At 47.2% G+C, this 61,890-nt stretch overlaps 2 protein-coding genes, 1 long non-coding RNA gene and 1 other non-coding gene across 17 annotated transcripts; 2 read left to right on the forward strand and 2 right to left on the reverse strand.

Moving 5' to 3' along the window:
* The first annotated feature begins 3,279 nt into the window (after positions 1–3,279).
* Positions 3,280–18,854, forward strand: ZNF23 (zinc finger protein 23). Of its 14 annotated transcripts, none has more exons than XM_060650209.2 (6): positions 3,280–3,387; positions 3,799–3,916; positions 8,821–8,945; positions 11,111–11,237; positions 11,817–11,930; positions 16,586–18,854. In XM_060650209.2, exons 3-6 carry the CDS (start codon positions 8,853–8,855, stop codon positions 18,376–18,378), a joined length of 2,127 nt encoding a protein of 708 aa, XP_060506192.1. In that variant the 5' UTR covers positions 3,280–3,387; positions 3,799–3,916; positions 8,821–8,852; the 3' UTR covers positions 18,379–18,854. The 14 variants fall into 14 exon arrangements, with proteins under 14 accessions (XP_060506192.1, XP_060506200.1, XP_060506193.1 ...); XM_060650208.2 differs by lacking the exon at positions 3,280–3,387 and adding an exon at positions 3,394–3,700; XM_060650217.2 differs by lacking the exon at positions 3,799–3,916 and having other exon boundaries at positions 3,345–3,387; positions 8,821–8,885.
* Positions 16,488–22,709, reverse strand: LOC132690179 (uncharacterized). The gene is made up of 3 exons (XR_009615295.2): positions 21,785–22,709; positions 20,067–20,269; positions 16,488–16,872 (listed from the first exon to the last, which is right to left on the reverse strand). It is a non-coding gene; the product is annotated as an uncharacterized LOC132690179 (long non-coding RNA).
* On the forward strand, positions 20,802–34,044 carry TLE7 (TLE family member 7). The gene is made up of 10 exons (XM_060650234.2): positions 20,802–21,137; positions 30,152–30,558; positions 30,660–30,682; positions 30,834–30,892; positions 31,418–31,630; positions 31,739–31,980; positions 32,187–32,328; positions 32,725–32,878; positions 33,434–33,507; positions 33,820–34,044. The coding sequence occupies exons 2-10, from the start codon at positions 30,248–30,250 to the stop codon at positions 33,922–33,924; spliced, it is 1,323 nt and encodes a 440-aa protein (XP_060506217.1). The 5' UTR covers positions 20,802–21,137; positions 30,152–30,247; the 3' UTR covers positions 33,925–34,044.
* Positions 34,045–38,772: 4,728 nt separating this feature from the next.
* Positions 38,773–38,845, reverse strand: TRNAM-CAU (transfer RNA methionine (anticodon CAU)). Its single transcript has one exon. It is a non-coding gene; the product is annotated as a tRNA-Met (tRNA).
* Between the last annotated feature and the right edge of the window lie 23,045 nt (positions 38,846–61,890).

The raw sequence follows: 61,890 nt of genomic DNA on the forward strand, positions 1-61,890 counted from the left end.
TTTGCATTTTTGTTTTAGTAATATCTTGTGAATATATAACATTTTTGCCCTAGATAAACCTTAGAATCATCTTCACAAGATCCCAAACAAATCCTATTGTCGTTTTATTTGTGTAGGACAATTCCTTCCACTTTCTTCTTTTTTTTTTCCAAAATAGTTTGAAATTGGACTTACATGTCAAGTCAAGATGAATGCCCTTTCTTTGAAAAATTACCTCTGCCTTTTCATTTATACAAGTTTTTATTGTTGTTGTTTTTGTTGGTTTAGTCCAACAAATTTTAAATTTTCCTTCGTCTATGTCTTAAACATTTATTATTAAGTTTATTCTTAAGTTTTTTTTGGTTTCTTTGTTGCTTTTTTGAATAAGACCTCTCCCTGCCCTATTTCTCCAGGTTGAGTAGTTTGTTAATTCATAATAAGTAAAGAGAATTTTTATAATATTGAAACATTCTTGAACTCTTGAAATGAACCCCAGACTTTGTTGTTTTCCCACAATTTTCAAGAGGAAACGCAGGTAGAACAACCTTTACTGTGTCATCTTAAAACTAGAAACACCAAAAAATATTTTTTTAACATGAGAAGATTTGTCAGTTTCTCCTGGTGGGCAAGGGAGGAAAGGTTTTAGGGAGGCCCTGGGACTGGAGGGGCAGAGGATACTTAGAGCCGAGCAGAGGGAAACATGGCTGCAAGCCCAGCCTTCCAGAGCAGCGAAATATGAGAACCAGCCTAAATTTTTAAGTTTGTTTTTAAGTATGTATGATTTTTCCATCATCCCTTATTCCTAGGGGTATTGGTAAGGCTATCGCTGTGGGTATTGATTTGAAGAACCCAAATCAGTGTGGTTAAACATGATGACAACTTATTTCTCACTTATGTATCATCTGAAGTTAAGCAGTCTAGGGCTGGTACAGCAGCTTTATGATACCACCCAGCAGCTATGTCAACCCTAGGAACCACATCCTCATTCACATGGTTCAAGATGCTCACCCCCTTGTCAGCGTTCCACCTAGCTGATGGATACTGGGACAGGAAATGCATGTTCCTTCTATTTAAGGGCATGGCATCACTTTTGCTTATAGTCTATTTATCAGAAGTTGGTCGTGTTGTCACGCTTGGATTTAAAGAGAGCCAGAAAACGTGTTATTTTTTCTGGACTGTCTTTGGCTTGCTATAGATTCTGTTACTATATAAGGGAAGAATAGAGATCAACAGACAAGTGGTCTCTGCTTCTTCAGGCCTTTTGTAACTTGGTGTGTGCCTGTCCTCATACACTTAGGAGTCAGAGCTTCATGGTTACTTTGGAGGCCTTATTTTCTTATCTGTAAGATGAGTGACTGATTTATGATCTAACATTTGGGCCCAGGACTTCTGTGACACTGTGATCTCCTAATTCCTTCCTATTTCTTCAGTCAAGCCCTCAGTCCTAGCTAAAGGTCTGCTAAAGGAAAACAATAACAAAAAACAAACAAACAAACAAACCACGTAATGCCAAGAACAATGTAATCTCCAGCTATCACTGTGCTGAATCCTGGGACCATTTTTCTATCTGAACAAGAGAGGCCATGAAAGTGCTCATTTTAGGAAAACAGTGATGATCAAGGTCAAGGCAAAACTGAGAAGGGCTCCTGGTCAATGTTATGATTCCAGGTATAATATATATCCCACCTCTAGTGGCACAGAAATGAAGAAGGGTTCTACTCTGGAGTTGGGGTTGGAGCCTTTGGACGATGTCAACGACAAATGTTTGTTGCATACTTCCTTTGTGCCAGGCCTTGTGCTTTAGCTGAGGATAATGGTGTTGAACAAGATAGATATAGTCCTTGCTTCTTGGAGTGAGCAGAGAAGACAGTTAAATAAACTGGTATCATTAAAAAAGCACACATGTGCCAAGTACGGAGAAATACAGAGTGCTGTGATGGCACATAACTGGCGGGCCTGCCTTATTCTAGGTGCTCAGGGAAGGCTTGCTTTCAAAGGGAAATGGGATTTGAGCAGAGGCTTCAAGGAATAGTCAAGATTGGAGAGTAGGAAGGGTATTCTAGGTTTAGGGAGCCCTGTTCGGAAAGTGGGGCTGAAGTTGATAGAGGAGGAAGAATAGGCGTGGTGAGAGGCTGGAGAGGTGGGTGGGACCTACCACCAATCACATTCCAGTGCTGTAGCATTGCGGGATCAGAACCTAAGGATGGTCCAATCCAGTGGCTTTTAGTGCGTTCCCCGCCTCCCCCCACCTCCCATTTTGGAATTTTATGGGAGTATTTTTGTTACAGTGTTTGGTGGTGTTTGATGGGAGCCTGGAGAGCCAGGAATCCTGCAATGCACAGAAGGGTTCCACTTATTTGAAATAGTTTTCACATACTTTCAGGACATTCATGTAGGTAAAAACTTGATAAATGACCTGAGTCTAGAAAGTGTTTTCAGCTAGACACAACTGATTTTTTTAAGTTAATTCATTTATTTTGAGAAACAGATTGAGAGAGAGAGCGCGAGCGAGTGTGCACGTGCACAAATGGGGGAGGGGCAGAGAGAGAGAGAGAGAGAGTGAGAGAGAGGATACCAGGCAGGCTCGGCACTGCAAGATCCTGACCTGAGCCAAAGTCAGAGGCTTAACCGACTGAACCACCCAGGTTCCCCTAAACACAACGATTTCTACACAGTTTTAATTAACATACGTTGATTCTCCAGAAATATAATTACTATACCTATAAAATCAAACGAAGATTGTACTGTTTCACTTAAACTTTACCAAAAAGTGTTCACCATTTTGGATCGTACCTTGTGATTTTTGAAACACCAGCGTAAGACAGACAGCGTTGTGGCTGTGGCGTTCAGGCACATTCCATATGAAAAGGCAAATTATCCACCACTTCATTAGGTCTCCTATAGCAGTCACGAGCATACATTTGCATATTGAAAGGTGTATTTTATCTCCTCTATTAAAGCATAATATTAGTTTTTAAAATGTAGGTTGTTTATATTACATATGATCTTCTAAGTCATGATCGTAAGTTTCACGACACGAGAATAAAACAGTCACTAGGAAATATTTGTTACAAAAAGGCTGCCTTAAGGTCTGTCGGCGTGTGATCGATCCACTGGCCCAGTCCGGAAACTCTCGAATCCGGTAGAACCGGGAGCTTTACTAAGATACAGATCCCCGGCGTCATTGCCGGCCCCCGACTCTTCCCCAGCCCACCTCGAGGAACAACTGCCCTGCTGCTCAGACCTGCTCAGACCTGAGCGTAGGGCGCAGGAGCCTCTGACACCGAGACTCAGAGCCCAGAGGCGGGGCCAGAGTGCTACTCACTGGTAGCAACGCTGCTCCTAGAGAGGCTGGGCCGCGGCCTGGTGACGCACTTCCGGCCGCGCCACGAAGCCGCCTGCTGCGAGGTGAGTGTGGGGCTGCAGGCGGCGGGGGCGGTGCCCCGGCGGGTAGCTGTGGGTGCTGTGCGGATGGGCCTCCCGCACTTGCAGGAGTGGGTAGAACGGCTGCCCGCGGTCCTCCTCCGCCCCTCCTCGACTCCCACTTTGGACTTGGTGGCCGAATACGTTCCATCCCGTGGAAGGCGAAGCCGGATTACCGTCACAACCTCGGAGCCCCGAGCATTTAGCATTTTGTTCGGGGAAGATACTACTGACCTTTTGGGAAGATATGTCGGAGCAGCCAGGGGGTGGAATATTGGCAGGAGTGAAGCGGCTTGAGGTGATATCACTAGTGTTTTAACATGTTGAAGTCGTACAGGGGCTCTTACCTATATGCATTTCAAGTATGGACCGTATTCCTCCTGACTCCTAACATAGGGTCGTGAATCAGGGTTCAGTGAGAGCGCAGAAAAAGCAGAGCCCTCCCAGACACCGGGGAGCAGAGCCAGCCCGGCTTTTGAAGGGCACTGTCTCCTGGAGCTGTGCGTTCCAAAAGGTAACTTGGCCCTACTCCTGGGCCGTTGGGATGACAATGATCTGGGGATGATTTATAATCACTTATTTGCGAAGTCCTAGAATACACATAAAATAGCCCCAGAATTCCTCATTCATACCTTCATGAGAAGCAATTTTACGAAAACACTATACTACACTAAATTATAGTAATTAACACATGAAATTACACACACACACACACACACACACACACACACACACATATGTATATATCTGTCTATCTATCTATATATATGTATATATCTCTGGAATGTGGCTGGTAGTGTATGCAGAGGAAAATTTATGGCCTTAATAGATTTTAATTGCCAAATAGAGAAGAATGAAATGAGTAAATAAATCATGTATCCTCAAGAAGCATTTGAGCACAGGTTTTTTTAGCCTTGTAGTATCTAGTTAAAACACTGTTTTCCAAAGTTATTTAGTTCTTTTCTTTCCCACCACTTCAGTGTGGTTATATTAGTCAATTGTAGTATAGTTAGGCTCATTTGCTGTTGTTTGTATTCCTTTTTGGCTCGCCACCCTATCCCATCCTGGTTGGTTGGCTTAATGTCTGTATATTTGGATATGTGAAACATTACTATGGTTATGAGTGTCAGAACAAAAAGGCACACTCAGAGAAGCCTGTCACGCCCTCCTTTCCCCTGCCAATCTCATCTACCCTATTTCCTTCCAGCCTGTTTGCATCACAGGCTCCTTTCACTTCCTACCCATATTTGAGGCAACCATTCTCCTTAGTTTCTGATTTATCCTTCTATTTTTTTTTTTTTTTTTTTTTTTTTTTTTTTTTTTTTTTGTACAATTGACCAGATACATGTGTATTTTCTTATACTCCCATTTTTTGGTACACAAAAGGTAGCACTCTACCTTTTGCATTTGCTTGTTTCATTTGAAGATATATTCTGGAAACCACTCCATATCATAGAGATAAGTATCTTTTTAAAAAACGTTATTCATGTATACCGAAGACTGCATCTAGCATGACATTTAAGAAGCATAATGGTAAAATGAGCACCCATGAACACACCACCCCTTTAAGGAGGAGAACATTTCTGGTATTGGTGCATCTCTCTGTGTGCTCCTTCTCAACCCAGCTCCCAACTTCCTACCCCTAGAGGTAACAACTAGAATTTTGTATTAATCGTCATCTTACCTATTTATAAAAATAATTTTATCACACAAAATATGTCTGTAAACATTTTGTTTTTGAGCTTTATGAAAATGGCATTGTAGTGTCTCTAGTCATCTGGGGCTTGTATAACTCAATTTTTAAAAAAGAAAACATTTTTATTTTTATAATTTTATTTCAGTTAATTTTTTTTTTTGAGAGAGAGAATTCACATGTGTGCAGGGAGGGGCAGAGAGAGACAGACAGAAGAGAGAGAATCCCAAGTAGGCTCCACACCCAGCGCAGAGCCTGATGTGGGGCTTGATCTCACGACTGTGAGATCATGACCTGGGTTGATATCTAAAGTCTGATACTTAACCAACTGAGCCACCTAGGTGCCCCTCTTGTAACTCAAGATTATGTTCCTGAAGTCATCTATGTTGTTGTGAGCTGTTCATTTTTTATGTTGTTTGTGAGCTGTTGTTTGTTGTGAGCTGTTACATCTATGTAATTGTGAGCTGTTCATTTTTGCTGCTGGGTAATGTTCATTTTTTGGTGGGGGTGGGTAATGTTCATTTAAAAAATGATAGGACAGGGGCACCTGGGTGACTCAGTCAGTTGAGCGTCTGACTTCAGCTCATGTCATGATCTCATGATTCGTGATTTCGAGCCCCACATTGGGCTCTGTGCTGACAGCTCAGAGCCTGGAGCCTGCTTCCGATTCTGTGTGTCTCTCTCTCTCTGCCCTTCCCCCACTCATTCCCTCTCTCTCTCTCTCTGTCTTTCAAATTTAAACTAAAAACATAAATTTTTTTTTAAAAAAGATAAGACAGTTTATGTACTCTCAGTGGATATGTAGGTTGTTTCCAGTTTTTTTTAATTAAAATACTGATAATAATTTTGTACATATTTTCTACATATGAGAGTTTCTCTAGGGCATACATTTTTAAATTTAGGCATGAATATTGAATTTGATTAAATTCCTTTGGCATCTGTTGGGATGGAGAGTGTGTTTATTTTTCTTTGATTTATTCATGTGAAAAAGTATACTAATCTGTATCTTGATATTGAGCTTTACTTGCTTTCCTGGGATGATCCCTTTTAGTCATGGCATGTCACTTTAATGAACTACTGGAGTCTATTCCTTTATAGTGGGGATTTTTCTGTGAGTATTCATAAATGAGACTGGTCTGTGGTTTTTACATCAGTATTGTGCTGGCATCATAAAAAGGACTGGGAAACTTATTTTGCTGTTTTTTTTCTACAGTTTCAGTACTGTTAGAACTACTCATTTCTTAAAGACTTGAAAAGATTTGTTCATGATACATGTAGGTTCAGTGTTTTGTGAGCATTTGCTCTTTACTGGCTATCTCCGTTTAATTAGGTAAAAGTGATCATGGATTACAGAAAAATATCTACGTAACAAAATAAGTAGAGTTGATTTATTAGATTGAAATAGAATTATATGTTCTTCCATTATAGGATAGGTTTTCTTTTTAAGCATTCGTAGAATTTTTTTTAGGCATTTCAGCTAAAAAAAAAAAAAAAGCCCCCAAAACTCTGTAAAGCAGAAGTAAATAGATCAGGTTATTTAAACACCATGCAATAAAGCCAAAATTATGAACAGAGAAGAAATTAATAACAAACTATCCTAAACAATTCTGTGGTCAGAGACAAAACACAGTTGCTGACCAGCTATAAAATATAATTAATATAATTAAAACATAAAATATTTTTTTCAAAACCTTTGGCCTGTGGGTAATAGTGTATTCAGAGGGAAAATTTATGGCCATACAGATTTTAATTGCTAAATAGTAAAGAATAAACATAAATGAATAAATCATGCATCCTCAGGAAGGTAGGAAAAAACCTTTCGCAGTCTAGCTTCCCCCAGAAGCAAAACAGAGGACAGAGGTTTCTGTGCAGGCACTTTATTTGGGAATGTATTCCAAGGGCAGAGTGAACAGCAAGGGGAGTAAAACAGAGGAGGGAGAGCCAATACAAGGATGTGTTGTCAGGCTGGCCTGTCTATAGGCCCCGGGCGCTCGTTCTTGCAGGATCTTTGAGAAGCCTTGGAATCTCATGGCTGCTAATGTAGGGGACTAAAGGGGAAAATATTTATCCATTGACTTCTATCCCCTATTGGTCAAGGGTGGCCTCACAAGCCTTTACTTATCTGTGTTTCGGGACCTAGCAGGTATCCACAGGTATCTGCAGATGTCCCACACAGGATGCCAGAAAAGCCCCAGGGCAGGAGCCAGCCACATGTGGTATAGATCCTTGAGGAGGCATTGGTAGATTGTCCCTGTGCAAAGCTGATCAAAGCCTCTGGAACTGGGCTGAGACCAGAGGATTTGGAGTGGTACATAAAGTATCTGTTACAGAGCTAAAGAAACAAAGAAAGCAGAACATAATGAAGGAAATAGAAGAGTGATGTTCTAAATAAATAGAAAAGCTTATTCTTTAAAAATAAAAGAAAACAACATTCAAATAGACAAATCATTGTTCCACTTGACTTTGTTAGTCTGCTCAGGCTGCTGTAACAAAATACAGTAAGTTATTCGGCTTAAACAACAGAGATTTATTTCTCACAGTTCTGGAGGCTGGGAGCCCAAGATTAAGATGCCACACAATTTGGTTCTTGATAAGGGCTCTCCTTGAGTTACAGTTGGCTGTCTTCTCATTGTGTCCTCACATGGTAGAAAATGAACTCTGGTGTCTCTTCTGCTTTTTTATAGGGGCACCAGACCTCTCATATTATGGCTTTGTTTAACCTTATTACCTCATAGGATCTGTATCCAAATATAGTCATGTTGGGGGAGAGGACTTCATCATATGAATTTGGCGGGGTGGGGAGACATGTTCCATCCATAACATTAACAAAGGGGAAAGGGTCTAGAAAGCACACATATTCAAAAGAAGTGGGAAAAACAAAGTAGTTCCAGATATGGAAGAAATGGAAAGAATCATGAACCAGTGTTTTCCACAGTTCTGCACTAAAGTGAAACCCTAGAAGACATAGATGATATTTTAGGAAAACACAGGTTTTCAAGACTGACTTTGGGAGCAGTAACCAGAAAATAACCAGTCCATGTGTTTTGAATACAATGAGCAAGGAGTGTTCGGTCATGGGACCCTAGATAATTGAGTGACCCCTCTCTCAGGATGCTGAGGCCCTGGCTTCTTCACTATCAGAGGGCTGGAAAGTATGAGGAGGCAGCATGGGACCTCAAAGGTAAACCTGGGCCATGTGGGAGGCTGGCCTCCCAAGATCTCTACAGAGGTATCAGGGCTCTTGAGAACACTCAGTTATGTAAGGGAATAAGCAGGATGTAGGGGAATAGCTGTCTCCTTCAGCTCCCTGGGGCATGACTCTCAGGCCTCTGTGCTGGGGCTGCAGCTGTGCTGGCCTGGCTTCCCTTGCAGTGTAATTGAGGATGATCCTTGTTTAGAGAAAAAGAAGTAAGTCCATGATCTTGGTAATGTTCTATTTCTTGAGCTGAATTGTTGCTTTATTATCCTTTAGGCTCTCTATACATTTTATGTATGTTCTAGTGTATGTGATATGTGTCAGAATTGTAAAACCCTAGGGTTCTTAGGATCAGTGTCATCGGTGGGAGGGGTCGTGGGCACTGGATCACCCCCTTCTTCTTGTGGCAGCTCCCGCTTGCATTCCTGTCTGGACACTGGCTGCCTGTGTCTCACATCTTCTCTGAGGGGCTGTGTTGTTCCTGCAGGGGCGGGACTTGCTTCACATCTGTCTCTCTGTTTTTCCTCAGCTCCAGGCCTTCTCTGAGAGGGAGAGCAGGTAATGGCAGCCATGCTCCTGACAGCCTGGCCCCAGGTGAGCTGTGGGTCCTCCAGCTCTTCTTCTGAGCAGTTTCACATTGAAGAAGGGAAGCTGGTGAGCTTTGTGATGGAAGTTGGAGGGGTCCTCCTCGCTTCCGCCTGGAACTCATGGGAAGAGCGGTGACGTGAAGGGATGGAAACAGCAGGAGAGCATCCCTGAAGGCAGGGGTGAAGTGTTCTGCACACTGAGGTTCTTTGCTCCTCTGGTGAATAGGCGACAGGAAGCTGCCCATGGAGGATGCTCCGTGCACGGATGTGAATGGAGGAGGGTAGCACCGGCTTAGGATGTCCAGAGACCAGGGCATAAGTGAAAAGGAGTAGTAGGACCAGGTCAACACAAAGGATGGCTGTGCCTCTAATATGGTGTGCAGACGAGGGTAGTGGGGTCTGGAGAGGGAAAAAACAGGAAGTCCTATGGGACAGGATGTCTCATTGTGTCCTGGAGAGACTTTCAGGGCTTGGGTGCAGGGGCTCAAACTTTACGTTTCTGATAAAAGCTCTGGACCCTCCCCCTCCCTTAGAAAAATAAGCATGCAAACCAAATTTTCCATACAATTTCAGGGACTTCACGGACACCCTGAAGCACATCCATGGACCTCCATGGACTACAGGTTGGGAATAATCATAGTCACAGTAATTCCAATAGCACTGTTTGCGGCTTGCTATGCTGCAGGCATAATACTAAGCACTTGCATGGATCGCTCAGTCTTGATTCCTTGCCCTTGACATAGGTGCTGTGTTGTGCTCACTCTGCTACAAAACATAGGAAGGCAAAGGGGAGCAGAGTGCCTTTCCCAAAGTCACACAGCTGTTATTTGATTCTTCTCTGCTCATTCCTGTGACCTGTGCAATCAGTGACGTTAAGGTGGTCAGATTTGTCATGGCTGTGTAGGGAATAATTTTCAGGGTGATTCAAGAGGAAGGTGTCCACTTAGAAAAAATTCCATTGGTCCAGGTGATAATGGGCTTCATCAAGGAAAGTAGTTGTTAAAAAAAAAAAAAAAAAAAGAACCCAATTCAAGTAATGCTTAACAAAATCTTTAGGATATGGAGAGTCAGGATTGAGGGTAGAGTAAGAGAGAGGGAGGAGTCAGGAACATTTCCCAGGATTCTAGCTGACGTTTCCTGCGCAGATAGTGGAGGGGGTGGGGTGGGGTGGGGTGGGGTGGGGTTGAATTCAGGAGCCTCCAACTTGCTGGGGTAAAGGGTGGTGGTGGTGGGCGGTGAAGGTATTTAATTTTGTGCAGAGAAGTTCCTTGGCCCATCCAGGGTCACAGATGAGTGACGCTCAGACTCACCCAGTGGTTGGACTATGCTTGTTGATGGGTGGGGGTCAGTAGAATCAAGCAAAATCCTGGCAGAAAGGAATTGAGGGTATATCCCTGCCAGCGTGTCACCCAGGTTATTACAGAGGACTGAGGTGGGCAGGGAGAAAGCGCAACCAGAGGCCGCAGCTGCCCGGAAGGGAGGCATCAATCCTGATGCAGGGCCTGTGCCGGGTGCACGGTGTAGTGATGCAGAGATGAGCAGCTGGAATGGTGGCAGAGCACCTGGCCACTAGGAAGGTTGATCTCCCCTCTTTCCCGAACCCTGGAGAAACAGTGAGTTCTTGGGTAAAGTTGGAGAGGATGAGGCCTGATGGGAGCATGTAACAAAATCGGGTTTTCAGCAAGACCCATCTGGAAGCAGAATGGGCTGCCGTTCCTGCCTCAGCCAGTCTGGGCAGCACTGAGCTGCTAGAGGTGCTCAGGCAGTTGCACAGCCCCTCGTGGCAGGGTCAGTGACAGGAATCCAGATGGGGGCTGGTTGAGATGGAGGCCGTAGCTGTTCTCTGGGGGTGGCTGGAGGTTTATGGGGGTAGGGATCAGGGTGGGCATGCTGGTGGGCAAGTCCTGAGCCATATCTGCCCCTGAGGACATGGCTAGCAGAAAGAATGGAGTTGCTTTTGGGGAACTTGATTATGGGAATTTTTTTCTGTCATCCCAACTTAGGATATCTTTTATAAATGTAAAATATGGCATGAGGTTTCCCTGCCATGAGAGAGGTCAGATAATTCTCCATGGTTTACTTTCCATGTGCTTTTTCTCAAACCTTTCCCTTTTTTATTAATTTTGTGCTCTTCACAAGCTCCCTCCCCAAGCCCTTAAACTGCCCTCTGCCCCTCACCTAGGGCCTGAGCCATGGAACTGGCCCTAGGGCAGCAGGAACCTGTTGTTTCAGAAGTCGGTGACCTTCGAGGACGTGGCTGTGTACTTCACTCAGACGGAATGGAATGGCCTGTCCCCTGCACAGAGGGCCCTGTACAGGGATGTGATGCTGGAGAATTATGGAAATGTGGCCTCCCTGGGTAAGGCCTCTCTCCCCCTGGGACCCAGACTCTGCCAGTTGGGGTTTCCTGGCTTATTGACCCCTGACAGGTTGCAGGTGGGGTCTGTAGAAATCTTTTACTGAGCCGGAACCCCAGGGGTTGAGATTCCTAATTCCCCTTGAGTTAGGGGTTGCTGGAAAGGGTGAATCCCAAGCCTTTATTGGGCCAATATAGGACTTTGCTGGGACTAGTGTGCACTCTTTATCCATCCTCTAGAAGTTGTGGTTTGGACACAGTGTGGGAAAAAGAAACTTACTGTTCCACAGCATTATCTTCACATTCACCCTCATCTGACCTGCATATCTTGGTCTTTCGGGCCCACGGTTCAGGCCATTCCCAACTCCTCCCACACCTTCTCAGGTACCCCTCCCCACCCCCCCGCAACATACACACATACACTTTCGAAGCCATTCCACCCTTTCCTGTTGTCTTTAGGCATGGGATCCCCTACAGCGCTTATTTTCCCTTCCCATTGCCAAGACAGTTGGAGAAGAGGCTTAAGAACTCATCTCTGGGAGATTATTCACCTCTCTGTCCTCTTTCTTTCCCCCTAAACAGGATTTTCGCTTCTCAAACCTGCTGTGATATTGCAACTAGAGGGAGCAGGTGAGCTGGGGGACCCATCTCCACTGGTGGCTGGAACAGAAATAGGCTCCCAGGGTGTCTGGACTGGTAAGGGACACACAGCTGCCTTTTATCGGGGAGTTAAACTCTTTAGGAAGAAAACCAACGTTAGCAATATATAAGCATGCCACATTTATGAGCCAGCTGTAGAAAATAAAATTTAAATAATGTTGATGATTTCTAGAGATATGTACAGTTGAGACCTGATTATTTTTGCAGTTTGCTGTTTCTTTGTAATTCCAAGAACAGATCTTTTTTTCAAATGCCTTATTCTAATTCTTTTCAGTTCTAATTTTGGAATTCTGCCTTTCTCAGATGAAATGAATAGATTCAGTATTTTGGGGTCCTTGCTACTTTCTAAACATTGTACACTTAATGTGATGGATGGAGAATTAACAGTCTTTTTGTACAGAAAGGCAGAATAGCCTGGTGGTTAAAAGTACAGTCTTTGGAGTAGACTTCCCTGAGGTTCAATCCCAACTGCTATTCCTAGTTACAGGATTTCCTAATTGTGACTTTGAGTATGTCAGTTATTTGAGTTCTCTAAGAGTCAATGTTTTTATCCCTGAAAATGGAATAATAAAATGAGAGAACAGTGCTAGTCTTGTGGGTTCAGGATTACATGAGATAATACATATTAAATGTGTAACTTACAGTGTGTGCTCAAGGAAATATTAGTTTTTATTAATTTTTTTTTTTTTTTGTGGAGAAGACAGCTTAAGCTGTGGGAAATAAGGCAGAAGGAAGTGCTCTCAGTTCAGTGCTTCTCAAATGATGTGCAAATGAATCACCTCTGGGTATCTTGTAAATATGCATATTGTCATTTAGTAAGTCCGGCATGGGGCCAAGAGTCTACATTTCTGTTAATTCTCAGGTTCTGCCAATGTATCGTTTCCCAGATCTTACTTGAAGTAGCAAGCTTCTCATTGGCTTAAGCTGAGTAGTTGCCAGACGATTTCCCATTTCTTGTGATTTCCTATTTACTTCTCTGCGTTTGTGGTCCATAAGATTCTCTTGTGTCCTTTCAATGAATCCTCTTATTTATTTACTTAAAAAAACTTTTTTGTAATGTTTGTTTATTTTAGAGAGAGGGAGAGACAGAGCATGAGTGGGGGAGGGGCAGAGAGAGGGAGACACAGAATCCTGAAGCAGGCTCCAGGCTCGAGCTGTCAGCACAGAGCCCCATGTGGGGCTTGAACTCATGGGCCACGAGATTATGACCTGAGCCGAAGTTAGACACTTAACTGATTAAGCCACTCAGGTGTCCCATGAATCCTTTAAAGATTCAGTGGATTTTTGTTTCTTGTAGTCATTCAACCAGATGATTCCTGACAAAGGAAGACATGTTTTGCAAAATCAAGAGTTTAAAGTGCCTTGCATGTAATATGGAGGAAGCTCCATATAATCGTGGATCTCCTCAAAGGAGTCTGGATTTCATTCCGTAGGCAACAGACAATCCTGAAGTCTTTGAAGTTTTTGAATAACCCATCGTGATCTTAGCTGAGAATGGGAACATCAATCCAGTTAGTTTGTGTTTGTTAATTGGAGTGAGGAATCAGATGGCTTTTAGATAGAAAGAAGCGGAAGGCCTAGAGCACAAGGTCCATGTCAGCCAAGTTGATTCTCTGTTAAAAAGCTTATTCAGAAGGCCCACATAGTGACATCTGTTTATATCTCATTTGCTACAACTGTGTCTTCTGGTGCCCCTACTGCAGGAGAGGGAAGAAAATAGTTTTTAGCTGTAGTTTTTACTGCTACCTCAAACACATTGGAGGCTGTGCTAGTAAGGAAGAAAGGGAGAATGATACTGGTTAAGAAACTGGTAGCATCTGCCACACTGTAGGGTTTGGTAAATAGAAGGTCACTAGTATAGAAAAATTGGCAAAGTATATAAATGTTTGATCCACATAAGAAGTACAAATTTAAATCAATGAAAAATCTTCACCCTCAATAGAAACCAATGAAAAAGAAATTAAAACAGATGTTTCACCTAACATACTTGACATAGGCAGGGTGGGTCTGAAGACCCAGAGAGGGTCCTGCAGGGCCAGCAAAGATGGTCCTTGGCTTTGAGCAGGATAGAAATCAAGTTGCCAGCCAGGATAAAGTGAGAGCAGAGTTTACTGAATAGCATAAGTGATAGAGTATAGCAGATGAGTGTCTGGGAGACTGAGAAAAGAAAGGAGAGTGAGTCTCTCCTTTGCTCAGGGTCTGGGGTTTCTATTTAGAATGTACATGTCCTCTGTGGGCACCCAGGAACTGGTCAGAACAAAGACAAGTGTCCGGGTGTCCTCCATAATTCACTTATTCCCTGCTGCCAGGGGGTTTTGGCATCAGGTGTCTAGAGTCAGTGGTGTGGAAAACATACATGACAGCCTTGCTTAGTCATTCCATAGATGTTACCACCTGTGCTGGAAGAGTGTAAAAAATCATTAACTTCTGACTCACACAGGAAGGACATACATCATTTGTTCCATAAGGCATGTACGTGGCCAAAGTGCAGGTCCTAGAAAGAATAGAACCAGGAACAGAAGCAAGTAGTTTTTCATGGAGTCCCTTCAGTTTTCCTCGCTCATACTGAGAACAATTATAGTAAGTGATGGAGAGAATACACCAAACTGGAATAGACTTCTGGAGGTGAATGTGAATCAGTAGTCTTTCTAGAAAGTACTTTAGCAATACATATCAAAAGCCTTTTAAAAGTTTGTCCTCGATAGCCTGGAAATTCCCTCCTAGGGTGTCCTGATAATAATCAGGGATATAAACAAAGATGTACATGCATGGAAGTTCATTATAATTTTATATAATAAAATGTTGGAAATAACCTGAATAATCAGGATAGAGATAATTGATTAAATTAACATGCCTCTTTAGGATGGAATGCTTATTTAGCCATTTTTAAAATATATTTTTTTTAATTTAAAAAAAATTTTTTTTTTTAACGTTTATTTACTTTTGGGACAGAGAGAGACAGAGCATGAACAGGGGAGGGTCAGAGAGAGAGAGGAAGACACAGAATCTGAAACAGGCTCCAGGGTCTGAGCTGTCAGCACAGAGCCCGACGCGGGGCTCGAACTCACGAGCCGTGAGATCATGACCTGAGCCGAAGTCGGACGCTTAACCGACTGAGCCACCCAGGCGCCCCTTTAAAATATTTTTACAGAATATCTAAAGATACTGGAAAATTATCCTTATTAATGTTAGGGAAGAAAAATATTTTCATTTTTGAAAAAATGTTTTTAGAAGAATGATTGGAAGGAAAATGATTGAGGGAGGAAATACGTCAGAAGATTAGCTGTAGTTGTTGTTAGGTGGTTGTATTTCAGGTAATTTGAATTTTTTTCTTTGCATGTTTCTGATATTAGAGATGAATATTATTTTTATAATTGGGAAAAGACCAACAGTATTTTGAAAATGCTTGCTAGGGAAATCTAGGTCATTTGGATCTTTTGAGGGAGATTTAATGAAATACTGGGGAAGTGGGCTTATTACATGTGGTTGAGGAGAGATGGGAGATGAAAAAATAGAGGCAGCATTTTGAGGCCAATTTTAAGAGATTTGGGAGCAAAGACAGATCCTGGCTCCATTGGAACTGTAGGAATTCTAAAAAGAACGTTAGGGACTGACCACTTTCAGGATTGAGGGAGGAAGTAGAAGGAAAGACCAGGAGAATGCAGCAGTGTTCTGGATGGGTGGGGAGAGATGGATCAAAGGGATAAAGCGGGCCAAAAGATTGTCTTTTTTTTTTTTAATGTTTATTTTAAAGAGAGAGAGCGCACATGTGCATGCAAAGTGGGGAGGGGCAGAGAGAGAGGGAGAGAGAATCCCAAGCAGGCTCTGTGCTGAGTGTGAGATCATGACTTGAGCCAAAATCAAGAGCTGGACGCTTAACTGACTGAACCACCCAGATGCCCCTAAAGATTGCCTTTGTAAGCAGAGAAAGCAGAAGGTGAAGGAGGAATTTTAGAGAGCCTTGAGTTTAAGTTCCAAGAAAAGAAATAAGATTATTTCTCTTTCACTTCCTGGTGCTGCAAACACTTGCCACCCTTAGCGTTGCTACAAGTTGTTGGATCCTGTGCCTTTTCCTTTGTAAGCAGTTTCCATTCTTATTAACCATGGACAGCTGAGAAAAAAACTGCAGCGTGTAGTAAAGTGTGGTGTGATAAAAAGAATGCTCATCTGGTGGTGAAGACCTAGGATTTTGTTCTACTGCTGTCACTTTTAACTTTTATGTTACTGGAACATCATCTTAAATCATTCATGCTCAAAACTGTACAGAGAGTGTATAAAGCATACTGGAGAAACAAGTCGCTGAAACTTCCTGTGCCAGATTGCTCGGTTTCTTGTGTATTCTTCCAGTAGTTTTCTAGGCATACATATGCAAATCTATATGTATTTATTAGCCCGTTTTATTTTCCTTTATAGAAATGGAATCTAATTTATATCCATTTCTCAACTTGTTTTTCCATTTAACAGTGTATCTTGGACATCTTTTCAGGTCAGCATATATGGATTTATTGATTGATTGATTGCCAACTATATATTATTCCATCTTATGGATGAACCTTAGATTCTTTGACCTAGTGTGGCAAGTTTCAAGAAATCTTGATTAACTATGATTCTTTATTACTTTTACCACCATTCTTTTCTTTTTTCTAACATGGTTCTTACATGATATTTTGTTTTTCTGTTTTTTTTTATAGTAGATATTGAGAGCCAGACTGACAATAACTTGACAAAGGAAATATACAAAGAAAAACACAATACATCATTTGAACTTCAGAGGGACTTTTCCCAGGAAACAGACTTTTCAGAAGCCTGTATTCTAGAGAAACAGCAGGAAGTCCATTTAGTAGGAAGCATGAAGAAAGAAAACAGCAGCATCATTGATGCAACGGTGAAAGACAACACCAGCCCCGTGGAGGAATGTTTCTTTAGTCAGAGTCCAGACTTCTTTCATTGTCACACCGTCACCACTGGACAGCAGCCCCTTGAACATATGGGATTGGAGAAAGGCTTCAGCTTTGATACAAAACTTATTCAGCATGAACTAATTAATTCTGGGGAAAGAACTTTTAAATGTGAAGAATTAGTGGAAACCTTCAGGTGTAACTCTCAGCATCAAAACAGCTACACTGGGGGAAAGCCCTATCAGTGTAAGGAGTGTGGCAAAGCCTTTAGCGTTAATGCAAAATTAATTTGGCATCAAAGGCTTCATAGCGGGGAGAAGCCCTTCAAATGTGTGGAGTGTGGGAAAAGCTTCAGTTACAGTTCCCATTATATCACACATCAGACCATCCACAGCGGGGAGAAGCCCTATCAGTGTAAGGTGTGTGGGAAAGCCTTCAGCGTTAATGGGAGTCTGAACAGGCATCAGAGAATCCATACAGGGGAGAAGCCCTATCAGTGCAAGGAGTGTGGAAACGGCTTCAGCTGCAGTTCCGCATATATCACACATCAGAGAGTCCACACTGGGGAGAAGCCTTATGAGTGCACCGACTGTGGGAAAGCTTTCAATGTTAATGCCAAATTAATTCAACATCAGAGAATCCACACTGGGGAGAAACCTTATGAATGTAATGCGTGTGGGAAAGGCTTCAGGTGCAGTTCCCAGCTTAGGCAGCATCAGAGCATCCACACTGGGGAGAAGCCTTATCAGTGTAAGGAGTGTGGAAAAGCCTTCAGTAATAATGCAAAACTCATTCAGCATCAAAGAATCCACACAGGTGAGAAACCCTATGAGTGTACTGAATGTGGAAAAGCCTTTAGTGTCAAAGGGAAGTTAATCCAGCACCAGAGAATCCACACGGGTGAGAAACCCTATGGTTGTAACGAGTGTGGGAAAGCCTTCAGGTGTAACTCTCAGCTGCGGCAGCATCTGAGAATCCACACCGGGGAGAAGCCTTATGAGTGTAATGAGTGTGGAAAGGCCTTCAACGTTAATGCAAAACTAATGCAACATCAGAGGATTCACACTGGGGAGAAACCCTTTGAATGTAATGAGTGTGGGAAATGCTTTACTTCTAAAAGAAACCTACTTGATCATCATCGAATCCATACTGGAGAAAAGCCTTATCAATGTAAGGAATGTGGGAAAGCCTTCACTATCAATGCCAAACTAACTAGGCATCAGAGAATACACACTGGGGAGAAACCTTTCAAATGTATGGAATGTGAAAAAGCATTTAGCTGTAGTTCTGACTATATTGTACATCAGAGGATCCATACCGGAGAGAAACCCTTTCAATGTAAGGAGTGTGGAAAAGCCTTCCATGTTAATGCCCATTTAATTCGGCATCAGAGAAGCCACACTGGGGAGAAACCCTTTAGATGTGTGGAGTGTGGAAAAGGGTTCAGCTATAGTTCTGATTGTATAATACATCAGACTGTCCATACTTGGAAGAAACCCTTCGTGTGTAATGTGTGTGGGAAAGCCTTCAGGTTTAGTTTCCAACTTAGTCAGCATCAAAGTGTCCATGGTGAAGGCAAATCTTAATGAGGAGGATGTGGCAGAAAACTCTCAAGGTTAATGAAATGGATCAAGTATCATCAGATTCACCCTGGTAGAAAACCCTGAGAGGGAAATGAATGTGGCATCTTCACATGGAAACAAACCTTTTCCATCTTTTAAAATCAAGAATGAGGACTGGTTAAAAAGTAACATCCAAAAATGAATAGCTTGTTCTATACCAACAACCAATTAGAAAGTATAATGAAAGAAAGGATCCCATTCCCAAAAGCATCAAGAAAAGTGGATTTTCTTGGGATAAACTTAATTATTATACACAGGTCTATGGAGAAATAAATCTCCAGTAAGGGCCACAAAAGGAAAAATTAATGGGGGAGAGAGAGAAACCTTGTTCTTAGCCAGGAAAACTCAAGATATTCACTCTACCTAAATTTACTTCCCTTTGACAACAAGCATGTATCACTTTTGTAAAGAGGATGAACAATAAAAATTTCCTTAGAAAAGATGATTACATTTTGTATTTTCATGGAATGGAGAAAACCTTTCCTGAGCACCATATGAAAGCTAGAAATCAACCATAAGCAAACATACCAAAACACTGAGTTTTCAAAATTAAATACATATGTTCTCAATAATTCCAAATACAGTTAAAAGATAAAGCACAAAAAGTGGAAATACCCTTGTAAATTTTGTGATATAAAAGTTTAATATATAAAAAGGTCTCACAATTAAGAGATAAGTAATATAATAAAACCCAGAAAATGATACTAGCAGGCAGTTTTTAAAAAGATGTAAAAATGACTAATGAAGAGATGCTCAGGCTCAGTCCTCTAAGGCGTGAAAAACCACGCACACAGTCATACACAGGGAGCCCACAAACCTCTCTTCCACAGACCCTCCCATAGATACACTTCTAGTCACAGACACAACGTACCCTACGTATACAGAGACCGTACACTCCCAGAGGCACTGACACCTGCTGCTGCATGCTGTGTAGCTCGAGCTACCGGTGTTGGCCAGGGGTACTATCTTGAGTATTTCAAAGGCACCATTCCTGTTAGAAAGCTAATGATGTGGTATAGGACCTCAGCAGAGTGTCCTAGGGATGCCATTGTTGTAGAAATCCCTATCCACTGCTCTGCCCCCAGGCTCCTGGGAACTAACTTGGCGTGGAGGCAGAGCCTGGAACCCCTCAGAACATAGGAGGGAACAAGGCCTTCCCCCTGACTATCTGAACCTGCACTTCTGGGTAGTTCCAGACTTCAAAGTGCCCCAGGCCATTTATTTAGAAACAGGCCCAAAGGTGGATGGCCTGGTCACCCAGCAGATCAGCTGCTAATGTCCCTTACACAGGCCAGAAAGCCACAGCACTCCCCAGCCATCCTGGTTCATGAGCAGCCACTAGTTGTGTCTGTGCAGTCCTGGCTTGCAGCAGCATCTGGCAGTTTCTCTGCTGAGGCAAGACCAAGGCAGGGATTCTAGGAGAGTCAGCCACTGAGGACAATCTGTCCGGGATCTGATACCAATGTTCTATGTGACCATGGTTTCTGGGTCTCAGGCCCTTGTCAGTGCAGGGTGAGGGCTGGCACCAGAACTCAAGGCTGTTCCCACCCAGATGGTCTCTGAGGGTTTTCTCTTTCTCTGTAGGTCTGTTACTATCCAGGGCAGGTGCTCTATTCAGATACTAAGGACAAGAGGAAGCAGAAAATAGATACCTGCAAAGCCTCATGAAGTCGAATGGCTCCATCACATCAACCAGTGGTCCCGATATCCTGTAGCCTCAGTGCTCATAGGTGACTCCAGCCCAGAGCTGCCTGGGCCCAGTGGAAGCCTTATCAGGACAAAGAGGAGCCATGGCACTGGAGACCTCTGTCCCCTCACAAAAGCTCTTCTCTTTTTCTGAACTGGAGCTGTGAGCCTGGAAGGGCCAGGATTAAATAAAGCCTTTGTCCCTCAGTCCCCATCAGCATGTTCTGTCCCTGTAGCACACCCTTCTACCCTGGCCTGTCACATTGGAAGGGTCCTCAGAGAACATCTGCTCCTGCCCTGTCCAGGTCAGGATGGTAAATTGAGGCTTAGAGGGAAATATGTCTGCCCAGCACCCAGCAGGTGAGGGGATGGCCTGGGGAGAGAGGCCAAGGCAGGACAGGCCTCCAATGTCATCTTGGGAACAAGAGGCCCAGCACAGCTACCCCTGGGCTATCATCCCTCTCCTCCTGGCAGAGAATTCTGAGAAGATGCCTCTGGACTCTTCTGTCCTCTCTACCTCTGACGTCTGCATTCTCCCCAGACCACAACCCCACTCTATGTGCTATCCTGTCTCTTGATAGGGAACTGAGGACACCCTTCCCTTTGCCACAGGCCAAGGTCGACCAAGTGCTGGGGACCAGGAGAGGAGCGAATCTTGGCCTTCTCCGCGAGTCCCCAGTCTAAGGGTTGGCAGAGCTCCCTGCAAGTCCCTTCCCCCAGCTCTGAGGCCAGTACGCAGCACAGACCACGTGGTCCCCAGCAAATCCAACTGGTCTCAAGGCTCCCGGGACTCTAGCCCCCCATCTGAACCTGCTCTGCTGGGCCCTGGCTCCAACTGCGCTCGGGCAGCCAGCGGCCAGAGCCTCCCTCTTGCTCCAGCTCTGCCTGCAACAGCTTGCCAGTCCCCGGGTGGCTCCGGTGATCCTGCATTGTGCCTCCAGCCCCTGCCAGCCGCTGAAATCGCACAGGCACTCAGCACAGGCCCGGCCTCCAGGAAGCCCTCGCGCTGCGCGGCCGATTTCCTCCAGCCCGCCACGGTAAGGGGCAGTTCGGCCACCCGTACCGCGTGTCTGCCACCCGTCCTTGGCCGGCGAGCCCCGGGCCCACGCGCTCCCAGGGTGGGGACCTGAGGCTCTTGGTCCCATCCGTCCTGGGCCACAGCGCGCGGCGTGGGTAGCCAGGTGGCAGCCTTCCCACCAGGGCACTGTTTTGGCCCCTAAACAAGAAAGGGCAGGGGCGTCGGGCCTGCGTGCTCAGGGCTCTGGGACCCGCAGTTGAGAAGCCATTAGCAGCCACTGGCCACCAGCCTCGGCCCCCTGCTGCCCCCGGTGGCCATTTCGCTCACTGCAGGGCGCAAGAAGCCCGGGCCGCTCTCCACGAGGGACTGGAAGCACAGAGCCCCCCACTGTGAGGCTGCCCGGATGCAGGACCTTTCCTCCCTACCCTGATCCCAGGGGTGTTCCTGGGACAGCCCGGTCCGAGCTCTTGGTGGAAAACTCAACTGGGGATCCACCGGTGGTGGGGGTGGGGTGGACACTACCTGAGACAACCGGCAGGCCAGAGTTGGAACGCACAGAAGGCTTAGGCCAGGGCACTGCAAACTCTTAAAGAAGCATACTCCTCCACCGCCCCGCCCTCCCCCGCCCCGAGAAATCTTACTCAGAGGCGCATACTGCAAACTCACCTAAGTTGAGCCCCTGTGGGAGATTGTGAAGGGGCCAGTTGCCAGTGGGCCCGAGAGTAAAGGTCAGGGGGTTTGTGCCTAAAGATGTCTTGGAAACAGGGGTATCCAAGACAGAAATCGGAATGCGTTCCACAGAATCCAAGCGTTCCACAGCAGGGCCGCGAGTGTGAGTTGGGTAGGAAGAACAATAGATAAGGGAGGTGGGATCCACAGCCCTGGCAAGGGCACATAGTAAAGAACAGTGGGTTGGGGTCTCTCCATGACAGTGGAGTTAGAGGAAGTGCAGGGACCAGGTAAACAGTGGGCAGGGGCCCAGCCCTGCAGTGCGGTGTTCTTAATACCCAGAGGGCTTTCCCTGCCTTCACACTGAGCTCAGCCCAATACCACTGCCCCCTTGATGGCCCTCCCCCCTCTCCTTTGGGTCCCCTGTGCTGTGTCCTCCACCAGCTCTCTGAGCCCTCTACCTGGAGCTTGTGTTTTCCAGCCTTATCCTGTGGACCACAAAGTCACTGGGGGTGGGAGTGGGGACAGCTTATTGGGCTGGGCAGGACCTTGCTAGTTGAATAATTTCAGTTGGGTGGATGATGTTAGTAAATCAGTAAGGGAAGAAATGTTTTGTGTCTGTGTTTATATGGTTTATATACGTTTTCATCAGCAACGGGTGTCCACGTGGATTCCCGAGGAGGGTCTAGTGCTGCAAGAGAAACTCCTAGGGTCAGGGAGCCTCTGATGAGAGCAACCATCGAGCGCGCACACTGGCCTGTGAGTGCAAGTCTTAGAATTTGGTTGCTTTCCAGTTGCCCGCCAAAGGGCGCTGCACCCCCCAAATAGAGATCTGAAGGTCGATATTTGAGCCCAGGCTTTGAGGATCCAAACAGTGACCTCAGTGCTTGCCCACTGAGTGCTGCTCCTCACCGTACCCCCCCCCCCCCCGCCAAACTCCCCCACCCTGTTCACATTCCCCACCCCCCACCCCGCCCCATGCTGCCATTTGACTATAGCTGACAAGGGTGTCTGGGGGCGGGGGCACCTGCAGCTGGCTGACTCTTCTACTAGGGGAGCAAAAGTTAAGAAAACCACCAGCTAAACTGCCTGGTATCTGCTGGATGAAGGAAGAGGAAAAATGCTGTGGTAACTTGCGAGGCCTATAGCTCATGACACAATGTCTGATTTTATTTTATTGTTGTAAAATACACATAATATAAAATTTACCATTTTAACTGTTTCAAAGTGTGTACTTCAGTAGCATTAGGTACATTCACAGTGTTGTGTACCCATCACCACTGTCTAAATCTCAGATCTTTTTCATCACTCCAAAAGGAACCCCGTATTAAGAAATCGCTCCCGGCTCCCCAGGCCCTGGCAGCCACTAATCTGCTCTCTGTCTCTCTGGATTTGCCAATTCTGGACATTTCATGTAAATGGGATCATACGACATGCAGGCTTTGTGTCTGGCTTCTTTCACTTAGTGTAAGGTTTTCAAGGTTCATCCGCGTTGTACCATGGTCAGCACTTCATTTCTTTTTATTGGTGACTAACAGTCCTTGTATGGATGGACCACATTTTGTTTATCCAGCCGTCCATTGATGGATGCTTGGGTTATTTGTACCTTTTGGCTATTGTGAATAATGCTGCTGTGAATGTTGGTGTACAAAAATCTGTTTGAGCCTCTGTTTTCAGTTCTCTCAGGTATGTACCTAGGAGTGGAATTGCTAGGTTATATGGTCATTCTGTGTTTAACTTTCTTGAGGAACTGCCAAACTGCTTTCCGCGGCAGCAGCATCATTTTACATTCCCACCAACAATGCCCTGGCATTCCAGTCTCTCCATATCCTCACCAACATTTATCATTTTCTTAGTTGTTGTTGTTGTTGTTGTGTTAGCCATCCTAGTGGATGGGAAGTGGTATCTCATTGTGCTTTTGGTTTATATTTCCCTAACGACTGCTAATGTTGAGCATTTTTAACTGGTCTCCAGACTCCAATCTTGCCGCCTTCCCCCAAACTATCCACTGAAGGCCTGGTCCTTTCAAAACACAAGTCCGTTCCTGTCTCCCCCAGCTCAGAATCCTTTGCTGCTCCCCACCTAGTCTCCCTAGATTAGAACACACATCCCTGCCCTCCCTGCCCTCACAATACACTCCCTGTGCTCCAGCCCCTAGAAAATTCTCCCGTTTGTTAAAATGCCTTCTCCAGAGGCGCTGGGTGGCTCAGTCAGTTGAGGATCCGACTTCGGCTCAGGTCATCATCTCATGGTTCATGGGTTCAAGCCCCACATTGGGCTCTGTGCTGACAGCCTGGAGCCTGCTTTGGATTCTGTGTCTCCCTCTCTACCCCTCCCCTATTTGCACTCTCTCTCTGTTTCTCAAAAATGAATAAACAGTTAAAAAAATAAAATACACTTCTCCAAACCTTTGTACCTGCTATGCTCTCTACCTAGAACATTCTCCTATGCTCTCCTCCCCATCCCCCCACCGCTTTCCCCACTGATGCCTCCCATCCTTCATGTCGCACACCTCACGGATCACTCGTGATCTTTCACATCTGGTGTGTCCCCCTTATCTGTATTCCCCTGTCACACCCTCCCTAAGTTCATCAGGTCACACTCTCCACTCTGATTTATAATTGACAGTTCAACTGTTAGTTTCACTCCAAAGACCTAAATTCACAAGGGTCAAGGCCAGGTTTGTAGGCTCAGCCCTGTGTCCTCCCAGACCAGTGCAACCAGGGAGCAGTAAAACTGTGCTCACTGGCCACTTGGAGGGAAGGGTGGTGAGTGAGTGGGTGGGTGCACAGATGCATTTGATTGCAGTCCTGGACCTATTTTGTTTCCTTTCCTGGAAGCTCCAACACTCTGGTTCACACAATTTTGGTCCTACCTGTTGGCCACCAACCCTAGTATAGCCTGGGCTCAGGATGGGCACCTCCATCCATGGGCTCGGCAGAGGGACAATAGGGTGAAACTGTCTTTGCCCATCTTTTTGTGGTCATTTTCCCTTTCCATCTCAAATTCCTCCTGTGCCCATGACCTCAACTATTCCCAAGACCACAGGGGTCTTCCTTTATCATTTTTGTCCCTCCTTCCCCAGCCTCTGGAATATCTCCCAACTTCTTCCCTCTACCCTCTCTCACAATCTCTGTGCTCCTGTTACCCTTCTCTGCAAAACCCTCTACTTGAGTGGTTTTCAACCTTAGCTTGCATTGGAATCACAGTGGGAGGTCTGAAAAATGCTGTTGCCCAGGCTGCTTCCCTACTAACGGGAATGGGGAGGGCACAGATACCTGAGCATTGGTAAGTACCTGGGTTACCTTAACTTGCCTCTGAGCTTGGGAACCACTGTTCTTGACACTGTACCCCACAGAGGCTGCCCCATTTCTTCTTTTGTTCAAATGTCTCAGTTAAGTACTCTGTACCCCCACTTCTGTTCTCAATGTCTGACGATTCACATATTAGCATTCTAGTGCTAATACGGCCCAAGAATGCACAGAAACCACCACCTCCAGGCTGCTGAAGCCAAATGGCCCCCTGTTCCCGGCATTTTCCATCTCCCTGCAGCCTGGAAGAGGGCCGTGTGGGGTTGTGTGAACCTGGCCTCAAACCCTCACTCCAGCCCTTCCTTGCTGTGTGATCTTGAGCAAGGTACTTAAACTCTTTGAACCTCATTTTCCTTAGATGTGACTTCCCTCCTGGGGCAGCCGAGAGGGGGCAGTGATGACACAGAGAAGCATGCCCAGTGCCCAGCAATGCAGCCTATTAGGATCCAGACCCTATGCCTCTGCTGGCAACTCTCTCCTCTGTGGGCTGCCTCACTGCACAGGGGACTTCCCACTGGCCTCTCTCCCCTCTCTTTTTCTTTCCTCTTCCGTAGGCCCCTAAGAATTGCTCACCCTCAGTGAGCATTTACTTGAAACCTGGCCTCTTCAAAGCCCTCTTAAACCTCCAGGTCTGACCTCAGCTTTAAGAAGGATGTAATCTTGTCATCTCCATTTTACAGATGTGAAAGCTGAGGCACAGGCTGGCAACCGAGAAGTGGCAGGCCTGGGCTTCAAATCAGGAGTTTGATGGAAGGGTTGGGCTCCTCACCATTTTGCTTGCTGCTTCCCCCTTCAAGAGAGGCCCAGGCTTCTGTCCTGGACCCTCTGTGTTCCCTTTCTAGATATTGCCAAGTTTTGTAGATTTACATGTAGAGGGTAAAATAGAGAAGCTTCTAGAATAAAACAATGGAGAGTATTATCATGGTATTGAAGGCAGAAAATATTTCCTAAATAAGACAAAAAAAAAGAGCTAACCTTAAAAGAATAGATAAACTGGACTGAATTAAAATTAAGAACTTCCATTCATCTACAGTCACCATTAAGAGCTAAAAGGCCAGCCACAGGTTGGCAAGAGACACAGGCAGTGCACATGGTCTGCCAAAGGATTCATACGCAGAGTATAGAAAGAGCTCCTATGATTCATTACAGCTCTCTCTCAAGCATATTTTTAAAAATCAAATAGGCCTGGCTTTGGACCCTTGCTCTCCCACCTGTTCAGTGAGACCCTGGATAAGTCTCTGTGATGTTCTGACCCCCCGAATTAGTTCTCATATTTCCAAACTAGCAATAAAATCCATGCCTCACTGCTGTGTGTTTCCTGTGAGAATCAAAAAAGGGATAACTCGCCAAAAATGGTCATGCGTCAGCTCGGGAATTACATCAACCACCCTCTGTCCTGCCCTCTCAAATCAGAGCTCCCTAAGGACTTGGGCCATGTCTTAGCTTGATCACTGGTCCTTGGCACCATGCTCAGAGTACATGGGAGTATAAATTTGACGCATGAGTGGACAAGGAACAACATTCTTGGATGAAGGAACAGCATAGGGAAGTATGAGGATGGAAAGGTGCAGTCAAGTTCTTTTGGGGTCAGGTTAGGGTGCAGTCAGGGAAAAAGCGAGAACAGGCTGAGCCTGGATGGGGACAGATCTCAAATACTGGGCCAAGGATAATGCCAGGCATTATCTGGGAGACCACAGGCAGTAATAAAATTTTGGGGGATGAGGGGTGTGTTAGTGAGGGGGAAAGAGAAGGGGAGAGACAGTGGGTTTTGGAGATTAGGGGTCAAAAGATTTCTTTGTGGACAGCAGCCATTTCAGGACTGCTGCTTCAAAAGAAGGAAGCCAGCAAATGAGAAAGGAACCAGAGTGGAAGAGAGTGTGTTCAATTGGAAGGGTGAGCAAGAGGCGGGGGGGAGGGGGGGGCGGGAAGAGCAGGAGGGGATCCAGCTTCACCGCCATTCTCTCCTGCAGGAGGGGACCACCAGACTGAGGGGCTCGCAGTGGTTCTCAACTGTGGCACCCAGGAACCTGTTAGAAAGGCAGTCTCAGTCCCCACCCCACACCTACAGAATCTGAGTCTCTGTGGCGAGGGGGGGGGGGCGGGGGCTGCACTCCGGGTGTCATATTTAAGAACCACTGGATGAGGGGTGCCTGAAAAGAAAGGCTTCCCTGGTCTTCCCTTCTAGTGGCCCCCTTCTCCTCCCATCAAAGCCCATATTGGCCTCAGCCCCAAACCAGCCTTCAATCCCAAAGAGATTCACCAGAAGACATGAATCTAAACCAGCTCTTGGGGACAGCTCTACCCAGTTCTCGGCCTCTGTGCAAATGCTGGCTCTAGTGGGCGGCCCGCACCCGATCCAGAGACTTCCCCCACAAAAGTTTCTGGCTCCATCTTGCCTCCTGCCTTGACCTTACTTGGCAGACCTCCATCTTATCCCTCTTCCAAGGACACAGGGTCTAATTGGAAATGGCAGGTTGTGGCCACGCCCACCCGGGAATTGAGGAACCATTCAGGTACCATTCATGGCCAGGACACCTGACCCAGGTTCTGACCCAGGGCTTGATTATCAATTAAGCTAAGGTTTAAAAATAGCAGCAGTTCGTGGAGGGGGCTGTGCCTGGGTGTGAGAGGAAGAGTTTCAGCACCAGAGAGGTCTCCGTTCTGCTGCTGCCTTCCCTTCTCTGGGGTTTGGCTTTCTGCCTTCCAGGGTGAGTTTCCAGCCATGGGGATTGGTGAGTGCTTGCCTTGTGGGCAGGATGGAGCCCTAGCACTAGTGTTTTGTGTGGAACCTGGGGTAGGAGTTGCTTGGTAAGGGGTGGGGTCTCTACATTTGCGGCTCTGGGGATAGAGCAGAGTGGGGTTCAGTGATAGTGACTCTTCCTTCTGCTCTTTCTAGAAAGCCTTGTCTTACTCTTAGGGTGAAATCTTCTTCATCTGTGAAATACTGGCTAAATGACCTCACTGCCTTTAAGCTTTACCCAAGGGCAGCTCGCTGCCAGTCCCCGCTTGCTCATCCTCGTCACGCTGGCTGGGAATGTGGGTACTCTGGGCCTCCACCCTCAGCAGGGTGAGCCAGCCCTCGTGGCCCATTTAATGCAGGCTGAAGGCGTCAGGATGAATTGGTTAAATTATTTAAACAAGTAACTGAGCATCACAAGGACCCCAAATTATCATTTGGGGGAAGGTGAGAAAGATGGATTTGGTCAAGGAAAAGATTCAAGGTCTAACTATTTTACATTTAGATTCCAGGAGCCACACAGATGCAAAAACTATCCCAGGTTCTATGGTGGCCAAATCTTCCATTCTTCTTTCCTTTGGGTCAATTTGCATTCCCAAAGACGACTGCTTTTCCTGATTTCTTCTGTGCATACAAACATATGCAAAGATAGGTTCTAATTTCCATCCTTCTTTTCACCAAAGCTGCTATTATGCACATTTGTCTGAACCTTAGATCCACCCCTCCCCTCCTTAACACACCTTGGATTTTTCTCCAGTCCTTGAAGATGCGTCCTTATTACATTTAACAGTTGTGTAGTATTCCACAGAATGCATATACTGTGACATTTCACCAGTCCCTTCCTGTGGCCATTGGATTTTTCCAGTCATCTGCTGTCACAAACAGTGCTGTGGTGCTTCTGCTTGTACAGGTGTCCTTTTTGTGTATATTTAAGTGCACCTTCAGGCTAAATCCCTAAAAGTGGCAGTGTTAGGTAGGAGAGTAACCACATTTGTTTTTAAATTTTTTTAAATTTATTTTTGAGAGAGAGCGCGCGCGCGGATGGGGGTGGGGCAGAGAGAGAGGGAGACACAGAATCTGAAGCAGGCTCCATGCTGTTAGCACAGAGGTAATGCGGGCCTTAACCCCATGAACCACGAGATCATGACCTGAGCCTAAGTCGGACCCTTAACCCACTGAGCCACTCAGGTTCCCCAGGTAACCACTTTTGTAAAGACAGTGGATATTTGTCTTCCTTCTCCTCGTGGAGAGGCAGGAAAGGAGACTGTTTAGAGCCAGACAGGGCGGAATTTGAACCTTTTCCCTGTGCTTTCTGGTTAAATAACCAAAGTTGAGCTTCGGTTTTTAAAATCTGTGAAATGTGGCTCACACGGTTGTGAGGAGTGTGTTTGGTTCAAGGCTAAACACATAGTAAGAGCTCAAAGTGTTCAGAGGAGTGGAGTCTGGCGATACAACTACATCTTCCCAAAGGCAGGCAACCCGGCCTCTCTGGGGTGACCATGGGGCATTTGCGGAGGGTGGGTTCTGAGAACCAAGGACTGAGCTTGGTCGTCCAGGCATGGTCTCCATAGACAGGGGAAGACCCCCTCCCCAGACCACCTCTCATTTTGTGGCTGAGCTTTTGCTCTGCTGTGTTCTGGAACGCTGGGTCTCCCCAGGCCCGTCCAAGGGCTTGCTGTTGGGTGGCCTGGGGGAAGGCAGATGGTCTGTTTTAAATCCTCAAAGGTCTGGTCCCCAGCACAGTCCGCAGATAAATGCACTCACTGCCATTTAATGAAGGTCTGCCAGTAGCCTTGCATAATTCTGAGTATTCTACACGGGATTCCATTTAGTTCTCAGAATGACCATATAGGGTGGGATAGATGAATGTCCCCACCAGCAAACTCTCTGTGGTTGTGTGACCTTGCTCCATCCAAATGGAACATCATGTCTGCATACTGCCTTCGGGGATCCCCTGAAGGCAGGGAAAGCGCCTGTGGCATGAGTGGAGTTTCCCATTACCCCATGTTTACACTGGGAGTGAGTCCTCATCTGAAAGGTATATTGCCAGATTAAAGGGTGACTCGGATTTAAAAGGACTGGAAATGCCATCTGTCTAGATGGGTCTAGGAAAAACCCAACACCTGCTACTAACATCTCAAAGTGTCTGTGAGAAACGTTCACCCTTGACACCATCACTGCCATCATTTAGGGTAAAACATTAGTCAGCCACCCGTCTTTTGAATCCTCTCACCATGAGAGGTGTTCTCAGAGCCTCCTAAACAGGCCCTGAATGTTGCACATCTGTGTCTCTGCATCTGTTCTCTCTTGCTACAGGGGATCAGGATGAACTGGTAACCCCGGGAGCTGTTTGATGGACTCATTTCTCAAGCCCAAAACCGGGTGGCTCAGACACTTGATTGATCTAAGAACATGAATAGAGAGAAGGAGGGGGCCTCGTTTAGTACACTCAGAATTTATGATGAACCAGAGGAGTGGAGGAACGTGCTAGAAAGCTCTGGCATTTCCTCCCAGCATGAGCACCAAGCAGAATCCCAAGCAGAGGGGGAGTGTGGGATGCCTCAGCAGCCCCCGGCTCCCCAGACGCCGCATGGCCCGGTTGATCAGGAGACGAGCTCTGGGACCCCACAACAGTGGGTCCTCCAGCCTCTGGACAGATCTGAGCTCCAGGCCAGCTGGCTTTCTGAGGCGGAGCCAGAAGCAGCAGCAGAACTGGATCGCAGGTAGGTCTCCCCTTGAACAAGACTGGTGGTGGGAGAGGGGATCCCAGCACAGAGCCCTGCATTTCACACGCTGTCCCCTCTCTGCTCTCTATGTGTCGTAGCTTCCTGCCAGGACCCGAGTGTGGTAAGTCCCAGGTGGGACGCATGGGCAGGGAAGGTGGGGGACAAGACTCAGGCCTGGTGTCAGGACAGCGGCCCTCTCGTTGAATCCCGCGGTTCTGCTGCTATCCGTTGCCCCTCTCTGTGAGCGGGTGGGTGTTGATATTTCCCTGCAGGCCAGCCTTGCCCCTCGCCACCTCCCAGTGAAGAAGTCTGGTCATTCCTCAGGGCAATTGTAAGTGTGTTATTTTTCCAAACTTGGGATCTTTGCCTTCCCCTGCCCTGCCCCAAATAAGAAGCTAGTAAGAAGAAGGTGAGGGCACGCAGTGTGTCCTCATTCTCTCTCCCTTAGGCGGTGGTGGTGGTGGTGGTGGTGGGGTGGTCCTGCAGCTCCCTACTTCTTCTGAGCTAGGCTACCCTGCCCTCATCACCAAGATGTAGGGCCCTCAGCTCACAGTGTCACCTCTTCGAAAGCTGTGTCCGCGGGGGGCGCTGTGCCAGGTCCTGCTCTTCCTGCTGATGCACAGAATTGTCTCAAAATGTGGCTCTGTGTGTCAAGGAGGGAAGCCTGGGCACCATGTGGCTAGTGCAGGAGGATGTCTATGGTCTGGGGTCCCCAGATGAGAACATGGTTTTGCCCCGGGTCAGAGAGAGCTGTTGGGTGAACAGTTAGGAATTCAGTCAGCAGACCGGCAGGCTGTGGATGACAGTAGGCTGGGGCTGTGCCCTTTGATGGCCGCCTACCTTCTCCTGTCCCTAGCCTCCCGTTCCTGATGAAGTGGTGGTCAGGCACAGAGCCCCACGGGAGTCCTGGAAGGTTGGCAATGTCCGCCATGGAAAGAAGGTCTACGCCATTGCCATCAGTGGCTCGACTCACCACGTGTACACGTGTGGGCACGGCTACATTAAGGTGTGGGACGAGAGTGCTCTGCATGCCTGCAACAAGGCCCCACAGGCCCAGCTGGACTTCCAGGTGAGGGGTGTTTGGGATAGGCTTGGGGAGCCCGGGTATGATCTCTGGCGTGAGACTCTGACCCCGTGCCTTAAGGTGGTGATGTGAGGGTGGGAACTGTCCCTGCAGGACCATCAGAGCCGTGTCCTCGCCTGCAAGCTGCTGCCTGATGAGCAGAGCCTGATCACTGGGGGTCTGTCCCGGAACCTGACTCTTTGGGATCTGGCACCCACGCCCCGCATCAGGGCACAGCTGGCCTCCACAGGCCCCATGTGCTATTCCCTGGCTCTCTCCTCCAATGCCCAGATCTGCTTGGCTTGTTTCAAAGGATTTGTCGAGATTTGGGACTTGCAGAACCAAATCTTGATCAGGTATGACCTAGGGGAGGGCTTGACAGTAAGGTGTTTGGGAAAGCCTGTGTCCCTTTCTGGACAGCGCTTCCCCGCTCTGTGTGGTAGGATCAGGGGAGTCTGTGAGGAGAATATATGGTGGGGGGGCACTCCTGGGGGCTTCCTGGGCCCAGAACTTCCCAGTGTTTAACCAGTGCGTGAATCTCTATGAGTTGTTTTCCCTCCAGGAAGCACGAAGTCCCTGAATATGGATCCCGATGCGTGGACATCGCAGGCAATAAGTTCTGGACAGGAGGTGAAGACGCCAGCCTGTATTCCTGGGACCTGAGGAGCTACCAGAGGGTGCAGGAGCACCATTTCCGGCATGAGGTGCCAGGCCTGAGGGCAGTCACGGTGGCTGGGAGCTGGGGGTCCTGCAGGAGGAAGGGCCGGGTTTCAAGAGGAGACACAAATGATGGTGTTGGCAGCTTGGAGCACTGACTCTAGTCCTTTTTCTTTTCTTTTCTTTTTTTTTTAAATTAAAAAATTTTTTCTTAACGTTTATTTTTGAGAGAGAGAGAGAGAGCACGAGCAGAAGCATGGGAGGCACAGAGAGAGAGAGGGAGACACAGAATCTGAAGCAGGCTCCAGGCTCTGAGCTGTCAGCACCGAGCCCAACACGGGGCCTGAATCCATGAACTGGGAGATCATGACCTGAGCTGAAGTTGGACACTTAACCAACTGAGCTACCCAGGCACCCCTGACTCCAGTTTTTTTCCCAAATAGATCCTCAGCATTACCCATGACCCCAGTGAAGAGTGGGTGCTAGTAGGCTTGAGAAACAGTGACATCATAATCCTACACACGCACCGGAGGGAGAAGTTGAAGGTTTTCTTTAACAAATACATCCACCACCACAACCTCAAGTTTTCCTCCTGTGGTGAGTTGAAGCCAGGTGACACCTCTAGGGGCTCTGTCACTCCATGGGGTGTCTGTCTATCTGCAGAATCTGGGCCCAGCCTTGTTGCAGGGTCTGTTCCTCACCCTCCAGCCCCAAGCGCAGCCAAGCCAAGACCCAGGTGTCGACTCTCCTGCCTGCTGCTCTTGCCTCTGCACCCACCTACCCTTCCCCACCGCTTCCTCTCCCGCTGTGGTCTGGCACCCTGCTTGTCTTCTGTCCCCCTCCCTCTCCTTTCTGGCTCTCTCTGTAATGGTGCCTTCCTACACAGAACAGCAGCCTGAAGACACAGGCAGGCAGAAGAGACATGAAATCCCATCTGATTGTCCTTTTGTTTAGTGATACTGACCATGATCCCACGTGTAGCAGGAGGGTAGGACCAGATGAAGGAATGGCTTGGGTCTTATCTCTGATTTTTATAGATGGGGAAACTGAGGCAGAGAAAGAGTTGCCCTTTCCCTAGTCCCCTTGGGAATGAGGCTGGGATTGGAATGCAAGCTTGGTGTCTGGCCTCTCCATCTGCCTTTCCTTTGCCAGGGAGCTATTTTGTGACCACGCTGGATGAATCGATCCATTGCTTAGCCGCACCTTCTCTACAAAGGTTGTTTCAGGTATTGGGAGGAGGGATGGGCACATCCAGGCACTCAGAGCTCATAGCCTCAGATCCATTGTGTCAGGTCCCAAGGACAGTGCTGGAAAGTACCTCCGGGGTGGTATCTGGGCCGTTTAATACATCAAGGGGAATGAGGACCCAAGGTCCAGTGAACTCATGGACTTCACCTTGAACCACGAGACCTGCCCTGTTGTCTCCAGACTGAGGCTCAGGTCTGTCCTTAGCCTTGACACAGCCCTAAGTGAGGCCTTCATCTCTGGCCCGAGCCTGGCCCCTGCCTGTAGTCACTCTTGGCTTTCTTTCCTTGTAGGCAGAGGAGTCTACAGATATCCTGTGTTGTGATGTGTCCTCTGACAACCAGTATCTGGTCACAGGCTCCAAGAACAGTGCCACCGTTTACCAGCTCTTGTATTGAAGGTTGGCGTGCTGTGATCCTGCTGGCGAAGACCCAGGGAAGGTCAGCAGGTAGAGCGGATGACCACTTCCGTGCCCCGGATACCTCCACCTTAACCCTCGATGGACTGTCATCTGTCCATTCCCCTCGCCCCTGGCACACGCTCAGCCTGTGCTCTCAGGTTTTTATGAGATGGCTTAGGGGTTTTTCCTTTGTTATTTTTCTACCACTGATTTCTGGGTTTGGGTGGGGAAACCTGACTTTATAACTAACAAAATAGAAAAGCAAAAACCAAAATGGCCTAAGATGTGGTCAGTTTTTCCAAATAACAAACTTATAGTGATGGATTGCTTATGCCCCCACTCAGCAGCTTCCAGGATGTGGAAGGAATTTTAGACCACACTTAGTTTTGTTTGTAACTTTTTGGAGGGGGGTCAGAGAATTCTTGGAGCCTTCAGAAAGCTCAAGAAGCAACCTATTTACCTGTGTAAACTTTCAGACTGTATTGGGGTGTCATTAGACCACCAACACTCACTTCTTTTTTTTTTTTAATATTTATTTTTGAGAGAGTGGGAGAGAGAGAGAGTGTGTGAGTGAATGAGGGGCAGAGAGAGAGGGAGACAGAGGATGCAAAGTGGGCTTTGCACTGTCAGCAGAGAGCCCGATGTGGGTCTCGAACTAAAAAACCACGAGATCATGATCTGGGCAAAAGTCGGACGCTCAACTGACTAAGCCACCCAGGCGCCCCCAACACTCAATTCTTGATCCAGGTTAAGAGTCCATGAGCTGGTCTAACCATATCCCAAGGAAGGGCTCTCTCTCTCTCTCTCTCTCTCTCTCTCTCTCTCTCTCTCTCTCTCCTTTTAGCAACTGCTTGATGATACCTGGTTTTATCTGAATCTTTGAAAGGCCTGCTGTTCATTCTGGCTTTCTATAATATTCCATCTGGCCCTCTCCAGGCAGAAAAAGCCCATCTCCTGAAATCAAGCCATATCGGCCTGCTTTCTTGCTCATTCTGATTCTTCACTTGCTGGGTGTTGGCATGGCTGAGACAGCTGGCCTCCCACTGAAATTTGTAGCTTGTGTCACTGGGAGGAGGCACGAAGCCAGGGACCCAGTGTGCCGTTCTTTACTGTGAGATATTGTCAGGCACCTAGTTCTTGCTGATGAATCATGAGTGAGAAATGAATTCTGTTCCTGGACCGAGGCTAAAGGAGTACGGGGGTCCCCTCCAGGTTCTTGATCCCCTTCTACTAGCTCAAGGCAAAGACATGGAGGCCCTTGGGGATTGCAGAGCTGTGCAGTGGAAGCATCCTGTGTACATGAATCAAACATGGAGAAAACTGCCGGCTTTGGACTAATGCTGTGGAAGAGAAGCTGATGTTTGAGCTGTTACACATTTTGGAATCTATTTGTTACTAGTGCCTTGGAAACAGCAGACTTACTTAAGGGGCCAGATAGTAAATATTTTAGGTTTTGCCATATGGTTTTTGCCCCAGTCCCTCAACTCTGCTGTTGTAGCATGAAAGCAGCCATAGACAATAGATAAATGAATGAATGTGGCTGTGTTCCAATGGAATTATATATATATAACAGGCAGTGGGACAAATTTGGTGTGCTGGTCAAAGTCCGCCTACCCCTCCTATAGCCAGAGTGCCTCTAAATAATATACATAATTGAAATCCATTCAAAAATATGATACAGAGGGTAGAGGTCAATCTAGCCTACTGGGCTATAGACAAATAGACACACATTTATAACAAGTGTCCATTTATAGATGAATGGATTAGCAAATGTGATGTACATGTAATGTACACACACACAATGGAATGTTATTCAACCCTTAAAAGGAAGGAGGTCCTGACACCTGCTACAACATGGATGAACTTTGAAGACCTTATGCTAAGTTGACATAAGCCAGTCACACAAAGACAAATACTGTGATTCTATTCATAGGAGGTATTTACAACATTCGTGGAGAGCAGAATGGTGGTTACAGGGCCTGAGCGAAAAATGGAAGATTAGGGTTTAATTGGGATAGATTTCAACTGTGCAAGATGAAAAAAAAAACTCTAGAGCTGGATGTGGTGTTGGTGGCAAATTGTGTGAATATACTTAGTGCCACTGATCCGTACACCTTGAAGTGGTTAAGATGTTAACATTTATGGGTATTTTGCATAATTAAAAAACAAAACAAAATTGGGGAATTAAAAAGATCACATTTAGAATAGTAATCTCTGAAGAGGGAGGCAGCGAAATTGGGTCATAGACGGGAGCTTCAACTCTCTGCAACGTTTATTTCTTCAAAAAAAAAGTTCATCAAAATAAAATTGCTTCAAGGGAGACAGGAAAGGGGACAGGCAACCCATAGAAGGGGAGAAAATATTAGCAAATCCAATTTCTTTATATCCAAAATATATAAATAAGTCTTGTAATGCAACCATAAAAAGACACATAAGCCAATTTCAAAAAGGGCAAAGGATTTGAATGGACATTTCTCCAGAGATGGTATACAAATGGCCAGTAATCACATGAAAGGATGTTCAACAAGGTCATTAGGAAAATGCTCATCAAGCCCACAATGAAATACCACTTCACACCTGCGAGGACAATGGGACTAAAAAAGAGACAACAGCAAGTGTTGGTAAGGATGTGGAGAAATTGGAGCCCCCATACACTGCTGTTGGGATTGTAAAAAAAGTACAGCTGCTTTGAAAAACAGTTTGGTAGTTCAAAATGCTTAACCTAGAGTTACCATGTGACCTAGCAATTCCACTGTTAGGAATATGTCCAAGAGAATTGAAAAAAGAAAAAGCACATAAGTTGAGGGGGTCACAACCGGAGTGATAAAGGAAAAGAATTTAAAAATTTTTTTTGGAAAAAAGGTAAGAGTGCCGGGGCCCCTTGCCGGCTCAGTCTGTAGAGCGTGAAACTCTTGATCTCAGGGGGTCAAGAGTTCAAGCCCCATGTTGGGTGTAGAGGTTACCCCCCGCCCCCGCAAAAAAAGTAAAAGGTAAAAGTCCCAAATAATAGCAGTATTCATTAAGTCAAGTAGTAGCATTGGAACTTCAAGGTTAGTTACTAAAAGAATAGTAAACAAGGGTACAGTTTCCAAATAGAGGGAAAAAACTAGCATAATAGAATATAATAATAACACTAATGTTATTATTCATATTAATAATATAATCTATCAACTCATTAACCTATTAGTTTATTAATGTAAATATAATAAAGCAATCCAAAAGAAGATGCACAACAAAGAACAGGCAGAACAAAAAGGGAGACCTTATTAAAATGGTAGATTTAAATCCAAATAGATCAGTAATTATATTAAATGTAAATAAGGTAAATATTCCTATTAATCTGTAGAGGTTATTTGACTGGACTAAAAATATCTCAAATATATGCATTTATTTTTTTTTTAATGTTTGTTTATTTTTGAGAGATAATCCCAAGTAGGCTCACCGTGGAGCCTGCCACAGGGCTGGATCTCACAAACTGAGAGATCGTGACCTGAGCTGAAATTAAGAGCTGGATGCTTAACTGAGCCACCCAGGCACCCCATGAAATGTAGGTGTTTAAAAGAGACATTAAAACATAAGCATAATAGAAGTAGGAAACTACTAGAAAAAGGTGTTTCTTGTACACACGAAATCAAAACAAGCTGATATTACATTAATGTTAGGCCACATGTAGTCTAAAATGAAAAGCAATACTAGTGATAAAGATGAACACTTCATAAGTGTTCAATTCAGGTTTGATTCACAAGGAAGATACAAGAATTCTATGCTTTATGCATTTATTAATGTAGCCTCAAAGTATATACAAATGACAAAATCGAAAATAACCGATAGTTCAAACATGCAAAAATATAACAAGAATTAAAAAAAGAATATAGAAGATTAACGTGATTAGAAAATTTAGTACAATGCACACAACCAGTACAGAATACTTATCCCAAATATTCAAAATGCATTTACAAAACGACCATACATTGAGCTATTTAATTCTTATAGAATATATTCTATGACCCAGGCTCCTGGCTAGTTCAGTTGGTAGAGCAAGTGACTCTTGATCTCTGGGTGGTGAGTTCAAGCCTCTCAGTGGGTAAAAACTTACTTTAAAAAGAAATATATATATCATATTATATATATCCTACATCCACAATGCAACCAATTAAGATGGAAATGAATAATAAAACTAGAAATCTCCCTATTTTGGAAAATAAATATACTTCTAAATAATGGAGATTAAATCACAAAGTAACTGGAAGCTACTGTAAACCAAATAATCAAAAATTGAAGTCTTCAGCTAGAGCCTTGGGTGGAGCTTGGCGTCGCCTGGGCTATCAGTGCCACGCCCCACCTTTCGGTCCCGGGCCCGGTGGAGGACGGGCGCTGACTACCCAGGTTGCCCCGCTCTCGAAAGCCTGGTCTGGAATAGAGCGAGGGTGCAGTCTCTGGATACAGCCTCAAAAGAAGGTGCAGGCACAGCTTTGCTCCGAGTAGAGGAAGCTGGGGAGAAAAGGGAGATCGTAAGTGGTCCAGGAGATTGGTTTTCACAGATGTTGTAAAAGACAGTGCGCCGCTCGGCACCGCCTTGTCCATTTCCCCCCAGTCGCGCCAACACGGCGTGTTTTTTTCTCACAGGTTTTTATTCTTGGCTCGAGAGGGTGGCCGAGGTCCTTCCTCTTGCTTGCGGCTTGCTCTCTCGTTTAGCGAAGCTGGGGGATCTGTGTGCAGAGCCAGGATTTAGTTCCGCCTGGGCAGGACGCTGCTTTACGGAGGGCATCCCTCTACCTGTGGTGCTTGTAAGCACCCTTCGTTAGTTTTTATGCAGACGCCGCGTTGGAGCACAGTAAAATGACCGTGCCCTCTCTGAGGCTCGAACTCAGGACCTTCAGATTATGAGACTGACGCGCTGCCCACTGCGCCAAGAGGGCCGCTGGAAGCAAAGGCTTCTTTACCACTGAAGGGAAGTGTCTACGGCCCCTTCCGCCGCCCGAGCTGCTTATGCGCGTCCATCTCTCCCTGCAGAGACCCGGGAGTCCCCGCCGCGGGTCCCAGGCCGCCGGCACAAGCAAATACGCGGGGATATTTGGGGGCACATGGGGAAGGAGGGTCGCTCTTCAGGGAGAGGAGCGGTCTTGTCAGACGGAACGCGCCCCGGGCCCCGGCAGCCCTACGCGGACCCGGCCCCGAGCAGCCGCGCTCCCGACAGGTGCACAGCCTCCGAGGATGACCCCTCCGGCGCGCTCGGGCACTTAGAGGGCAAGCGCCTGGCTCCGGCGGAGGGCAGGTGAGAGGGGCTGCCCGAGCCGATGCCTTCAATCCTGACAACGACGAGCTGGCAAGTGGGCGGGCGGACCTGAGGCGTCACCTGCTGACGGGTGGGAACTGAGGCTGGATGGGCTGGAACCGGCTGCGGGTGGGCGGCAGGAGGCGCCCCTGAGCCAGGGGTGGGTAAGGCCCTGGTAGCAGGCGGGCGAGGACAGAACGGGATGAGGAGGAGAGTGGGCCTGAGAGCCGTTAGGGGCGTGAGGTCTCCAGGCCCAGGTCCTGGAATAGGGGTGGGAGTGAGGTAGGGGAAACGAGAGAAGATTCCAGAAAACTCTTGAGAGATGAATTCAGTAGGAAAACACAGGGAAGAAATTACAGTTACCTTGGACTTGCCAGTTTATTGGATTCTGTATTTTTGTATCCTCTTAACAATAATTTACTCCCTCATTAAAAGGGGCATCTCGTCTTGAAGGGCGGAAGAGAGGCATCATTTCCCCTGACCAGGGTTTCACGTTTCATTGTGATAGAACTGCTGGGTGGATGGATGGGTGGGTGGGCAGAACATACAACCATTTCTAAGAAGGCATTCCTTCCTTATTCTCCCCCGCCCTTCTTTATTCCTGCAGGAAAATTTCTGCTGCGGAAGGACTCATCATGCATCCCATTTACCCAGCGATTATTATGGGGTAAGAACATTGTGTTAACTTGTCAACTTTTTAGTTCTCCAGCTCGTGTGGAATTCTTGCTTTCGCCAGAGTAATAAATAATATGTTTTCATAGCTGGTAGGACTGGCCTCTTCCTCCTCTTTGCGCCTTTAAGGGTTTGGTGCTCGATTGGAAACAGGTTTCAGGCTGTCTCTGGTACCACAGTTCACACTGATTCCTTCTTACTGCCGGGATTTCCTAGGGCACGAAGTGCCTGTAGCACATCCTGTGGTTTGAGGTTGTTCTCAGCTGTTTCCTATGTGTTAGTCCTGCCTCCTCCTTTGGGTGTTCTGCGATCTAGGGACAGGATCTGAGCCAACCCTAAGTACCCCACATTCAGAAGGATGGGTTCGGGGGGGCCCTGCGCCCCACCCCAAGCCACCTTCTGCTACCATCTGCCGCCCAGACTCCAAGCTGGAGGGAGAGTGTGCACTGAGCAAACAGCAGAGCACGGACAGTGAGCGGCTTGGCTTTGGTTTTCTCTCAGCCCCTACCCAACTTTGACTTTGTGGCTTCCCCTCCCTTTCATCCTGGGTGGCACAAATTCTGCCCCAAGAATTAGAGGTGGAGACTTGGCTGCAGGACAGGCAGCCCCCCCACCCCCCAGCTGGAGGGGTTCTCAGGCACTGTCAGAGCTGTGAAACCCGAGCTCCCGCTGTGCAGAGGGCAGGACACGGTTTGTTCCAGGAATCTCTCTAAACACATTTTGCAGGGCGTCCCGTTACTCAATCTTGAGTGGTTCCTCACTGCCCATTAGGGGAAATAGCCATCGGGGCCCTGCAGTGATAAGGCTGACCCTCAGCCTCCCAGCCAGACCAGACAGACTGTCCTGCAGAACCATCCAGGGCCTTCCTGCCTTCCTCCCTTTCTGTGTGCTCATCCTAATCTTCCTGGGCTCCTCCTGCACAGCGGCCTGGAACTAGCAGAGATGTTTCTCTCTCTCTCTGTCACTTCTTCCCAAACTTTGCTCTTTCCTTCAGGCGATTTCTCTTTCTTTGGGAGCAGTGGTTGGTTTGAAATTTTTCTGTGTCCTCTGCAGCAAGTGCAGAAGAACTAGTTTTAGCTTATCCTGAGAGGCCTGAGAGGAGAGGCAGGTGCAGTGGGGGGTGGGGGCATATTGGAAGGAGTCAGTGTTGGAGACGCCCCAGGATGGGGGGTGGCCAGGGAGTGAGGAGCTGAGAGGAAAAGCAGGCACCAGGGAATGTGAGGGGAGGCCCTGCCTTCTCTCTTTCCCCAGGACCTTCTCACTAACTTCTTCATTACTGAAATCTTGGCCTCTTCACTCTTAGCTCAGACAGGATGCCTGCCAAGAGCCCATGAGTTGGTATTTGATCTTCCCCTCTGTTTCACTCCAGCTCTCTGCTCATCACAGGTTGTGTTTGGGACACCCAACAAGTCATAACCTCTGAGGAGACTGACAGGTTTATTTTCTCAGATTCTGTCCCCACTGTACCCTCCGCAGTGCCTCTCACATGAAATCCATTCCCTCAAGGTGTTTCTTGAGTCCGTGATTTCAGGGGTGCAGTGAGAGGAAAAACTGCTTTGTGTGTACTGGGCCCCTGATAGGACTTCATTGACAGGGTCCTGGGGATTCTGCAGGGGGGCACTAGTAAAGAAAGAAGACCCCATCCCCGGAGGGGCAGTGTCTCCAAATCTACCAGCATGCAAAGTGAAGCAGCCCAGGGTCTCTGGAAGGGGTGCCTGCAGGTTTCTGGCCCTTCCTCCAGGGGCAGCCTTGCATTGCCTCTAACACCTAACTGCTTTATAACAGATGCCAAGCACCTTGCCTATGAGACCTGGACTCCGGTTTCTGCTTTGACACTGACTGGCTTTGTGATCTGAAGAACTGTCTTCACTTTCTGGGGTTGTTTCTCCTCTGTGAAGCAACAGGTTCAATCCCCTTCCAGCTTATTCTGGGATACTAGCATCCCATAAATCCCCAGGGCTAGGGCCATTTTATTTCTTGTACTGCCCTTAGAAGACCAGGTCTTGGAAACAGTCGTGCACAGCTGCCAGAGTCAGGTGGCTCTGCTCATCTCCAGGTCGGCCATGATTGGTTGTCCTAACCTCTCTGTTCCCATAAAATGGTGATCATACCCGAATCTACTTTGCTGGGCTCCCGGAAGATTGAAGGAAGATATTGTTCTAGAGTGTGCGTATCCACCTAGCATGGAGAGGCAGCTGTGGTGACTGTTACTCGTCACTGATCGTTTGACCACTGTGAGCTGGAGGACCTTTTCTGGCTTTGCTGAGCTCCCCTCCTCACTGCTGGCGTGAAGGGTCCAGCTGTTCTCAAGGGCTCCTGCGAGAGAGTGGCAGCAGTCCCCAGAGTCACCACATCCTGATCCCGTCGGTTATATTTCCCTGGTTCCCAAACCTGGCTGCACATCAGAGTAACTGTGGAGTGCTTGCTGTCCATCTACAGAAAGTACTTCTTTATAGCGTTAAATTCATTATAAATTTCGAAGTTACTTCTAGGGCTGGGAGGAGCTGAACTAAGAAGGTCATTCTATACAAGGAAATGGTGTAGGCAGTGATCTTTATAGTGGTCGACTGTTTCTTAAAACCCAAACCTCAGATTGTTGTCTGCATGTACCCTCTTGGGCAAAAGGAAGTCCTTACTCGGGGGAAGCACAGATTGTGTCTTCTTGGTGGGTCTAATGGAACTGTATGTGGAAGCATGGGGGTGGGGGGCACAGGAGGTCCTCTTGGGTGGAGCTGTGGGCTTCTTGGTGGAGTGGGCATCTTTGTTTTGGTGTGATCATGGAAATCATGGAGATGACTGGTAGTCTGTGACATCCAGCTCTTTAGAGGAGAAGGATTTCTTGCATCGCTTGGTGGGACCCCAGCTGTGTCTGCTAGGAGGCATGCCATGCACTTGAGGCCCCAAATGACTCCTAGGAACTGGTTGTGGGGTCTCCAATCCAGGTTGAGCTCCTCCGGCAAGAATAAGACCCCACAGGCTGGCTTATTATTGGTGCTGGGAGCCAGATCTCACCTGTTTTGATGGTTGGGCCAGAGGAACTCTCTGGCTACTGAGGGTGTCTTTTAGGAAGTTTCTGGTGTCTGCTTACTTCTTGGAGCTGTTTCGAGGGACAAATGGTTTGTTGATAGTGAAGTTCATATGAAAAATAAACCTGCTAGAATATCCAGGGAAACACTGAAACATTGAAAAGAAAGAAGGTCTTTTAATGTCTCGTTCACTGGACATTGAAACAAACCATAAAGCCTCTGTAATTAAAGCAGTGGGGCTGTGGCACATGAGTGGATAGACCAATAGAAGAGAATAGAACTGAAATAAACCTGAACGCAAATGGAAACGTCACGTATGACAAAGGTGGCCTCCCCAATCTCAGAGGCAATGATAGACTCTTCAATAAATGGTGCTGGGAAACTGGGGAGTCGTTTCAAAAGATAAAACTAAATTTGTAGCACACATCCTATGGAAAAATACACTCAAGTGGATCATTAATTTAAATGTAAAAAAGGAAACCATAGTAAGTACTAGTGGGAAGAACAAAAAGCCTGGGTAAATTCACTTGACCTCAGTGTAAGGAAAGGATTTCAAATCATGACTCTGAATCCAGAGGCAATTAAATGAATCATTGGTAAGTTGGACACGGCAGAACACACCATATACAAAGTCAAAAGACAACTAAAAAATTGGGAGAAAATAATCACAACATGTAAAACTAAGGGCTTTGCTACAAAGACTTAGAGCTAAAATCCCTAATACGCAGAGAACTCTTGAAAATTGAGTGACAGAGGATGAATGATCTGAAAGAAAAATGAGAAAAGACTCGAAGAGACAATTCACACACAATGCACAAATTAAAATGGTCCTCAAACATATGAAAACATATATAAGCACGCATGATCGTAAGGAGAGATATGTAAATTAAAACCCCCGAGTGCCGGATGGTAACCTGGATTGGCGCCTGGAACACGTAAAAAGATATTAGTGAGCAGCTGGTAAATCTGAATGAAGTCTGTAGATTAGTTAAACATATGTATGTTAATTTCCTGGTCTCGATCATTGCGTTAGCAGTGACGTAAATGTTAACATTGAAGGGTATGTGGGAACTTTTTATTTTCAAACTATTTTCTAAGTCTAAAAGTTAAGAGAAAAGGTGAAAAATTAAAAACAAATGAATAAAAGTGAAAGCCCTTGGGTCTTCCTCCAGAGATTCTGATTTGGTAAATCTTAGAAATGGGGCTAGGGGTTGTATTTTTAACAAACTCCCTGGGTGTTTCTAGTATTCCAGTGTAGAGTCCCCTGGATCAGGTGAACTTTAATATCTCTTTTATTCATTCTGCTCAATAAATATTTGAGTGACCAGTCAGCACTCAAACAGAATAAACAAATGAATCAATAAAGACAGGGTAGGTGTGATGTCTGCATGACAAGGGGCATGGTGACCTGGGTTGTGGGTATGGGCAATTTCATGTTTCTGTGTCAGGAAGTATATAGAACTTGCAGGCTAATTAAAAAAAATTTTTTTAATGTTTATTTTTGAGAGAGAGCACTTGTGCTCACGCGCTGTGGAGCAGCAGAGAAAGAGGGAGACACAGAATCTGAAGCAGGCTCCAGGCTCTGAGCTGTCAGCACAGAGCCCGACATGGGGCTTGAACTCATGAGCTGTGAGATCATGACCTGAGCCGAGGCTGGATGCTTAACTGACTGAACCACCCAGGTGCCCCGAGACTATTTTTTAATCAAATGCTCCCTCTGAATCAGATACTTTCTGATTTAAGTAAATCCCCAAATTTATTTACTTAAAATAGATTAATGGTTTTGTGTGCCAGGGCAATCAGTTTCGTGGGGATGGAAAATAAGTAGAGCCAGTTCCTATTCCCAAGGAGTTTATGATTCACTGGGTAAGACACACACTGGGAATTGATTCTGACAGAAGCCAGACTGTGGTCAAGACTCAAGGGGGTTGGGGGGTGCGGATGAGCGGATGACCGGTTGGTCAGTTGGAATGTTGGGGAAGGGAACAATCCGAGAGGCAGTTGGGAGACAGTTTCCAGGCTAAAGGACTGTTGGGGGAGTGAGAAGGCTGCTGGAGAGTGATGGGTCCAGGGGACAGCTTTGGTCTCAGAGGATGGGAGGAAAGGTGGCGCTGTGAGCCACAAGAGGGGAGCTGGGAGGGCTGACTGGTTTGAGATGGGTGAGTCCGACATTTGCTGTGCTAGGGTCTGTGAGTGGCCTCTGAGGACAGGTTGCTGCTCTCTAGGGCCCCTACTGGACGAGAACTAGACTTCTGGATAGAAGGAACCTAGTGCTTTCTTGGAGGTGCCTGAGGCTGAGGCTGGAGGACAGGATCAGGAGCTTGGAGCTGGTTGGGTTTTAGGGGAAGACAGATATCCATGTGCATATATTTCACTGGCCTTTGGAAATGTGGGTCTGTTGATCAAAGGAGAAGATGGAGGCTCAAAGCAGAGTGAGATGGGTTCCCAAGCAGCCAGAGGAGGGGCTATGGAGGAAGACAGTGTGGCTCGAGGGTCCTGAAGGAGCCCAGGCAGAGTCCCAGGCAGTCTCACTGTGGGGCCATGTGAAAGCGTGCTCAGGGGAGGGGCGTTTGATCCGGTAACCCCAGTCCATTCGGACCCCTGATGTGTGCACGTGGGAGCTCTGTCCTGGAGTTTCCTTTAGTCTTTAAATCAGGAAGGAATAGAACCTGTTTTCAAAGCACCATTGTAGGATTAAATGGCTTGCATATGTAAAGTGCTTTCACGTGTGTACAGTACTCACAAAGGCTACCATTTCATTAGGGAAAACAGGAGATTGAGGGAGCAAGTCAAGCGGCTGCAGAGGCTACCAAACCGGTGTAAAGTCCCCGAAGCCCTGGGAAGAGCAGGTTTTAAGAAGTAGAAGGGCGTCGTCGTGATTTCAAGCAGCCGCTAGATGCCAGGTAGGACTGTGTATTATCACAGACAATTCTCACTGTAACCTTATGAGGGAGGTTTTATTATTGTTCCCATTCTGTGCTGTAACAAGCTTAAGGTCACAAGAGTAGGACTTCTATTTCCTGTTCTGATCTGGACCTTGAGTATTAAATGGCCCTTGGGTTAAAGACTGGCATCCCGTGGAGACGGTCATTTGCAGGATGCCTTCAAGGGCCAAGGCTCTGCTAAATGCTGGTGATCTCAAGCTGTCCCCACCCTTCCCAGCTGGAGGGCAGGTTGAAAAAAATTTTTTTAAAGTTTATTTATTTAGCTTGAGAGAGAGAGAGAGAGAGAGAGAGAGAGAGAGAGAGAGAGAGAATCCCAAGCAGGCTCCATTCTGTCTGTGCAGAGCCTGACTTGGGGCTCAATCCCACAAACCATGAGACTATGGCGTAAGTGGAAATCAAGAGCTGGACGCTTAACCAACTGAGTCACCCAGTCGCCCCTGGAGTACAGGTTGATCAGAGCCACTGTAGAGAGACTGGGCACTGTTTGTCCTAGGAATCTTTATAAGCACACTTTTTACTATGTCCCTTTCCTGTTTCCAACCCTACAGCTGCCTCCTGGGAAATTTCCTCCTTGCAATGTCCCACAGACCTCTCCTGGGTCTTCCTGCTCCAAGTCTTTGCTTCTTAACTCCGTCTCTCCATGGGGATCCTATCCCTTCCTGCCCACTTCCTCTTGTCTTGCACGGGGCGCAGAGTGAACTTGCTCCTTCCACCTAACTTGTAGAGAAACTTCCCTCAGCATGACTCCTTTGCACCTTTCCTGCTTCCCTGGGACGATTTCCCTTTCTTAGGGGCAAAGGATGATTTAGACTTTACTGAATCCCCTGCGTAAGAAATTTGTCCCATGTATCGAATTCTCCAGGGTCCAGATTGCAGACAGGCTTTTGTGTAGGGTTCAGGAAACCACGTGTTCATCAGCAGGGCCAAGGTAAAAGGGCTGGGAGGGTCATAGGAATCCTGGCAGACATGGACCCGGCCAGAGAGGCCAGTCAGGAGAGGTGGGGGGATTCTTGAGGTGGACAGCCTCCATGACCCATGGTGAGTTAGGAGGAAGAGCGGGAGGAAGGGGAAGCAGTTGGGACAAGTGAGGAGGAGCGTTGGCTGTGTCTGTTCCTGCCCCCAGAAATGCCTTTCCCCTCTCTCCATGTCTGTCTGCTTTTGTTTCCTCTTTAGACTCACCACATCTGCCATTAGAGCCCCTCTGACCCGTTTCCTTGGTACTTGGTCGGTTCTTCATCCCTTGGCTCTCAACCTCTGTCAGATCTTTGCTTCACTGTTTTCCTTGGTTATCTGCCTCATTCCAGAGACTCCACAGGGGTGGTGGTGGGGTTTCTGGAACAGTGGCTTGTCATTTCTGGTTCTTAAAGTACCAGACCCAGTGGCTGGGCCGCAGAAAGCCCTCAATATGTGATGCTGACTGGACACATTCAGGGGTGCAGCAAGGGGGAAACAGAAAAGCATGGTGGGCATGACTCCGCTACCAGGGAGCCTGGGGACTCCCCCGGGTTGTCTAGACTGAAATGAGAAACTCCCCAGGAGGGAGTGTACCCTGAACCCAGTCCTCAACTTTCCTGGGCAGGGAGCACAAGAAATCAGGGAGGCAGACGCGAGGCTTGGGTCGCTTAGCATTTAGACAGCAGGGGGCGCTCTGGCCCCACCTAGGTCCCCACTTCTGGCGCCCTAGTCCTCTCCATCTGGAGCAGAAATGCTGATCCCAGTGGCAGGATGCCCACAAGTTAACACTAGTGCACTTGGCCTGGCTCCTCTTAGCTGGGCTGAATGTGCTGGAAGGAGACCCTCGTCTTCACAGCCTGTTCTCTAGGGATGAAAAGTAAGAAGGTTCTGTTGATGCCACCAGCTCACAAATACACTAAGGCCCTGGGGCCAAGGATGCGCTTTGACACACTGAGTACCTGTGTGGTCTTGACACATTCACTTCACCTCTCTGGGCCTATTTCCTCTCCACCAAATGGCCGGGTCCATAGCTTCCAGCCTGTTCCAGGATGCAGAGTACCCCCCAAATCATGCCGGGCTGTAGTGCTGCTCTGTGGGCCATCCATGCTTTGTGGCCTCAGACAGTGCCCTTAGGGGACCAGAATCCAGAAGAGCCACCGTCTCCTGCTGTGGGGATTGGTCCTGAACTGGCCATTTCCCATCCCCTTCCCAGAAGCCGCCTGTGCACTACTGGGGGTTGATGAGATAGCCAGTCAAAGGAAGCAGCTGGGGCCTCTTAAGAGATGAGCCAAACAGGGTGCAGATGTGGGCTGTATTGTACACACTCAGCAAATGGGCTGGCTGGCTGTTGTTTTCTGAAACAGAAGTTTTAGATTTGAGGATGTGTATTTGCAAATTGAGAAAAATGTGCCTGTGAAGACAGTTTGCTTGGATGCAGTTTCCTGCTTGTCACAGGCCTCCAGGGATGCGAAGGTGCCATGCTGGGTGGTTTTCAACAGGAAGCCGAGGGGAGACTGAAGAGTGGCCGCCAGGAAGTGAGGGTGGAGGATGAATCCTGGGGCACAGTCTCAGCTGGGGGAGGTCCCTGAACAGCAGCTCCCCGAGCAACCTCTTGCTGTGAAACAAAGGCAGAGGCATTTTCGGGGAACAAGGAAAGGTTTAATGAAGGAAAAATGAGGAAACCTCGAGGACTCACCGTCACTCATTATTTTCCAGATATTGGCTGGCTGTGGGCCTCTGAGGAGCACAGAGCCGGGCCTGGTAGAAGTCTGGGTGGGCAGCTTTGGTGGCTGCAGATGCACAGGTGATGTGTCTCGGAGCTGACTTGCTGACTCCACCGATCGGCTGCTGGTGTGGAAGGCCACGTTCACAGGTGAGCGCGGTTGGAGATGAGAAGGATCTGACCCAGACCGTGGCTTCCTGTCCTGCCTGATCCCAGGGCAACACCCGCCCAGACTTTCAACTTGGGAGAGTCGGAGCAGGGTCCCTCTCCCTGCAAACTCAGTGGCCACGGGGAGGGCACCGCCTCTGCTCTATGCCAGGTGTCCACGTCCATGCCGTCTTCTGGAGCCGCTGTCCCTGCTGAGGCCAGTGTGATAGGGCAGCTGGCCAACCGTCTCCCAGCGAGTGGAGGGCGGCCGAGGAGTGTGAACCCTGCGGAAAGCCAGACTGGTGTCGGAGTGCCCGGTGTGCGCTGGCAGCCTGAGCCTGGGCCATGCCTGCAGTTCTGCCACTCGCTGGCTGTGTCACCTCTCTGTACCTCGGTGTCCTTCTCTGTCACTTGGTGATCCTATCTGATTAGATGGCTGTTAGGTTTAAGTGGAACGATACGTGCTAGAGGTTCTTTAGAGCAGGGTTTCTTTTACTTAGAAGGATTTAAAAAATAGGAATACTCCCTAAGAAGAGTACCTGACCTCAGTATCTTTGGGTGCCTGATACTGGGGCAGGGGGATGTTGAATGGCGCCAGGGACTGGTGAACCACCCCTTCCCAAGCTGCAAAACCTTGTGTCTGTGTCTGCGTGCATAAGTAGCTTTCCCCCTCAAGCACAGGGTCTACGTGCTAAGATGCCCAAAGGGTCCTGACTCAAGATTGGATGCCTCGGAGGGTTCAAGTATCTTCATTCCTGACCAGAATTTCTCAGGCTCAGCACTATTGACATTTGGGTCCGGATAACTCTTTGTCGCGGGGGCTGGGGGCTGTCCTGCGTGTTGTACAATGATCAGCAGCATCTGTAGCTCTTCCCCAGGAGAGGCTGGTTGTGACAACCAAAAATGTCTCCAGATGTTGCTAAATGTCTTCAGGGAGGTGAGAGGGAGACAGACTGCCTCCGGGGGAGAATTTCTGCCTTGCAAAGCTTTCTATGCCATGAACTCGCAGTTAGTGGCAGTGAGTGGCTGGCTGTGCTGAAGTTCATATACCAAGGTTATTTTCTGAATCTCAGTGTGTCTGCCTACTTCTATGTGCTGTCTGGGGCGGGGGGGGGGGGGGGGGGGTCCAGTGACATCCTGACAGAGGGTTTTTCAAAGTTGATGGACCACAGGCTTTCCAAACCCTGGCCCTGTTTGATATAAATGACTGGTTCCTTAACCTGGCTGGGCAGCTGGATCGATTGGAACTTGGTTTTTATTGTATTTCTTTTCACTTAAACTTAAAGGGTTTTTAGAGCATTAAAATGCAACATAAATCACTCAGTCATTTACTATTAAAACCTGGGCTATAAAGAAAGTTAAACAGTTCATTCTGTGGAGAACAAGGTCTTGAGGTAATCTTTTGTGGTGAATACATTTTTTTCTTTTTTTAAACCACAAACCTCAAATTGGTAGTTCCTCATTCAGGCGAAAGGCCAGAGAAGGTTTTTAAGGAGAAGGCCCAGCAGGAAACAGATATGGTAGAAGAATTGGAAGCATTTGACGTCCGCAGTGTTTAGCAGGTGGTCTAAGAATACCCTACACCGGGTGCCCTTGTGGCAGGAGGCATCCGGTCTATGATGAGGGTTTTGACTTCCCGACTTTTAAAGGATAAATCCTCCTCCATAGATGAGTAAGGTTCAGCTCTCCTTCTCTTGCTTAACTCCTCATATGTCTGCTCTAACATCTCCCCAGGAATTCTTGTGTCACTGCCCAGGAGTGAAGAATGTTCCTCCAGACTTTGGCAGCTTTTTTTTTTTTTTTTTTTTTTTTCTGAATGCTCATGGAGCTTGCTTTTGGGCAGTTCTTCCATTGTGGGTTTGCCAGCCCAATGGTATCTTATCGTTGGTACTGTGATGCCTGGTAGTAGACAGCAGAAGCAAGGTTTGGAAATGCTGTGGTTGCAGCAAGCTTGGGTGATGGATTGACTCTGACAAAGGGGACCAGGGGCTGCTTTTTGCCTGAGTCTCTCCTCTGCCCGGTGGGGTTTGGGGATCTTGTCACTTAACCCAAGTATAAGAATCCACACAGAATCTGGCTCTTGGAGGTGCATGTCTATAGCACTGAGTGTGGCCATTTGAGTCCCCTTGGCATTTGTGTGGACCTGGACCGTCGTCTGCACAGCTGGTCCTGTGAGCTCAACGATAAGGATTCCAGCTAGCACCTGGTGACACCACCATGGTGGTGCCATGACAAAGGTGACACACAGAGATGTCTAGGGTTGGGTAAGTGTTGTGAACCACAGCAATGATGCTAGATGCTTTAAAAACATTGAGCCAGCCCTCTGCAGGGCCAATGTGGCTCTTATCCTGGGATTTCTCAATCATGCACTAGGATGCTGCATTGTGTAGACCAGATGATGCTGCGGGTCCTCATAGCTGTGGGAGATTCCATTTCCTAGATGGGCATGGCAACCATGGGGCTGGGGTATCAGGTCTGACGTTAGTTGCAGGTGGCCCCTCTGAGAAGGAGTCTCTTCAAGCCGGGCGAACTGCACCAAAGATTGTGGTGCAAATTGTCTTAACAGTGTGGAGTCCTCCCATTTGCTGTGTGGACAGTAGAGCTGGTGCTGGAGGGTGTCCAGTATCCACACAGTGGGGCCACAATCTCGTCATTCTTATTTGGAAGAGCCAGGAGGCTTGGTGGGAGGGGGCGGTGCTGACTGGGTCAGCCCAGGATTGGCCCTCTTCACGGCCATTGAGCTGGTTCCTTTAGGACACAGACAGACACAGTGGTTTTCCTGTGCTTCCCTGCGGAAGTGAAGGGTTTGGGCACAGCACAGATAGGGAGTCAGGAGCTGAGGCCCCAGATGAGTCCAGAACAAGGTGTGGGGGTGTGCTCAGCAGGCCTTGACCCTAGTCTAGGCTAAGCCGCTCCCGGGAGGGACAAGGAGGATCTTACAGTTTGGCTCATTGTTGGTGCTGGGAAGAAACAGGTTGAGCAGTGGTCTTTATAGTGGTCACACAGATTTTTAAAACCCCAAACCTCAGATTGTTGTCTGCATGTACCCTTTTGGGCAAAAGGAAGTTCTTAACTTGGGGAAAGTGTGGATTGTGTTTTCTCAGTAGCTACTGTCTAAGAAGAACCAAAGGTAGAAGGACAGGAGGTCCTTCTGGGTGGGATGGTGGTCTCTCCAGTGGGCTGGGCATCTTAGTCTTAGAAATCATGGAAATTGTGGAAACGACAGGTGGCCTGTGACATCCAGCTCTGTAGAGGAGAAGGATTTCTTGTCTTCATTGGTGGGACCACAGTTGTGCCTGCTAGGAGGCATGCCATGAAATTGAGGGCCCACATGACCCCTAGGAATTGGTGTTGTGGCTTCCAAGTCCAGGCTGGGCTCCTTTGGGAAGAAGAGAAAGACCCCACGGGTCGGCTTATTATTGGTGCTGGGAGCCAGGTCTCACCTGTTTTGGGGGCTGGGCCAGAGGAGCTCTCTGGTCATTGAGGGCACCTTCCAGGAAGTTTCTGGTGACTGCTTATTTCTTGGAGCTGTTTTGAGGGACACTGTTTGTTAAAGTCTCTTTCTCTTTCTTGGTGTGTTTGTCCTAAAATGTACCTCAAATTGGCAGGTCCCCTCTTCTCTGTGGCAAGAGCTCTTTTAACATCCTGTGCTGTGAATGAGAGTTCATGGCTCTCCTGTTTACAATACAAACGTAGATTTTATTTATTTATTTATTTATCTTTTATTTTTTTTTCAGTGTATGAAGTTTATTGTCAAATTGGTTTCCATACAACACCCAGTGCTCATCCCAAAAGGTGCCCTCCTCAATACCCATCACTCCCCCTCCCACCCCGCCTCCCCAACCCAAACGTAGATTTTAGAGGACCTTTCCTGTTTTAAAATTTTTTTCTCCAGGTCTTGGATTTTCTGCTCGTTCATTTTCACCTCCTCAAGCAGCTTCTGCTCTTTGTCCTTCCTGATCAGCTGTCTGTGCATGAATGTGGCTTGTTGCCCATGGCCTTCGTTAGGGCCTGTATGGTGTTGCCTTCATGTTCCATGAGAGCACTGACTGAATTCAGGGGGCATCTGCCTCCTTCATTGCTTTATGTTTTCTTCTAATTCTTGCCCACTGGACACATGATCTCACTTGGGATTGGAAGGCTGCATTTCTTTCAAACCACTCTCTTTCTTCCTGACTCTGTGTTGCGGAGCCCTGACTTGTTGCTGGTGGCCTTCTGAAGGCTTGTGTGATGTTCTTCTCAATTTTTTTGGTAGCTTTTGGGCCATACATCTTTCCAGTTCTTCCTGCTATGGCATAGTGATGCCCCCCTCTCCTTTTAGAACAGAAAGGGTTGCCCCTCTCCAGCCATTGTGGGCAGTATTTTGTCCTGGGATGATTGTGATCTGACATTATCATCTGACTTTGTATTTTCTCATCCTGGGCTTCAGCTGCTTTCTGACTTGTGGCGCATTGGATTCTGAGGGTATTGCTGGGAGCCGTGGTAAATGGCACGAGGAATTGGGGATGTGTATGCGCAGACTCTGTCCAGTCTCCTTGGCGGAGGGGTGCTGGCAGGTGTTAACTCTCCAGAACTTTTGTAGCCTCCTCACCTTTTTGGGCCAATTTCTTTTGCCTGTGACTCTTCATCTCCTTACCCTTTAAGCCAGCTATGGTTTCAGCTGCTTAGTCTTCGATGAAATATCCTGTTTTCTGAAGAGTGTGACTGACTTCAGTGATTTTCCCGAAACCAGAGGCCAAGAAAAGTCACCCTGGAAAGGGAGTCGTGGGCAGCAGCCCCCTTCCCAGGAGTCACAGAGGCCACCTTTGGAGTGAGACAAAGACTCTCACCTCTAGGCTGTGACTCCAGGAGGCAGCTGGCACCCCATCAGCTTTTCCTTTCTGTGAGCTGACAATAACCCCCCACCCCCAGGAGACACATGGCCCTGTCCCCAGCTGCCAGAGCCAGGGTGGGCTGCTTGGGCTTTTGTGATTTAGAGCCTAGTTTTGTCATTGGGAAGAACTCTTCAGAATTTTACTTTGGGTTTTAAAACTACCATTCAGAAACCTTGCTTTTTCTTTAACCTTTAAGTTCTGTTTGCAGTTTCTGCTCTAACAAATTTTAGCTATCCCTTTTAAGGGGAATTGGTGAGATTCTGGGTCCTATTGGAGCCATTGGTGATGAGAGCCAATCCCCTCCTCATGGCAAGACAAACTGACGAGCCGCTGCCCCACTGACCAGAACTGGGTTCTGTCGGCCTGTCCTGCCCTGCCCTGCCCTGCCCTAGTGGTTGCCAGTTCGTTTCTCTCTCCGTGTCCCATGGGGGCGGGCGGGCTGGCTTCAGGGACTTGCAGCCTCTGCTTGGTTTAATGGTCTGCTGTCATTGTCTTGAAATTCTTCATAATTTTTGGAAGGAGGAGGCCTTGTGTTTTCATTTAGCGTTGGGAAGAGGCTGAGGTTGAGGAGAGTGAGTGCAGACGGAGGGAAGGAGCCATCTTAAAATCAGTGGGATGAATAGGATGAGATTAGGCATTTTGTATGGGACTCAAGGAGGCAAGAACAGCCAAGTGTTTATTTGCCATCTCATCAGACTGGGAGTCCCAGGCAGGCGTGTATGGGTCTGCTTTGGTTCTTCACTCGATGACCCCAGTGTGGGTGCAGACTCACCGCCCGTACCGAATGCTCCAAAGAATAGTTGTGGGAACAACGGCAGACTTCATAACCAAGCTGCATGACAGCGGGATGTGCTTCTTTGGCAAGGGGCGAGTTTCCTCCCGGTCAGCACGCCGGTTAGGCAGAAACCAGCTCCTCACTTGGTGTTGATCACTGATATTTCTGTCCTTGGTTTCACATGATGGAGCATGCCCTCTTTGGTACATACATGTCTGTGGCCCTGAACTTGGGGATCATTCTGTGCCTCCCGAAGAACTTTGTTCTCTCAGCCTTTGGCCCTCCAGTCAGGATTCTTTGTGTCTCTGCTGGGTTCCTTTTTCCTAACCCCCACCACCTCCCCAAATGGGCACCATGGCACTCTAGCTTATGCGTGTCAAAAATGCCCACTGAACAGGATGACATATGCTTCCTGCACCTTCCCTCCCGTAGCCAGCCCTCCCACCCTCATCCCTGCAACTGAACAAACCATTTGGTCAGTGTGGGTGGTCTGAACATAATAAAGATGGTTGCATTGCTCCTGAGTGATCTACCAACCTCCACTGGCCTTCCCTATCCTAGGCCACCCGTGCTCCTTTGTTCCTTTACCACGCCTGGATTTGCTGGAGAAAATCCTCCAGGTGAGGCATCTCCAGGAAGGGAGATGGTGCCGGGAGCCTGTGAGAGGGTCTGTCTCTCTGTGGTGTCCACTCTGTCCTGGGCAGCTGCAGCTGGGTGGGAGAGCCCACAGGTGTTTTCCTTTGGGTGGGGGGTGTGGGAGCCCTCCTCAGTTCTTGGCAGATCATTATCTGTGGTCTGTGCAAGGTCCTTCTCTTGGTGTTTTAATTCCTTTGGGTGAAATTTCCCATGGTCATTCCTCCCTCTCCCAGGATGCTGTCCTTCTGGAATGCTCAATGGGTGTCTTTGGTCTTTTCTTTTTTTGAATGCTCTAACAAAACATCATTGCTATCTTGTGTATAAGCTCTTTTAATTCACATAGATGGTATTGTTATGCCATTTCTTAGTCTTTTTTTTTGTTTTTCATTCAACCCTATGTTCTAAGATGCGATCTTCCCCTCTCCATGCTTAAAACCTATTGGGATTACCCAAAGAGTTTTTGTTTATGTGGGTTAAAACTATCAATTCTTGCCACATTAGACATTGAGACAAACGTTTGTATTAAATATTTATAGATTCATTTGCAATAGCAATGGTGAACACATTGCAAATTAACATAAATAATATTTTAACATTATTATGAAAATAGTTTTGATCCTGCAGACTCCTAACATGTAGTAAAGTGTCAGTTTGTTCCAGAATGTGAAAAAGGGCACTATGGAGGATAAAGTTTGGAAAGTGAATTTCATTTATATTATTTTAAAAATACCTTCATCGGAAAAGAAACTATGAAATATATTGTATTTTAGCAAAGTTTGCTCAGGTTTGATGGGCTTGCCTCCTTGATTTACTGATAATTGCCTGCAATATGGAGGGTTATTCTAGATAGCAGAGATTCTGTGTCTTACCAGGACACTTTTTGGTGCCTTATGTTGAATTTGTCATGTCCTAGAATAGGTGATTTTAAAACACAAAGAACAAAACTCATCACTTATGAACATGCCATATCTATACTTTCCTGTTTATTTTGCTTATTTATTTTACAATCCATATCTTGCACAGGCCTTTTTTTTTTTAAAGAAAACTAAGATATTATTCACCTTTGAAAAGAGTATTGGTTAGTGGTTTTTATTATTAAGCTGTGCAACCATCCCCACCATCTAATTCTGCCTAATTCCAGGTAGAATTCCTAATTCCTAATTGTTAAGGCCCTAAAGAATCTCCAATTCCTGATTTAAGCAGTTACTCCCCCTTACCTCTCACCCCTGCCCCTCCAACCCCCCGCCTAGGCCACCATTAATCTACCTCTGGTCTCAATGGATTTGCCTGTCATGAACATATAATATACATGGAGTCACACAATATGTGGCCTTTTTTGTCTGGCCTCTTTTACTTAATGTTTTCAAGGTTCATCCATATTGTAGCACATATCAGTACTTCGTTGCATTTTACGGGCAATTAATATCCCATTGTATGGATATAACCGTATTTTGTTTATCCATCTGTTGATGGTCATTAGACTTGCTTCCACTCTTTGACTATTATGAATAATGCTGCTGTGAACACTGTGTGCAAGTTTTTGTGTGGACACATGTCTTCTAATTCTCTTGGATCTGTTTACTTTTAAGTGTTACCACTTAATTACATGTGTAACCAAAGGTTTTTTTCTCGGGCACCTGTGATATAGGTTAATCAAGTGTCCAAATCTCTTCTGACAACTCTTTAGATTTGCCTCACCAAATAATTTAATAAATATACGGGGGTGGGGGGAATGAAAGGGTACTTTCAGGATATCTTTCCAACCTACAGTGATGTTTGAGATGCCCCAGAGGAATCCCGGAGAATCACAAAAGATTTGTTTTTGCTCCTTATTAAAAGAGAGCTGCTGGAAATAATGAGGTTTGTGTGATGTGTTACTGTTGTAAGATGCGCACAAGAGGGGTTGTCAGATCAGAAGACCCGTTCCGCCTTCCTGAAGTGAAGCTTACATGGATGCGATGTTAATGTAAGTATTTTAGAAAATGTGTGTGTTTGTGTTTTGTGGGAAGTCCCTGGAGATTGGTCAGTGCCCTCACTGCCCATATGTTTTTTCCCTCAGGGGAAGCACCCATCTAAAGTCTCAGGAACGAGTTCTGTGCTGTACCCAGATAGAGATGTCTACTCTCCTCCATTCTGATGATATTGGTGAGAGTAAGAAAGTAGGCACAACCGAGCCGTCTTTGCCACCTCACAGATGTCGTTTGATGCTTCCCTGAAGGTTCTGCTCTAAGGGGCAGGCTGCAGTTTGTGTTTTCAGTGACAAAGGGCAGTCTACAGCCTCAGGATATATGACTGTACCAGGTACTCCAAACCTTCTAGCCTTTAAAGAATAGACCCTTGGGTGCAGGCTTCTGAGCTGATGTCACTTGAGCAACTCTCAAGACTGTCCCAGTGGACCAAGTCAGGAATTCCAGGACTCTTTCCATTCCAGAAGCTCTAAGACAGCTTCATGAAAGCAGACTGCTAATCCAAGGTCCAGGGGAGCAAGAGTGAATTACATAGGACTGCACGGAATGATGAGGGAATTTTATTGTGGTTATTTTTTTTTTTTCCTTTTCTCCTTCCTTCCTTCCTTCCTTCCTTCCTTCCTTCCTTCCTTCCTTTCTTTCTTTCTTTATTTATTTCTTTCTATGAAATTTATTGTCTAATTGGTTTCCATACAACACCCAGTGCTCATCCCAACAGGTGCCCTCCTCAATACCCGTCACCCACCCTCCCCTCCCTCCTACCCCCCATCAACCCTCAGTTTGTTCTCAGTTTTTAAGAGTCTCTTATGTTTTGGCTCCCTCCCTCTCTAATCTCTTTTTTTTTTTTTTTCCTTCCCCTCCTCCATGGGTTTCTGTTGAGTTTCTCAGGATCCACATAAGAGTGAAAACATATGGTATCTGTCTTTCCCTGTATGGCTTTTTTCACTTAGCATCACACTCTCCAGTTCCATCCACGTTGCTACAAAAGGCCATGTTTCATTCTTTCTCATTGCCATGTAGTACTCCATTGTGTATATAAATCTTATTGTGGTTATTTAAATGATTGGTACTATTTTATTGCTCTATTTTCTGGTTCTCTGAGGAAGCCTTTTCTCTTCCTCGGCTCCCTGTAACCCCCACAATTTAGTAGACTCTGCTTTTGTAAACAGAAATAAGGCTTTTAAAAATGGTACTCGGTTTTCACTGGTGTGTAATGGTTTTCATTTGCATTTCCCTGAGGGCCGGCGATGTCCCTCTTTTACTTATTTTTTTATGGCTATTATAAACATTTATTGAAAGTTTGATCTTCTGGCATGAGCTTCCATCCAGGTGCCTTTTAACTGGATTGCTGCTCTCATAAATGCCCTCTAAATCTTCAGGTTGGATATCAGTCTTCTGTGTGTGTGTATATTGGCCACTCATGTGCACTCCTTAGCGTCTTCCCTGCCTCTGCCAGGGGATCCATGAGTCTGTTGGGTCAGCTCCTCCGCCAGGGCAGACAGATCTGTTCCCTTGAGGGGTCGGCCACATTTGGAGGACTCACATCTCTGAAGGAGGAGGCAGTGCACCAGGTGCACCCTCCCAAATTCGGAACCAATTGAGTCCCTGTGAATCCTGGGGCAGCCACAGAACTCCCAGCTGGAGGCAGAGCAAGCTTCTGGCCCTTCAGCCCTAGCCACCACAGTAGATAGGATCCCATAGCTGCCATGTAGAGATATTATGGCACCAGGCACTGTGCCTGGTGTGTGTGTGCAACTAGGATTATCCAGGAAGATCCATTCTTGCCCACAGTTCATCATGTGTTGGGAACACAGATACTAATGAGGAGGTGGACTGTGCCTTTGCCCGTGTAATCATTGCTGCAACCAGTTACCACGAAATTGGTGCCTTAAAACGACACATGTTATCTTATGGCTCTGGAGGTCAAAAATCTGAAATGGGCTAAAATCAAAGTATCATGGACTTCTGCAGGCTCCAAGGGAGAATCTGTTTTCCTGCTTTTCCTAGTTTCTAGATGCCTCCTGCTTCTACCTTGAAAGCCAGCAATGGCTGGCTGAGTCTTTCTCATATTGCATTACTCTGACTTCTGCCTCCCTCTTTCGCATCTAAGGACCCTTGTGATTACTTCGGGCCTACTGGGGTAATGTCCCTAAAGTGAGCTGATTAGCAACCCTAATTCTTTCAACCACCTCAATTCCCCTTTGCCAAGTAAGATAATGTATTGACTACGTCCGGACATCTTTGGGGGAGCCATAATTCTGGGGAGTTGAGGGGTCCTAGGTGGGGAAGCTGGAAGGAATGGTGCCCCTAGGTGTGTGGGTTGAGCAGGCCTGGGCAGGACCCATGCAGGATGAGCTTGCCCGCCCTCAGGGGCTCCCGCTCTGGCCGGGGGAACAGCCGAAACACATACCAGGTCAGGTGCTCCTGGTGCCCTGGGGAAAAGATACTGCCAGGGAGGAGCTATGGAGTGCTGGGGTGCCGTGGGGTACAGGTTAATCAGAGTAGGCCTCTCTGAGGAGGTGACATTTGATGGACACTAGAAGGAGAAGAGGAAGGGAGGAGTCACAGAGCAGCCTGGGGAAGCGAGGCATCAGGGCCCCTCTGGAGCTGGTCCTGTCTGGCCCTTGAGCTTTATTTCTCACTTTGCTCTCTGTGCTTCAGCTCTCCGTGCTTCCCCCAGATGAGCCTGGCTACCTTGGGCTTTGGTACCATCCTTTATGCTTTTTTGATTTTGTTTTTTTTCCCTGGTAGGAATTCTCACCTGGAAATTCCCACCCTCCCTGCACCCCCCCCCCCCCCCCCTGCCAATCTAAGCTAAGGGCCTCTTTGGTTGCCTTCCCCGGATCCACTGCCTACCACGCTGAGTTGGCAGCTTCCTCACCTCACAGGCCCAGGCATCTTTAAGCTCTCACCAGGGCAGCCAGGGACTGTCCTCCTCACTACTGTGTCTCCAGCATCCAGCATCCATCTCACGATAGTTATTGAACACCCAGCAGTGTGAACGTGCCATCTGTTTTCTGTTGGTATCTCACCGCCTGTCCCAGATCTTAATTCCTCCGCATCCTTCCCCCAACCTGTTCCTCTTCCACCTGGGTTCCTGGCATCTGTCAGCAATGCATCCAGTTACTCAAGCCAGCAGCCTCGGAGTCATTCCTGACTTGTCTCTCTCTTGCAGTACTTACCCAGCCCTCAGCAAGCCCCTTTGCTTTAGTCTCAGAGGCAGGTCGGGATCTGATACTTAATTCCACACCCACGCCCACTTCCGTCCAAGTCATCAGCATTTCTCAGCCGCACTACTGAATCCTCCTAAATGGTGCCTCTGCTTTTCCTCTTGCCTCCTATAGTTTAGTGTTCATAGAGGAGCCAGACTGACCTTTAAAATAAATTATGGAACTTCTCTGATGTAGCTCCTGATGGCTTCCCTTCCCATGATGAGATCAAGTCCTTTTTATCATGGTTTCCTGACACAGCACCTGACCTGGTCTCGCCTATTTCCCCACCTCATCTGTTCACCCCTGACCTTCATTCTGGTCTGGCCTCAGGGAACTTCTTTCTACGTGTGCGAGGAACTCTTCTACCTCAGGGCCTTTGCATTTGCTGTTTCCTCAGTCTGGACTCTCTTAAGATGGCAGCAAGTTTCACTTCCTTACTTCAGTCTCTGCTTGAATACCACCTTTTCAGAGAACTTAAAATGGCACTTCCGCCTTTTCTGTCCCTTTCCCTTGTTGAACTTTTTCTTGAGAGTACTTATCCATACTTTACATTTTGATACCTTTATGTTTATTGTGTTTCACCTGAGAGGATAAGCTCCCATGGAAGTACTTAGTAAATACTTGTTATTGAAAGAAGAAAATGGAGCAAATAAATGCAAGGTGCCCATGTGAGTGGCACCCAAGCTAAACACTGGGAAGCCAGGGAGGGATTCCCAGGGGAAGGGACAGTTACTCCGTTACTGCTGCCAATCAGGTTTGTGGGCCATACAGTCAAGGTGGCTGTGGGATCACATGTTCCCTGAGCTGTCAGAGAGCCACAGCCTCTCAGTGCCACCAGACCTATCTCCCGCATCTTGTCTTCTTGTTGTCTCCCCATGCAAGTGTGGTGGAAAGTAGCTGTCAGGAAAATGTTATTAGCACTTTCCTGGAGAGGAGAACTGCAGTGGTCCAAACCCTAAAAGCTTCTTCCCAGTGACCTGGCATCTTGTGGGTTTGACCAGCCTGCTCTGGGAACCACCTCGTGTTGGCCCTTCCAACTCACTGAGTTCGGGTTGTGAGTCCTGCCCTCTGCCTCCAGACTTGCTGGGTGGACTTGGTGCCCCTGGGCATTTTCCTTCTCTTAGTAGACGTTTCTGCTGACCTTGTATTAGGAGCCAGGGAGTTGATGGGGTCGGCTGGAGAAACACGGGTCAAGGGAAATGCAGGCCTGGGGTGCTCCTGGGAGAACAGGGGAATGCAAGCGCTCCCTCTAAAATGTGGTTACGTGGGTTTGTTCCAAAGGGAACTGTGTGTGATGACAGAATGCGCCCCGGAGACAAATGCCTTCAAGGTTGAAGTCTGTGTATGTATCAGCCTCTTGCAGGCCTGGGAAGCCCCTATCTGGAATGGGAAATTCCACTCAGCCAGTGGGGGGCTGGGCTGGGGGTCTTCCTCCCAGGGAGGAGTCCTGTTGGGAGCACGCTGGCTCCTGATGCTTCTGCCAGTCAGGCAGCCATGGGTCTGGGGCTGATGGGAGAGAAAGAAGCTGTGGAGGGAAATCGCGATGCCACCCCACACTCCCTGTTGGGGATCACTCAGTGCAGACTCCCAACACAGAAGAGTCAGGACCTCATTCACGATGGCACCCACCATGGCACCCACTGTCATGGCCTCGGCCTCCTTCTCCTCCTTCCCTCTGTCCTTGATCAACGGGTATCTGTGTTCAGAATCAACTAACCAGCCTGGTTAGGTCTCCTGGAGAGCGTGAGCTTCCCCTTC

This window comes from Panthera onca, chromosome E2 (genome assembly GCF_046562875.1).
Source record: "Panthera onca isolate mPanOnc1 chromosome E2, mPanOnc1 haplotype 2, whole genome shotgun sequence".
NCBI classification, from domain to species: Eukaryota; Metazoa; Chordata; class Mammalia; order Carnivora; family Felidae; genus Panthera; species Panthera onca.

Bases quoted from the DNA above. Each gene is read 5' to 3' on its own strand.
- ZNF23 (XM_060650209.2), top strand. From the start codon at position 8,853: ATGGCAGCCATGCTCCTGACAGCCTGGCCCCAGGTGAGCTGTGGGTCC. The intron at 8,946-11,110 runs GTGAGCTTTGTG...CTGTTGTTTCAG, and splicing joins ACATTGAAGAAGGGAAGCTG to AAGTCGGTGACCTTCGAGGA. The intron at 11,238-11,816 runs GTAAGGCCTCTC...CCCCCTAAACAG, and splicing joins TGGAAATGTGGCCTCCCTGG to GATTTTCGCTTCTCAAACCT.
- TLE7 (XM_060650234.2), top strand. From the start codon at position 30,248: ATGAATAGAGAGAAGGAGGGGGCCTCGTTTAGTACACTCAGAATTTAT. The intron at 30,893-31,417 runs GTAAGTGTGTTA...TCCTGTCCCTAG, and splicing joins GGTCATTCCTCAGGGCAATT to CCTCCCGTTCCTGATGAAGT. The intron at 33,508-33,819 runs GTATTGGGAGGA...CTTTCCTTGTAG, and splicing joins CTCTACAAAGGTTGTTTCAG to GCAGAGGAGTCTACAGATAT.